At 38.9% G+C, this 72,089-nt stretch overlaps 1 long non-coding RNA gene across 1 annotated transcript; it reads right to left on the reverse strand.

The window, feature by feature from the left end:
- Positions 1-37,822: 37,822 nt before the first annotated feature.
- LOC126061073 (uncharacterized) lies at positions 37,823-43,575 on the reverse strand. The gene is made up of 4 exons (XR_007513690.1): positions 43,491-43,575; positions 43,327-43,378; positions 40,394-40,487; positions 37,823-38,833 (listed from the first exon to the last, which is right to left on the reverse strand). It is a non-coding gene; the product is annotated as an uncharacterized LOC126061073 (long non-coding RNA).
- Positions 43,576-72,089: the final 28,514 nt, after the last annotated feature.

Genomic DNA, 72,089 nt, shown 5'->3' on the forward strand with positions numbered 1-72,089 from the left:
AATCAAGTTGTCAGGTAGCATATCAACAAAAATAATTTCTGATGAAAAATCACGATATGATTTTTAACATATAACTTAGAAAGATTAGTGACACTGCTATTATAACTTTCTTTCCAGTTGTACCTACCGCATATGAACAAGTTTTCTTAGAGCTCACATCCATAGCAAGGAAAAGTCGGACTAAAATGGATACTGAAATCTTCCTCATTGTAGCAGTAATATTCTCCCACAACACATGAACTAACTGAAGAAGCAAGCCCTCTCCTTTTCATTAAGAGATATGTTTTTAATAAATGTGACTAGTTATATTTAATAATATTTTTTTTCAAAATTTGGGAAATGCAGTTTTATTGTTTTTGATCAATTAGGTGCTATAGATATTTGTAATGTTAACTTGGTCCAGAATAAATATTTTAATGCTTCAAGCCCTATGGTTACAGGAAATTAAAAAAATAATAAAACTTCAAGTTATATGCATATTTTTGTGACAGAGAATTATGATCGTATAATCAATAGGATGTTTTAAATCACAAAACATATTACCTTTAGATAAAATTCTGTGGGGGAAATGAAATATAAACACGATGTTCCAAGAGAAGAGTAACAATATAAAAATTCCAACTGTTAAAGAAGAGCTTGTTCATGTATTTTTTTTAAACAAAATTTAGATTTTATTATAAATGCATCTAAAAGGCTAAAGTAAAAACTTAAAAAAAACTTTTTTATTATGATAAATTTCAAATATAAATAGCCTTAGCCTGAGGCAAGGGCTTGAGCTAAGACTATGTATGTTTAGAATTTATCATAAGGGCTTGATGCAGGTAGTTTATTTTAGATAGTGATCCTAAGGAACAGGAGAGGGAGACCAAGAAGAGTGTAATGGGAAAGGAGAAGACACTCATTCAAAGGTGTATCATCGAGCTTATCACTCAGTGGGAACCAAGGGGGCAATCTCACTATAGACCCTCTGAAGAGCCATGTAAGATTTTTCTCAGAATTATCCAGCAGTTTCTGCCCCCCACCCCCGTTACTTAAGGATTGTCCCATGCATAAGAGATGTCCAAGCACAAACTAGGAGGGTAGAATGGTACAACTGACACCAATGTGCTCAGCATCTAGGTTTGAAAATTATCTTGCTTTATCTCTGTTTCCACTGATATCTTTTCCTCCTATTGTATTTTGAAGCAAAGTCCAGAGATCATACCATTTCATCTACACATGTTTCAGTAGGGAGCTCTAAAAGATAAGGACTCTTTTTGAACATAACCCCAATCATGGCAGCCTTAGAAGACTTTGTTTTCTCTGGCCTCTATAAACAGTGTATCATTTACTTGTAATAATCCTTTGAATATACCCTCCTTTGAAATTTTGGGGACTAAAAATCCAATCAAATCGAAGACTTGTGAATTACAATCCAATCTATATTACTTATGACTTTAGATTGCCTAGCCTTGTTAGTTCCAGAAGAACAAAAAGGCAAAGGAAAAAAAAAAAAAAAAACTTCCTAATAAGACACTTTTAAAAACACAAAAAAATAAACCATCATAGACCACATTCCCACTTTCTATTATCAAAAGGAAATGGTGTGTTTCCCATAATTATTTATTTTCAATGAACCCCAGATATTTGGGAAATGTTATCCAAATACTAAAAAAAAAAAAAAAATACTAGGATTTTATATTTCAGATAGTGATCCCTACCTCCTGCCGTCAATAGTAATACATATTTAATTTTTCTATAAAAAAAATTTTCAGCTATATCTTTCTTTGTTTTGCTTTTTGTTTGTTTGTTTTGGTTGCTTCTTGACCTTCCAGTTCTAATTCTATGGAACATCTCTGTGTATATGTACTCAAAATAATCGAAGTAAATTTTCAAAAAAATTGTGATGCATTCTGGAATTTTCTGATGCCTTTGTTGATGTACATCTGACTTTTGCTTTCTGTACAAGGCCTCAAGAGTCCCTCTAGAGGTACGTCCAACTACCTATTAGGGATGGGAGCATGTGTTTAATCCAAGTTTAGAACCCACTAATGCTCCATAGGTATAGGGTTTCAAACCAACTTGAATCTTTTGGTGTTCAACTTTGTTTGTTCTTGGCAAAGCTCAAAAACTTTAACAGGGCTCAAAAGATTTCTTGGACATGGACTTTAAGAAAAAGTATTTTGATGAGTAAAGCACAAATGAACCAGAACCCATATGGATCAAATTTTCCACAGAATGCACATGGGTTTAATAATTAATGGAAAATGTGCTTCTAGCATGCAGTTTGGGTTTTATCAAACCCCAAATATTTGGGGAAAAAAAAGTTTGATAGGTTCAAAGAACCCAAACTCTGATTTGATGCACCCACATTAATACCTCTTGATGTCGAATAAAAATGAGAACTATTTAGGTGTAATAGAAAACAGAGACAGAACTTGTTCAAAAATTATGTGAATGAAAGAAAATAACATAATACTACAAAGTTCATCTTTGTTCATATTTGTTTTCTTAAATCCTTCTTTTGAGAATTTCCAACAATCTTTTAACTATACTGTATCACAGCGTATTAGAGTTTTGAAAGGAATTATTGATTGCAGTTGAAAAAGTTAAAAAGGAAGACTGAAAGAAATCCTTTGAGATGCATAATATGTCATGAAATTTACTAAGTTATTTGCAAAGGCTTCTGCCAGTATCAATAAATCCCTAAAATTACAGGATAAACTGTATTAATTAAAGAATGGTACTATGTATTTCTAAGTTCCTGGAAGTTGTGTTTTTGAATTCACAGTAGTGCTGCTGTTTGTCTGAGCAAAATTTAAATTTTACCTCATTTTTACAGCTACGGGGCATTTTCTCAGCAGAACCCGAACATTTAGACTTCATGTACATATTGTATATTTATGTCTCAAGAAACTCCCAAAACTTGGAAGATATTTTTCTAATTTCTATTGACCACTTGACCTCTCTACAAACCTTGAATCAATTATAAATAAAAGTAGCATTGTGTTTTCTTTAGGTATAATTGAGGCTACTATAGAAAATAATAGTCAATTTATTTTTCAGGTAATGACTGTGGAAATTTAGCATAAATTTTGGCTAAATATCAGTAGACTAAGTCAGACCAATAAAATTAATTCTGAATTACCTTATCCTTTAGCTTCTTAAGAAGCTATCGAATTTTGTCTTACAATTATTTTGCTCAGTTGATATTGTACACCAAATAGGAATGATCTCTAATTTATGTGTATACCGGTGCAACCGTAAAAAGTGACTTAAGGAAAATAATTGAATGCTACATCAAAATACACTGAACTGGAAGAACTTTCTAAAGCAACATGATCGGGTAATCATGAATAAAGGAGACATAAGTGAAAATGTAGGTTTTATTACTGTTTTTAAGAAAAAAAATAAAAAGGAAAGAGAAGGGAATTTGTTTACTCTCTTTTCTAATAGAAGCAAAGATTGGTGTCTGGTGAAGTGTTTGTGTTTGGGTATTTATCTGTCCCTCTCTCTGGCCTATGAGACTGCAAGTCAGCTGTCACCCTCCTGAAGAAGAGGCTCCTCAGAGAGAATTTACCTGAGGCTGGAGGAAAGGCTGCACCCCATGATCTGAAGTAGGGTACCACTGGTCATGCTATGAAGCAGCCTAAATGGAACTGAATGCTATCTTCACTCCAGTTACTTTTCCTCCTCATGCTGTGGCACACAAAAAAACTACTGTAGAAGACAGTCGTGTAGGTCACCAGAAACCCGGTAAACCCACATGAACGATGCAACCCTTTAGGATACCTATTTATATTCAGGGAAGTAGGTTACTGACAACTTGGCCATTAATTTGCTGTTTATTAACCGTATTTTTCATGCGTAAAAAAGTATTTTTCATGCGTAGTAGCCACAAAACCTTGACATTCACAGTCGTATTGAAAGAAACAAGTTTATTAAAGAAGGCAGAGAAACAAACAAAAAAAAAGACCGGTCCTTTAAAGGCCACCAAATTGCGTGTGTCAGCCACTAAGTAAAATTGTGGACTCGAAAAATCGCAAAATGCTTAGCGTGTGGGAAAAGGGAAGGGAACATATCGTGTGTATTCAAAAGTCTAAGTATTCCAGCCCCTAAAGAAACATAATCCTGAGTTTATATCAGATGGTTTATGGGAGTTTATTGGAATATACAACAGGGTTCATGTCGCGTGTCACAAGGTGAAGCCTGTTCACCGCTGATTTACAAGCCGCATGTGCCGGCGTTACTGTAATTTATAGGACGCAGATGGTCCTGGGGTGCCCCGCTGACTTGTAGCTGAATCAGGACCTAAGCCCCGTGTGTCATCTGCTGTGGGTACCTCAGGCTCACTTCCCAAAATTACCCACCAACATCTTTCTGTTCTGAATTGGGAGATTCCAGAGACCTTTCCTTTGAAACAAATAACATCTTCAAAATGTTCAACTGCAACCGAAGTGGGAAAAGACTTAAGCTTTAAAAAGGAGACATCATTTCCCTCCCGCCCCCCCACCCCCACCCAAAGAAAGGCGCTCACAGTCTCTTAACTTCTTTTGGGCTTTTGGAATTTGAATCGATAGTTTTGTCACTATTATATTGTAAACAAGGAAAGAATATGTCCAAGCTAAAAAAAAAAAAAAAAATTTTTATGTATCTCTGTTACAAAAAAAAAAAACTTAAACCAGGAAAGAGGAAGGCTAAATTATTTTAAAGGGTATGCCTATTATTGACATAAAGCACCAAAAAGCTTTCATCCCTAGCTACCTTCAAAAATATTATATGCTTGCATATTTATTACAAATCCTCTTTATAACCCTCAAAGGACGTGGTTCAGAAAGCTGATGGAATAACAAGAGACGGATGTTTACAGGCTCGAATGTAAATGGATTGATCTTTTACGAAAGATTCTTTTATCAGCACTTTAATTCACAAATTAAGGCACACGTGTTGGTTTTGAACTGGCTTTCAGTACCTTCATTTGAAGTTCCTAGCACTCCTCGTTCTGGTGCTAACGTATTTCATGGTGCGTTTGAACCTCTGCTGGCCAAGGGGCAGTTAGAGAAGAAAGGACCCTTGAAGTTCCAATTGTGCTGCTCAGACATCTCCCTTTGAGCCCTTTATTGAGAAATTGACTTGAACAATCCGGCAATCACAAACATGTGCCTTAATAATGCGTTCCAGCGCCCTTGCACGCTGCCACCAAGTGCTCCCAAATCTCCATGCCAGCCAGTCTCCGAGGCTCTTAGACCGCAGGAAGGACAAGAAAAGGCATTTCTAGTACATCGTTGTCACAATTCTTAGGAAACCCAGTACCCAACTCTGGAACAGTGCTGCCCCATAGAAATATAATATGAGCTGCATATGAAATTTTAAATATTCCAGTAGAGTCTCTAAAAAAAAGAAAAGCAAAAAGAAACAGGCAAAATTAATGTTAATAATACATTTTACACAACCCAATATATCCAAAATAGCGTCATTCAACACGTAATCAATAGAAAAGTATTACTGAGATATTTTTCTTTCCTTTTCTTTGTACTAAGTCTTCAAAATCCAATGTGTATTTTACACTGACCAACCAACAACCACGCTTGTTGCCATAGAGTCGATTCTGACCCATAGCGATCCTATAGGACAGAATAAAACTACCCAAATAGGGTTTCCAAGGAGGGGCTGATGGATTTGAACTGCCGACCTTGTGGTTAGCAACAGTATATCATTTAACCACTGTCAACCAGGGCTTCTTTACACTGACGGCCCATGTCGGTTCAGACTAGCCACAGTCCAAGTTCTCAGTGGCCATATGCGGCTGCCCCTCACCCCCACCCAGTGTTAGATAGGGCACTTCTACAGAGTTTCTCCCTTGAATAAATTGACCTAGAAAATCTGAAACATGTAACAACTCTTGTGGCATTTTCCTTAAGAAGTAGCTATTAATACATGTTGTAACACACTGAAAAACATATATGTTTGTAGTGTCTACATATATATGTATGAAGCAAAGGCAAGAAGTCTGAGACAAGAACCAGAAGGAGTGCCGTAATGGAAATAAAATTGACAGCCTCTCAAAACTCAGGTGGCACGTTCCTTTTCCAGTTAATTACGGTTTTAATTACATGGCTTCTTGCGACTCCTTGATACCTAATAAACCAGACTCTGTGGGGCAGCCAAGTTGGGTTTTGCTTGAACTGCAGGTGTAAGACTCAGCATGAAACATAAATCAACTTCTTAAACACGTTCCCAGGGTGTATTCAAGATTTTTCTTCCTGTTTGCTTGTAAAATCACATCTTTTCACCATTGTTGGTACAGAAATGATTGAAGCTGCTCTGAGTTGAATAATAGCTCTGTGTTTTTGACTCACTTGGCCTGGTGTAAAACATTTTGCCTCCGATGAAATAGAATAGCAGAATATAAGACATGGGTTTTTTTTGTTTTCCTCTCTCTCTCTCTTTCAGTCTTATGAATAATACATACTCCTAGGTATTGACCATTTCATTTAGCAAACTAAATACCTGTTAGGGAACTCAGAAATGAAGGTCCTGGGAATACACTGAGATTTCTGGTTTGAGTGCTCGGAACCCAGAAGATGATGGGGGATGCATTTATTCCAGGAAAGTGCTGGGTGAGGTCAATCAAGTTCAAGCACAGTAGAGCTTGCGCTGCCTTTGCACGCATGGTGGCATGGGGTTCGGCTGCAACAGAAAACAGGGAGGGAGGGAAGCATTCCCAAAATTCTCATTGGCTGAAAACCCAGCAGCATCTGATGGCATTATGAGCAGCTTGCAATTTAGACTCAGCAGCAGGGAAATCTGCAGTTGATCAGCTCTGCCATAACTAGTAAATGTCACCACGGTAAATGTGGATTTTGGTGGAAGGTTTTGCAGTGCCTAGTGATAATTCTGCCAGTTCTCCCTCCTTCCCTCCTCCATCCATAAAGAGAAAGTGCAACATATGGTATTTGCATGTTATCACAAAATATGAGATACTGGGTGAAATAAATTACGTGTGAAGGGGGTTTAGACCATAATTTCTAGTAATTTTAAAAATATGAAAATGGCTTTTGAAGTAAGAAAGGGGGCCTTTCTCCTTGGGGAGAACTTCAAAACACATCACATACTATATAAACACCAACGCGTTTACCTTGCCTGGGCCTCTCTTTCTTCTCCTTGGAGTTCTGGCTAATTGTCAACGATGTCTGTGTTCTAAGAGGTTTCTTTTTCAGATCTAAATTATCTGACTTCAAGCTCTCTAATAGTGGAATCCTGTGGTGAGTAGAAAAGTTTGGGGGAAAGGGCAAGTGGTGGAGGGCTGAGGAGGCGAGGAAGTTGCTATGTAAGGATTATGGCCTTTTTATGAAAGAAGATCCAAAGTTGGTTTGGAATCTGCTGTTTCTCCCACATTCTCATTAATAATGCTGAGTCCTAAAAAGGTGCCTTTCCTGTCTCTGGAGGTCTCTACTTGTTCTGCATCCCCCATTCACTTTCCCAGTGCTCTGAGGATACCTGGGGATGCCAAGGATCCAACTCCTAGACCCAGAATAGAAGGCATGAGGGTACCCTTGGAAAACCCATGTGCCTGGCTCCTACCTGCCCTCTGACCATTTGTCATGGATTGAATTATGTCCCCCCAAAAATGCGTGTGTCAACTTGGTTAGGCCATATGTGGTTGTCCTCCATTTTGTGATTGTAGTTTTATGTTGAGAGGATTTGGATGGGATTGTAACACCACCCTTACTCAGGTCACCTCCCTGATCCAGTGTAAAAGGATTTTCCCTGGGGTGTGGCCTGCACCACCTTTTATCTCTCAAGAGATAAAAAGAAAGGGAAGCAAGCAGAGAGTTGGGGACTTCATACTACCAAGAAAGCAGCACCGGGAGCAGAGCGCATCCTTTGGACCCAGGGTCTCTGCACCTTAGAAGCTCCTTTACCAGCAGAAGTTTGAAGAGGAGGAATCTTCCTCCAGAGCCAACAGAGTGAGAAAGCCTTTCCCTGGAACTGACACCCAGAATTTGGACTTTTAGCCTACTTTACTGTGAGAAAACAAACTTCTTTGTTAAAGCCATCCACTTGTGGTATTTCTGTTAGAGCAGCACCGGATGACTAAGACACCGTTGATTGTGTTTTGCAAATAGGGTCGGGATGAGTGTATGCAAACTTTGCTCTTTATGTTAACAATGAAGAACTAGAAACTGGTGCTCACAGGATATTATTCTAACCGCAGCTATAAGCGTCAGTGGATAGAAAGTGTTCTCTTCACCAGCATCCTTTGTTTAAAATAAATGCTGATGATGGTGCACAATAAGTATTTGCTAAATTTGCTCTCCTGTAAACTCCAGAGGCAGGTGGAGTGCCTTGAGCATCCAGGCCAATAACTACAGGTTGAACAAATAACGAAGTGGAATTAGACTATTCCATCTTTTCTGGACAGGTGAAGATGCAGTGAGGATTTTTGAATCCCAAATCTATAGTTGTATTAGTTTCCAGGAAAACCAACTCCAGACACACGTCATTAAAAGGCTCATCAGATTGGAGAAAACAGGCTGGTAGAGTTCAACTTAGACCTTCCTTGAATTCCTCAGCCTCCCTTCTAGGTCAGTGCTCCTTAGGTCAGTGCTTTCAGAGACCTCTTCTCAGTTAACATGCATAACAATCTTGTGTGATGTATATCACCATCTTAATTTTACCAATGAGCAAACTGAGGCTCAGAGAAATGAAGCGCCTTGTGCCTAGGATCACAATGCTGAGAATAAGAGACCTTGAATTGATACCCCAGTCCTGAAGCCAAAAACGCTATGTACTTTTTTATTGTAAGTAAAAAAATTATGTAGCATTTTTAATGAAAACGTAGTATATACATAAGAGTTTTAAAAAATCGATTCATATAAAAAAGATATACCTTGAAAAAAAGTTTTTTTTTCCAATCAGACCCCCAATTTTCTTCCCCAGGAGAACTACTCTGTATGATTTCTTTGGGATTCTTAAAGAGTTTTAAGTGTATATAAGTACACACACACACACACAACACACACGCATGCACACAAACACGCTCAAAATGTGGTTGTTGTGAGGTGCCATAGAGTCAGTTACAACTCACAGTGACACTATGTGCAACAGAACGAAACACTGCCAACCCTGTGCCATCTTCACAATCGTTGCTATGCTTGAGCACATTGTCACAGCCAGTGTCAATTCATCCTGTTAAGGGTCTTCCTCTTTTTCACTGACCCTCTACTTTGTCAAATGTAATGTCCTTCTCCAGAGACTGCTCTCTCCTGAAAACATGTTCAAAGTAAGTGAGGCTGAAGGTCACAATCCTTGCTTCTAAGGAGCATTCTGGCTGTACTTCTTCCAAGACAGATTTGTTCGTTCTTTTTTTTTTTTTTCTGGCAGCCCAAGGTATATTCAATATTCTTCATCAACACCGTAATTCAAAGGCATCAATTCTTCTTTGGTCTTCCTTATTATTGTCCAGCTTTCCATTGCATATGAGGCACTGGGAAATACCATGGCTTGGGTCACGCACATCTTAGTCCTCAGAGTAACATCTTTACTTTTTAGCACTTAAAAAGGTCTTTTGTGGAAGATTTGCCCAACGCGATACGTCACTTGATTTCTTGACTGCTGCTTCCATGGGCATTAATTGCTAATCCAAGTAAAATGAAATCCTTGACAACTTCAATATTTTCTCCATTTATCATGATGTTGCTGTTTGGTCCAGTTGTGAGAATTTTTGTTTTCTTTATGTTGAGGTGTAATCCATACTGAACTCTGTAGTCTTTGATCATCAGTAAGTGCTTCAAGTCCTCTTCACTTTCAGCAAGTAAAGTTGTATCAGCTGCACATCACAGGTTGTTAATGAGTCTTCCTCCATTCCTGATGCTGCATTTTTATTCATATAGTCCAGCTTCTCAGATTATTTGCTCAGCATACAGATTGAATGAGTATGGTTAAAGAATACAACCCTGATGCACACCTTTTCTGATTTTAAACCACTCAGTATTAGCTTGTTATGTTCAAACAACTGCCTCTTGGTCTATGTACAGGTTGCACATGAGCACAACTAAGTGTTTAGGAATTTTCATTCTTCTCAATGTTATCCATAATTTGTTATGACCCACACAGTAGAATACCTTTGCCTAGTCAATAAAACAAAGGTAAACATCTTACTGGTGTCCTCTGCTTTTAGCCAAGAGCCATGAGATACCAGTAATGATATCCCTTGCCCCACGTCCTTTTCTGAGCCTGGTTTGAATTTCTGGCAGTTCCCTGTCAAGGTACTGCTGCAACTATTTTTTAATTATCTTCAGCAAAATTTTACTTCTATGTGATATTAATGATATTGTTCGAAAATTTCCGCATTCTTTGGATGACTTTCTTTGGAATGGGCACAAATATGGATCTCTTCCAGTCATTTGGCCAGGAAGCTGTCTTCCAAATTTCTTGGCATAGAGGAGTAAGCACCTCCAGTGCTGCATGAAACATTGATGAAACATCTTAATAGGTGTTCTGTCAACTCCTTTAGCCTTGTTTTCACCAATTCCCTCAGTGCAGCTTGGACTTCTTCCTTCAATACCATCAGTTCTTGATCATATCCTACATCCCGAAATGGCTGAACATCGACCAATTATTTTGGGTACAGTGACTCTGTGTATTCCTTCCATCATCTTTTGATGCACCCTACATCATTCAATATTTTGCCCATCCAAACCAAGACAAATCCACCACCGTCTAATTGATTCTGACTCATAGCAACCACTATAGGACAGAGTAGAACTGTCCTATAGGGTTTCCAAGGAGTGGCTGGTGGGTACAAACTGCCAAAATTTTAGTTAGCGGCCGAATTTCAGTATTGCAACTTGAGGTTTGAATTTCTCTTCAAGTCTTTCAGCTTGAGAAATACTAAGCATGCTCTTCCCTTCTGGATTTCTAGCTCCAGGTCTTTGCACATTTCATTATATTTTACTTTGCCTTCTCAAGCTTGTGTTTGAAATCTTCCGTTAAGCTCTTTTACTTCATCATTTCTTCCTTTTGCTTTACCTCGTCTACATTCAAGAGCAAGTTTCAAAGTCTTTTCTGACATCTATTTTGGCCTTCCTTTTTTTTTTTCCCTATCTCTTTTAATGACCTTTTGCTTTCTTCATGTATGATGCCCTTGATGTCATACCCACAATTCATCTGATCTCTGTCATTAGTGTTCAATATGTCAAATCTATTCTTGAGTGGTCTCTAAATTCAGGTGGGACATACTTAAGGTCATTCTTTGGCTTTCATGGACTTGTTTTAATTTTCTTCATCCTCAATCTGAACTTTTACATAAACAATTGATGATCTGTTCCACAGTTGCCCCTGGCCTTGTTATGACTGATGATATTTAGCTTCTCCAGCATCTCTTTCCACAGATGTGCTTAATTTGATTCCTGTGTACCTCACCTAGCGAGGTCCATGTATATAGTTGCTGTTTATGTTCTTGAAAAAAAGGTATTTCCAATGCAAAAGTCATTGGTCTTGCAAAATTCTATCATGCCAAAGCTGTCATATGAAGCTGAAGAAAATTAGAACAAGTACATGAGAACCAAAATTCGACCTTGAGTATATCCCAATTTAGAACCATCTTAAGAACAGATTTGACACATTGAACACTAATGAATGCACCAGATGACTTGTGGAATGACATCAAGGACATCGTGCATGAAGAAAATAAGAGGTCATTAAGAAGACAGAAAAGAAAAAAAGATCGATATGGCTGCCAGAAGAGACTCTGAAACTTGCTCCTGACCATAGAGTAGCTAAAGCAAATGGAAGAAATGATCACATAAAACAGCCTAACAGAAGATTTCAAAGGGCAGCTCAAGAAGAAAAGTAAAGTATTATAGTGAAATGTACAAAAACCTGGAGTTAGAAAACCAAAGGGAAAGAATACACTTGGCATTTCTTAAGCTGAAAGAATTGAAGATGAAATTCAAGCCCCCGATTGCAATATTGAAGGATTCTATGGGCAAAAGAAAAAAAATTGAACAATGAAGGAAGTATCAAAAGAAGATGTAGGGAATACACAGAGTCACTGTACCAAAAAGAATTGATTGACATTCAACCATTTCAGGAGGTAGCATATGATCAAGAAGCAATGATACTGAATGATGAAGCCCAAGCTGCACTGAAGGAACTGGTGAAAAACGAGGCTCCAGAAATTGACAGAATACCAATTGAGACGCAGCACTGGATACATTCAGTTGCCTATGCCGAGAAATTTGGAAGACAACTATCTGGCCAACTGACTGGAAGAGATCTGTATTTGTGCACATTCCAAAGAAAGGTGATTCAACAGAATGCATAAATTATCTAACAATATCATAAATATCATACAAGTAAAATAAGGAAGATAGTAGAAGAATTGATGCCTTTGAATTATGGTGTTAGCAAAAAATATTGAATATATCATGGGCTTCCAGAAAAGCAAGCAAATCTGTCTTGGAATAAGTACAGCAAGAATGCCCCTTAGAAGCAAGGATGGCAAGACTTTGTTTCATGTACTTTGGCATTATCAGAAAGGACTAGTCCCTGGAGAAGGACATTACGCTTGGTAAAGTAGAGGGCCAGCAAAAAAGAGAAAGACCCTTGTCTTAGTCTTCTAGTGCTGCTGTAACAGAAATACTCCAAGTGGATGGCTTTAACAAACAGAAGTTTATTCTCTCACAGTCTAGGAGGCTAGAAGTCCAAATTCAGAGTGTCAGCATCAGGGGAAGGCTTTCTCTGTCAGCTCTGGAGGCAGGTTCTTGTCATTAATCTTCTCCTGGACTAGGAGCTTCTCTGTGTAGGAACCCTGGGTCCAAAGGACACACTCGGCTCCTGGTGATGCTTTCTTGGTGGTATGAGGTCCCCACTCTCTGCTTGCTTCCCTTTCTTTTTATCTCTTGTAAGATAACAGGTGGTGCAAGCCACACTCTAGAGAAACTCCGTTTACATTGGATCAGGGATGTGACCTTTAGAAAGACTGTTATGATCCCACCCTAATCCTCTTTAACATAAAATTACACTTCCAAAATGGAGGACAATCACACAATACTGGGAATCATGGCCTAACCAAGTTGACACATATTTTGGGGGACACAACTCAATCCATGACAACCCTTAACAAGGGGGATTGACACAGTGGAAGCAACAATGGATTCAAGCACAACAATGATTGTGAGGATGGCATAGAACCCGGCAGTGTAAAGTTATAAAGATATCAAACTCACATTTTATTAACTGATAATTGGTTAATTCATTCAATGTCTGGTAAAAATCAAGAAAAAAATCACTAATCTAAAAACCATAAAAAATAATTACTAAGAGAATCACATTTTCACATTTCCATCAACAAAATGTCATAAGGAAGTAACCTGTCTTTGGGCATGAATATGCCAGATTGTTTATAAATAAATAAATCCAAATACATTGTTGTTGTTGCTGTTAGGTGCCATGGAGTCTGTTCTGGCTCATAGTGACCCCACGTACAACAGAACAAAACACTGCCGATCCTGTGCCGTTCTCACAATGGTTGCTATGCTTGAACCCATTGTTGCAGCCACTGAATCAATCCATCTTATTGAGAGTCTTCCTCTTTTTAGCTGACCAAGTATGATGTCCTTCTCCAGTGACTGGCCCCTCCTGATAACATGTTCAAAGTACGTGAGATGAAGTCTCACCATCCTTGCTTCTAAGGAGCATTCTGTCTGTACTTCTTCCAAGACAGATTTGTTCTTTCTTCTGGCAGTCGTTGGTATATTCAATATTTTTTGCCAACACCATAATTCAAAGGCATCAACTCTTCTTTGGTCTTCTTTACTCATCTTCCAGCTCTGGCATGCATATGAGACAATTGAAAGCACTATGGCTTGGATCAGGTGCACCTTAGTCCTCAAAGTGTCATCTTCACTTTTTAACACTTTAAAGAGGTCAGATTTGCCCAAAGCAATATGTCTTTTGATTTCCTGACTGAAACAGGGGGGAAAAGTCCAGTTGGCATTAAAAATAAATTGTTTAACATACTTTCAGAATAAAAATGAAAACTGCAGTTACGTTTATTAATTTTCTCTTCTGCTATAATTTATATTACACCATTTTATTATGTTGATTACTAGGAATAAATGAAAGGACCTCACCAATAATGAATTAATTGTTCAATTAAAATTGCACACCTGAATCTTCCACAAATGTTTAAATAAATCATTTTTAAGAGAATTAGTATGTAGTTGCTTTCCCAGATGTTCCAAAGGCAGACAGATGTGTTAATTAGCATACTTTAGGATTGGAACTATACTTAAGCCTCCCTTCATAATTTTCATTTTATTTCTGACTTTAAATTCTTGAGTGAAAAAAGGTCAAAATGGCAGGAGAAAGTAAACGTATGTTTTGTGAATCAATCATTAAAGCACAAATAAACTATGTATTATTTACATGAAGTGGAAGAATCTACCAAAGTGAAAACTTAAAATGAAAAACAACATGCAGAAATAATAACAAATACTCATTAAAGAAATGCCTAAAATTAACTTTGCATCTCAGGAAACTGAGGCTGGGGGAAATCAAGGGATTGCTTAACATTTCACAGCTAGTGAGTTACAGAAGTAGATAAAACTAGAACTAAAAAACTTGAAATCCCACAGCCTTTTGACTATACAACCCTTTCCCTAGGAAGCGAGAATTTTGATAAGTCAGAAAGAGCTTAAGAAAGAGACTCCAAAGAAGGCAGTAGGGTATGTTCTCATGAAGCGGAAAGAGCTTGTAAGAAAGTGTTTGAGGAGCCTATGAAAACCCAGTGAACATGTGTTTAGAGTAACATGGGAAGAATGAAAATCTATGAGGCTTTGAATGAAGATTTATTTTCTGGTGAAACAAACGGAAACTGCCCCATTTTCAGGTATTTGATGACATGACAGAGTAAAGAAGAAAGTCTCAAAGAATGAGATCTGTTCCCTAGTGTTGTGAAGACAGCTGAGGGGCTGAGGAATGGGAGAGGAGTGAAATGTACCACCCTTACAGCATTGTAACCAGCCATCAGCTGCCCTTAAGTGGATTCTGACTCATGGCGACCCCACGTGTGTCAGAGTAGAACTGTGCTCCGCAGGATTTTCAATGGCTGATTTTTCAGAAGCAGATCATGATGCCGTTCTCCCAAGGCTCCTCTGGGTAGACTCACACCTCTAATCTTCAGAGGTTAGCAGCTGAGCTTGTTAACTGTTTGCACCAACCAAGGACTCCATAGCAAGGCAGGAAGGGCTATTTCCTCCCACTTTCACCCTACTAAGGAGCCCTAGTGGCACAGTGGTTAAGCATTTGGCTGCTAACTGAAAGGTTGGTGGTCCGAACTGACCACCCACTCTGCAGGAGAAAGATGTTGCAGTCTGCTTCTGCAAAGATTTACAGCCTTGAAAACCCTGTGGGGCAGTTCTGCTCTGTTCTATAGGGTCACTATGAGTCACAATCGACTCAATGGCAATGGGTTTGGTTTGGTTTTTTATCATTCTACTAACATGGAAGAACAACATTGCTATCAGAAGTCACATAACAATTACTAGGAATGAGAAAACAATCCACATACAGACTCCATGGCCTCAGCTCCTTCAGAGTTTGCTTTTTTAATTAGGCCCAAGAGCCCACCCAGGACAACTCAAGAAAGAAAAGAACCATACTCAAAAAAAAAAAATCAAGGTTCTGACTTCTTGTTAGTTTTCATCAAGTCGATTCTGACTCATGGCAACCCCATGTGTGCTGAGTAGAGCTGCTCCATGGGGTTTTCATGGCTATGACCTTTCAGAAGCAGATTGCCAATCCTGTCTTCAGAGGCACCTCTGGGTGGGTTCAAACAGCCAAATTGTTGGCCAGTAGTCCAGCGCTAAACTGTTTGTACCACCCAGCTGCCCTGGGTTCTGGCTAGACCTTCTTATAAGAGAATTGCAACACAGAAGAGGAGAGTTAATGGGCTAAGAACTCACCCTCAGACGCTTCAAGGATACTTCTTTTTCAATTAGGCCATTAACCTGAAAGCTAAGTCCAGATTTTCTTACACATTAAGAAAGCATTCAAAGCTGTGGATCCTATCCTCTTATACTTCAGAGTAACCCCCCACCTCCAAAAAAAAAAAAAAAAAAGTGGGATATCTCATAAGAAAATCTAGGGGGAAAAACATCGCATTTGAAGGAAGACAACTCTTTCTTTCAAATATTTCTAAACGCTTTTGCACGTATTTCCTCAATTTACATCACTCACCTCCCTGCAAAGAAAAACTGGTCCATTACTAAAAAAAAAAAAAACTACTACACACACAATTGTCATTTTTTAAACTGGAAATCAAGAGGCCTGGTGATACAGCCAAAGTCAAGTAGGAATTATTAGACAAAGAAAGTTTTAGATGCTGAATTGTACATGTGGAAAATGTTGAATTCACAAATGTTATGTTACACATATTTTTACAACAATAAAAAGGTGGAGGAAGGGAACACTATGGATCTCAGTGGTTGAAACCACCACCATTCCTGGAGAATGCTCAGAACTGGGGGTGTTTGATTCCATTGTGCATAAGATTGCCATCAGCTGGGGGATGACTTGAGGGCAGCTAACAATGACAACATATATCCATAAACACTATAATTTGCCTGTTTACAAATGTTACACTGTACATATTATTCTGCAAACTGCTTTTGCATTAAAAATTATGTACATGTGTTTTAAAAAAGAAAAGAAGCATTAGAGAAGTAGACCCAATATCTTCTGATTCTTCTGCCTGGGACTGCAGCCACTACCATGTTCCACCTGCCATCGAGAGGAATGAAGGTCCCGTGGGAGATGTGCCCACTTACAGAAATAGATATTCCAAGTGTGCTCTCCCGACAAGTGGTAACACTGAGCAGAGCATGGAAGAGTGGTCCACCCAGTCTTGGCATTTTATTTTAGCTTTATAGTCACTGTCAATTTTTCCTTGGCAGAGTAATTCAGAAGTCTTGAAACTGACTTATTCATTCTTTTCATTAAGCTACCCATTTGCTAATATCTGTGAACTCCATTGCCTAGTGGTGACTACCATCAGCAAGAATAGTCTATAAAAGCCTCTTGCCCCTCACCTCTGTCAACCTCCAGTTTGCAGAGAATGCCATACTTTGGTTTAGAAGCAGCAATTTCCAAATGCCTCCATGTTTGGACAAGTTATCACTAAACCAACTGTGAATATGGTCACAATTTGGGGGTGGGGGGGCGGGTAGCAGTTAACCTTGTATAGAAAAGATTATGAATAGGTAGTAGATTTCCTTTAAAAAAAAAATCTTATTAAAACATTACATAAACGCCAGCAGACCGTGACTTGAAATTCTGAGAACAAAAAGCTAAAGAAAACCAGATAGCTGAGGAGATTTTGTTCCTATGTACAGCCATAATATTGCTGCTGAAGAAGAAGGAAAGTATTTACAGTAAGGACAAGGAAAGGGAAGATCTAAGGCATTCGACAGGCACTGATAACAATTATTTGAAAAAGCCCTGGAACATTTAGAGAGAATTAGAAAGGATTTTGTCAGACTCAAAAAACTCGAGATGTAGTTCATCTGCAAACCAATCACCTCAGGTGGAACAGAGCAGCCCTGAGGTAGAGCGGGAGGCTGTCTTTCCTCGGTCCCCTCTGACGGCTTTCATCCAGCCTTTGAAGACCCAGTGGCAAAGTGACTCACTTGTCACCGCAATGCACATGTTGCTTGGAGGTAGTCTGAAATGCAGAGCCAATGGGGAAAGGAGGGAAGTAGCTCACTGAGTTGGGAGAATTGGATGCAGACCTTGGAGACAAACCTAAATGTTGGGACCAAAGAACACAAGAGAAGGAAACGGGTGCTTCTACTTCCTGTAGGGGGTCCATGCTTGAAAAAGAGCCACCTCTATGAGCAGTGACACGGGTGGTGCTTAGAAGGGCCCTGTGCTTGGATTAAGGCTCTGCTATCGCCATCTTGGAATTTTTAATAACCTTGGTACACGGGCCTCACATTTTCATTTTGCTCTGGGGCCTGCAAATCGCATAACTGGTCCAGTTCTCTCATGAGCCCAGGCTGTATGACAAAGCCCAAAGCTGAGGCTTCTGACTTACCAACAGGCACAAGGCCCAAGGAAATATGGCAGACAACAAGGCTGATAATATTTTGCTAGTGAGAAATTTGACAAGATGGATTTTTTTCCCCCTCCTTGAAAGGATTTATTCTCTTTTCTTTACTGGCGTATTCTTTTCAAAGTTATTTGGTCCATGGTTGACCTGACCCAGTTTAAGAGACAGGGTTGTAATCAGGAGGCTGAGAGGAAAAATGCCCCATCAACTTAACCCAATCCAATATGCACTCATCTGTCATGAGGGAAATCTTTGTTAGGCGCCTGCCCACAGTCTTGAATCACAGTGATTCTGCTGGGGTGATTGTTTTAGAAGGGGTCTGAAGGGTTCATTGAATTGTAGCAAAACAGCACTGAACCTGTTGGCTACAAGATGGGGTGAATATTTCATGTTGAAGGAAGTATTTGAGAAGTTGGTCTGGAGACACTAAAGGATATATCATTCCAGGGTTACTTGAGATTCAGAACCAACTTAATTTAGATCCTCGCCTCCACAGCCTTCCTACAATGGCCTCACAAAAGAGCACACTGCTCCTGTTGCACAGAAGGTCCATATAAATAGATTATGTTTCAATAAATAATATAATTAAGAGTAATCTTTTCCACATCCCAAATTCAGCACTAAAATTAAACAAGTCCACACACATTCCAAAGACAATAACCAAAGCGGGTAGTGGGGGGCTAGGGAAACATGAAAACAATATAAAGACATGCAAAACTGCTATTAGCTTGGGATAGATAAAAGGAGTTCGAAATTATAGCTTTTGGTAATGTTTGAGAGTCTAGTAATCTGAGTTCAAATTGTACTTGGGGGCATTTGCTCTTTTGTAAAGGAAAATAGATTAAGAAAAATACATATATTAGAGTTGTTAAGCCCACCACTAGAAAACAAATCTTCAGAGAGGAGGGCTGCAGCCATTTGAAACAATGTATGAAACCTATCACCACTGAGCTGCAAAGTTAGGACACCAAGCCAAAGCCTGACTCTGGGACGTCAGAGGAGTCGATTTTTAAAGCTGAAAGGAAAGCTAGGAATCACTCACCTTTTCTTTATAAAGGCTTCTTCTAGAAGGAGGAGTCCTTCTTCGAAGTATACCTTGTGCTGAAGGCCTGTGTACACAATAGGAGGGGAAGAGGCTGGGGGAGAAAGAGATGGAGGGCTGCGTGGTCAGCACAGTTGCTGCCCACCTCCCCAAAGGGGCTCCTGGGAACTTACCATACACAGTGAAGAGAAGATAGGGCTTTCCCAAGTTCACGCAACTCAGGAGAGTTGGGTCTGGAACTCGTATTCAGGCCTCTAGACCCTGTCTAGTCTTTTCTAACAGGGAGAGCCTAGGGCATCCCAGTCCCAGCAAAGTAGGGGCAGGCCACCGAGCTGGCACTCTCCCTGGAGACCCTGAAGCCACACTGTCCCAAGGCCCAGTCTGTGCCACCCTTGCTTTATGAATCCTTGGAGACCCAGGTGAAGATTTTCCAGGAGTAGAAGTCCACAGACAGATGGAGACAGTCCTGAGAAACCACCTCAGCCCCTGCTCCCTGGGTGACTGCAGTCAGGAGCCCAGAGATCTCTTCAAGGAGCTTTCCAACCATCCCTTCCCCCCTCCCCAAATACACACACTCACACACTTCATAGACTCCTATACACGCACATCTTAACTGTGTTTCAATGTGACCAAAGCCTTCTTTACTCCATGTAAAGGTGACCTTCATCTTATCTTTACAACCCCAAATGTTTATGTATTTGGTTTATGAAAAGGTGACGTACTAGGAGTAGTAGTTCTCAAACTTGAGCAACCATCAGAATCCCCTGGAAAGCTTCTCAGACAAATTGCTAGACCCCTTCCCCAGAGATTCTGATTCAGCAGGTCTGGGGTGAGGCCAGAGAATTTGCATTTCTGAGACATTCCCAAGCGATGCTGTTGTTGTTGGTCCAGAGACCACACTTTGAAAACCACGGCTACGAACTATATCTGAAGGGATTTTTGCTCAACCAGGCATGGCCCGTGCAATCCTGCAGGACTGAATATCCCTTCCAAAGAGATGCTGTCTGTCATCTCAGTGCTATGCTAGTTCTGTCTTCAACATGAAATATCAAAAACAAGGCTTGTTAACATCCTCAGCCACTGCCTTCCATGTTTAAATGATTGGCTGCTAACTGAAAAGTTGGCAGTTCAAATCCACTCAGTGGCTCGACAGGAGAAAGACCTGGCAGTCTCCTTCTGTGAAGATTACCCATTGCCACTGAGTTGACTCTGACTCATAGCGATCCTATAGGATAGAACTGCCCCATAGTATTTCCTAGGCTGGAATCTGCCACACCTTTCTTCCTCGGGGCAGCTGATGGATTCCACCCTCCTACTGAGTGCTTAACCACTGTGCCACCAGGGTTCCTTTTCTGTGAAGATTACAGCCTAGAAAACCCTATGGAGCAGTACTACTCTCCTCTGTCATGGAGTTGGTATGAGTCGGAACGAACTACCTGGCCCCTAACAAAAACGACTGCCTTGCAGAGAGGCCTTCTGTGCAGGGTCTTGCCCAGACCCTGCATGATGACCTGAACAAAGGAACAGTGTTAGAGCTCCAAAAAAGATTCCTGTTAAAATAGACAGCTAAGCAGCTGGGCGTGACATGGTGACCGTATCTACACTAGCAAGACGGAAGAATGTTGTCAGGATAATTCAAAAAGAAAAGGGGAGAGCATATAACTGCCTTTGAGGGAAAGGGGATATACTTGGTTTGAAATTTTCAGATTGGCTTCTTAGATGGTCTCCAATCCCAGGCTCAAGCCCGTGTCCCTTTGCCGGGCAGGAGGCAGTAAAAGTTTTCACTGGAAGGGGAAAAATAAAAGCAAAAACCTCTTCTTTAGAAATGATAAAGCTGGTGTTGATTAACATTTAAAGAGGCAGTACTTTTTTTATATTCCAATAACTCTTTCATTTTTTGGATTAATTTAAGAGATTTCTCCTTCCAATTCTGTTCCCTGGGAAAATAAGATAATTGATTTCAGAGAAATGTTATTTGCAAATTGAGCTATTTTTCTTGTTTGTATTCTAATTTCTTGTTTAGTTCCGGTCAAAATCCTGTGAGCTATGTATTTTAATTTATAATTAAATAACCAAATAATACTAAGATATTACTAATATAATGACCATTAAAAATAAGTGCTTTAAAAGAAACTTATAGGGACAAAGTAGTGTGAAGAAAATAGAGCAATATGCGTTAATTTAAAGTTCAAATTTAGTTCTTAATTTACCATTAGTACACTGGTAATTCAATTCCATAACTGCCTAGTTGTGTGCCAGACACTACAGTTTAACCAATAAGTTAATAGACACAAGAGAACTTCACAAACATTAAAATGGAGGGGGGAAGGGCACTCAAAACAGACACATAAGATAGTATCACTGCCCTCGTAAGAGTTTGAGTGCTCCTAGTAGTCTGCCATCCGAGTCTACCGCCTCATAATATGATCATTTCTGCTATCAAGCCACTGACAAGGGTCATGAGGCTCCATTTCATCTGTCTGAGATGTTCAAAGCATGCTAAGATAGGACACATTGAATAAGCCCAATACTTAAAAACCAAAAAAAAAAAAAAAAAAATCCGTTGTCTAGAGTCAATTCCGACTGATAGCAACACTATAGGACAGAGTAGAAGCTGCCCCACAGAGTTTCCAAGGCTGTTATCTTTGCAGAAACAGACTGCCACATCTTTCTCCCTTAGAGCAGCTGGTGGGTTTGAATTGCTGACCTTTCGCTTAGCAGCCAAGTGCTTAACCACTGCACCACCAGGGCTCCTATGCCATACACAAGGAGGAGCAATTGAAGGATTTTATGGAGCCCTCCTGGTGCAGTGGTAAAGAGTTCACCTGATAACCAAAAGATCGACAGATCGAATCCACCAGCTGCTGCTTGGAAACCCTAGGGGGCAGTTCTACTCTGTCCTATAGGGTCACTGTGCATGGGGCTCAACAACAATGGATTTGTTTTGGGTTTTTTGGTAAGTAGGAATGCAACATGATCTAAGTAGCATTCAGGAAGATTACTATGGGCAAAACTGGTCAAAAATGTTCCTTCTGAAGAGGTTTTCTGGTAGTATCCCAGTGCCGTCGAGTTGATTCCGTATAGCTGAAGGCAAATACATCTAGTCGAGAAAGTCTGTGGCAGGAGATTTCTTTCTTTGAGTGCTGGATTTTTAAAGGTGTTACAATATGAAGGAGTGATTACAATGCTCTCCCAGTGAAATAAGTAAACTGAATTATGGGCCTAACCATCGGATGGGAATTTACAATGCTACCTGCACCAGGTCCTTGCATTGGCATGATCAGGAGGCTCAGGAACAGAAGCATCTGGGCCAGGTAAGAGCCTGCAATAGTGGACAGAATGCCAGGGTGCAGCCTCCTGCTGTGGCCAGAGACCTCTGTCCACTGCAGGATTCTCCACGGTAGACATGATAGAGTGAAGAGCCAGGGAAATGGAGAACTGCTTTCTCACGGCACATTTCCCAGGAAAGAAAAATCACATTCGGTGTCTTTATGCACAGTCATGTAAACAATGAGCCTCAACAGGGAATTTTTCTTTCATTCTCCATTTTAAAAGAATGGCAAAGTGAGATATTCAATCATCCACAGTCTAGGATTTTTTTTTTTTAATTGTGCTTTAGGTGAACTTTCACAGCTCACAGCTCAAGTTAATTTCTCATACAAAAATGTATACACATAACATTTTGTGACATTAGTTGCAATCTCCACAATGTGATAGCACACTCTAGGAAAGCTTTTTTAAAGAGATTTATTATAAAAAGAGAAGCATTGTAAGAAATTGTTCTTATGTTCCTATAGAATTTGAAAATGGATCAGGTCTACTGAAGTGCTCTGGCTAATTCTAGGATGTCAAGGAATACAAAACCATTAATATCCAAAGGAATGAGCCTTGAGCCATTTTCTAGCCTGAGAGTATTGTAGCATTCTACAATATCCTAAGGGGTAAGTCCAAGGAGATCAGATTTGACAACAGAAGAGTGAGGGGAATATTTTTGTACAAAAAAAAAAAAAGGATGGATTCAGAATAAGAATGAGCACAGAAGGCTAAGGCTGGAGAGAAGGACGTGTGTTTTCTTAGAAAAAAACGAAATGAGTGTATACATACAATAAGCGTGTGTTTGCTGCAATGTTTAATAATAATAACAACTAATACTAATATAACCACTGCCATTGAGTCCACTCTGACTCATAACGACCCTATAGAACAGAGTAGGCTACTGCTTAGGGTTTCCAAGGCTGTAAATCTTTACAAAAGCAGACTGCCACCTTTTTCTCCCATGGAGCAGCTGATGGGTTCAAACCTCAGAACTTTTGGTTAGCAGGTAAGCACTTAACCACTGCACCCCCAGGGCTCCAATATTTATATAACACTTACTATGTGCCAGTCTTTGTTCTCAGAACTTAACATGTATTAACTCACAGGATTCTCACAGGAACCCTGTGAGATGGATACAATTATTTTTCCCATTTTACAGGTGAGAAAACTGAGGCAAAAAGAGATTGAGCAATTCATTCACCGTCACACTCACACAACTAGAAATTGAGCCCAAGGAATTTGGCTTTTTACCTGACACCAGAAGGAATTGCACTGAGCTATACTTTGTTCTTATCAATTTTAATGACAGACTCAATCTGGATTTTAAATCATTTGTTCTGAGTTGGAAACACTTGAATCCAGTGCCTCGTCCTTAATTCACACTTGGGGAATTTTAATTTCTTGGCTGTTCTTTTTTTGTATGGTACATTCCATTTTCAAAAGTGTAAGTGGGAGATTTAAAAAAAAAATATTATGAGTACTGGCTTATAGATAAACAATTGCTTAAATTGGGCAAACTCATGTCAAATTAAGACTGAAGTCTCTTTCTTATGAAATTTTCACTTGTTTTATATGTAAGAATTTGTTTCTGTTCTTGTCAAACTCCAATACATAGAAACAGATGTATTTTAGTTTGGCTTGTGTCTAGTGTGTGTTGCTTGGTCCACTCTTCTTAGTTTCCAGTATCTCCTAATCTTCTACACTTGCAACCAGAGACCTCAGTGATGAGAGCATTGGAAAAAATCTAAACAGACACTAAATTCTGGCTAGAAGATTCCCTGTAAATGGAATGCTTAATAAAATAATGCTTGGAAACATGTTGTTGGAATCATTAGATCTTTGAAAGTCACTGAACTATAAATTTTCAATGCTTGCCATAACCAGTAGTAGTTTTTTTTTCTTATTGCCTGAAATATTTGTGGTCAGTGTTTTGTACATGATATAACAAAATAGTTCCTTGTTTTGAGAAGCAAATATGATTCAGTATCAGATGGTTCAAGGAAACCTGAAAGCCATGATGCTTTCTTCCCTCCATCTTCTTGTTTGCCCCATTTGAGTACAGAAAGCCGATGCCGACCTCTTTTTCTTGACACTGACCAAACACCTTTCTAGAAAGCTGCCCTAAACTTCCCCTGGCACAGGCCCTGGGACACTCATCCTAAATCTGCCCTCGGTGACATCTCGTACCAACAGCAGCAGGCCACTGGCACTCCAAATTGCCAATAGTCTCAACTGGTCTAGAACTTTGTTTTAACTTATTTTTCTATTTGCAGATGTTCTCTTTTCCTTGTATTGCCCACACAATTTAGTCACTCAACAAGTGTTTATTAAGAACTACTCTGGTGCTGTTAAAGAGACCTCGTGGCAAAGTGGTTAAGAGCTCTGTTGCTAACCAAAAGGTAAGGAGTTCAAATTCACCAGTTGCTCTTTGGAAACCCTATGGGGCAGTTCTACTCTGTCCTATAAGGTTTCTATAAGTCACAATCAACTTGACAGCACACAACAGAAACAAGAACGGTGCCGGTGAAGAATACCGAATATACCATGGACTGCCAGAAGAATGAACAAATCTGTCTTGTAGGAAGTGCAGCCAGAATACTCCCTAGAAGCAAGGATGGTGAGACTTTGTCTCACATACTTTGGACATGTTATCAGGAGGGACCAGTCCCTGGAGAAGGGCATCGTGTTTGGTAAAGTAGAGGGTCAGCCAAAAAGAGGAGGACCCTGACGAGATGGACTGACACAGTGGCTGAAAAAATGGGCTCAAACATAGCAATGATTGTGAGGATGGCACAGTCAGAAACAACTTGATGACACCTAACAACAACAACATGCTTTAAGTCCACCACCCCTCTGTTCTTTTGTCATAATGTGGTAGCTTGCATGTGGCTACGATGCTGGAAGCCATGCCACCGGTATTTCAAATACCAACAGGGTCATCCATGGTCAACTGGTTTCAGCAGAGCTTCCAGGCTAAGACAAAGAAGAAAGTCCTGATGATCTGCTCCCAAAAAATTAGCCAGTGAAACCCTATGGATCACAACGGGATACGGTCCAGTGCAGTGCCAGAAGATGAGATCACTCAAAATACACAGTGGCCGCGACAATGAACTCAAGCACTTTACCAATGACCATGAAGATGGCTCAGGATTGGGCAACATTCCATTCTCTTGTACCTGGGTCGCCAGGAATAGGAGCATGACTTGATAGCAACTAACAACAACAATACGCTCTAACGACTGAGGAAAGTATGGTAAGCCAGGAAGACATAGCGACTGTCCTCAAGGAGCTGACAGTTTAGAAGATTTAACTTCCTAAAGAAAGTCTTTTGGTCTTTGATTTGTACAGAGGGCACATGTACCAGAACGTTCTATGCAACAGTGTTTGGAATCACACCAATGCACAGAAAAAAAAAGATTAAGTCCAGATGTCAATCAATAGAAAAGAATAACAAAATAAGTGATAGAGTATTAATATAGTTAAATGGCATACCACCGTGGAACAATGAACTAAAGCTACATACGTCAATCCGGTTGCATCTGTTGAGTGCAAGGAACAAGACGAAGAATATACTACAATTGCATTCATACAAAATTCATTAAAGGCAAAGACAAATACAGGCATCCCCTATTTTATTTTGCTTCACTTTATTGCATTTTGCAGATATTGTGTTTTTTACAAATTAAGGATTTGTGGCAACCCCGTGTCGAGCAAGTCTCTTGGCACCATTTTTCCAACAGCATGTGCTCACTTCATGTCTCCGCATCACATTTTGGTAATTCTTGCAATATTTCACATTTTCCATTATTATTATATGTGTTATGCTGATCTGTGTTCTGTGGTCTTCGATGTTACTATTTGTAATTACTTTGGGGTGCCATGAACCACACCCATATAAGATGGCAAACTTAATTGATAAATGTTGTGTGTATTCTGGCTGCTCCACCGACTGGTCTTTCCCCATCTCTCTCCCTCTCCTCGGGCCTCTCTATTCCCTAAAAAAAAAAAAAATTCCCTAAGACACAGCAATATTGAAAGTAGGCCAATTGATAAACCTACAATGGCTTCTAAGCATTCCAGTCAAAGGCGCAAGTCTCTCACTGTAAATCAAAAGCTAGAAATGATTAAGCTTAGTGAGGGAGGCAAGTTGAAAGCCAAGACAGGCCAAAAGCTAGGCCTCTTGCACCCAACAGTTAGCCAAGTTATGAACGCAAAAAAAAAGTTCTTGAAGGAAATTAAAACTGCCACTCCAGTGAATATACGAATGATAAGAAAGTGAAATAGCCTTATTGCTGCTATGAAGAATGTTTTAGTGGTTTGGATAGATCAAACAAGCCACAACATATCCTTAAGCCAATGCCTGATCCAGAGCAAGGCCCTAGCAAGCTGCAGAAGAAAAGTTTGAAGCTAGCAGAGGTTGGTTCATGAGGTTTAAGGACAGAAGCCATCTCCATAACATAAAAGTGCAAGGTGAAACAGCTGAGTGCTGATGGAGAAGTTGCAGCAAGTTATCCAGAAGATCTAGTTAAGATAATTGATGAAGGTGGCTACACTAAACAACAGATTTTCAAAGTAGACGAAACAGCCTTATTTTGGAAGTATTATTATTTTCACATTAAGGTAAGCATTATTTCTTTTTCCTCATTGGACAGATGAGAAAACTTAGATTTACAAAAGTGAAAAAAAAAAAACTTGCCCAAGGCAGCATAGCCAGCACGTCATGGAGCTGGGATTTGAACTCACGCAGAAATCATGGTGGCGTAGTGGTTAAGAGTTTGGCTGCTAACCGAAAGGTTGGCAGCTGGAATCCATCAGGCACTCCTTGGAAACCCTTTGGGGCAGTTCTACTCTGACCTATAGGGTCGCTATGAGTTGGAATCGACTCAACAGCAGTGGGTTTTGTGTTGTACGGTTTTGAACCTAATGGTTTCAAATGGCTAATTTAAAACCAGAGCTCCTTCCTAGATTTATCTCCGTTTGTAATATGACGAAATAAAATGCTAAACTGCATAACTGTTGGAATGATACGTGAAATGGGTAGACTGGTCCTTGTACAGATGACTAGACCCACTCTCATAACCTCTCAAAGCTACCCCCATCTCTCCCCACTGTTCCCTAATGATGAAATACTTTTGGCCTTTCTGCCAGAATTCCGAGTGCTTCTCTTATAAACAACCAAGTAACAGGACACATTTATTGAGTACCGACTATATGTCAGCCACTCATCTAAGTGCTTTGGATGCATTAATTCATTCGATTCTCACAACCACTCTCTGAAATGGGTGCTATTACAATACCCTATTTTGCAGATGGCAAAATAGGCTCCAAAAATACTGTTCCCAACAGTTACACACAGCACCAGGGTTCAAAGTCAGGGATTCTGGCTCCAGAGTCTATGTTTTACTTCCTCCCATGGAATATTACTTTTAGAGTAAGGGCAGATATGGAAAAAACTGGCTCCTTTTCTAAAACATGAAATTTCGCTTCAAATATAGAGACCTCAATCCTGCTTTAATGCATTCCCATTCTCAGATTTTCTTCATCTCAGAACAGCATAACATATACATACTACGAAAAAAACACGGTAGCTTCATCTTGGAGACTGTAAGAATACTAAGATTGTGCTTAAGGGTTTTTGTTTTGTTTTGTTTTTGTTAATGTCTTTACTGTGGCAAACATATGTAATAAACAAATCATTTGCCTTTTCAACATTCTTGTGTACAATACTATGACATTGTTACGTTTATCATGTTGTTCAACGATTACCATTATTCATTTCCAAATTTTCCCATTGTGCTTGAGTTTTTAATTTAATTTTTTTTTAAGTTTATTGCCTGTATTAGTTTCTTAGGACTGCCATAACAAAGTACCACAAACTGGGTGGCTTAAAACAACAGAAATTTATTTTCTACAGTGTGGGGACCATAAGTCCAAAATCAAAGTGTTGGCAGGGTCGTGCTCTCTCTGAAGGCTCTAGGGGAGAATCTTCTTAGCTTCCAGTGATTGCCAACAACTCTTGGCGTTCCTTAGCTTCTGGTTGCATCACTCCAATCTCTGCCTCCATCATTACATAGCGTTCTCCTGTGTCTCTGTTTTCTCTTTTCATAAGGTTACCAGTCTTTGGATTTGAAGAGCCCTAGTGGTCCAGTGGTTAATCCACTATCTGCTCCAAGGGAGAAATGTGGCAGTCTGCTTCCATAAAGATTACAGCCTTGGAAATCCTATGGGGCAGTTCTATTTGGTCCTATAGGGTCACTATGAGCTGGAACCGACTCAACAGCAATGGGAACCTTTATAGAAGCAGATCACCAGACAGGTGTGGATTACCAAATAAGCAAGGTAAACACAGTTTATTTGTGCTTACTTACTAGGCACTGAGTTTTGGGTTACTAATCTGTACTGAACAATTTCACATTTTGTCCCCACATTAAAGATTCTACTTCTAGGTACGGCTCGCATCTGTCTCTCTCTCAACCTTACAGCACCTTCCTATAGAATCAAAGCCTCTTTTCAAATTTACAACCCCTAACAGAGCTGGATTACCCAGTAAGCAAGGTACAAACGATCTTACTTGGGCTCACTTACTCATTTGTGGTGAACAGTTTCATGTGTTTTTCACCACATCAAAGATGTGGTGAAATCCAGGTTAAATTGTTCACTACAGATGAGTAACTAAGCACAAGTAAGCCTGTCCATACCTTGTTTATTGGGTAATCCACCCCTGTCTCCAGGTCTTTCTCCCACAGAGCTGCTGGCTTTGTTTGCACCACTAACCTTTCGGTTAGCAGCCAAACGCTTAACTGTTCTGCTACCAGAGCTTCTTTAACTTCGGCTAACAGAAGTTAATTCAGCCAGTTAACAGCATTACAGTCATTCAATTTATATTTGTTTTAAGTCATTTTTCAGAAATGGGAAATGGTATTTTATACACTAATTTAAATTTCAGGGGATTCCACTCTATCTGGGCCCCTGTAACAAGAGACAGTAAGTAGAAAGAGATAGTAAAATGAAAAAGACACAGTGCCTGACCACAATAGTTCACAGCCTAGTGGTAGACAAATAACTAAACCAAAAAAAAAAAACCCATATAATTACCATACAATACGTTAGGTTCTAAAACAGAAGAATACACTGTAGAAGTCACCAACTCAACTTATGCTGTCCAAAAAATTGGTGACTTTTTAACATAGCAGACTTTTTATCTGAGTCATGCAGGGTAAGGTGGAAATGAAAAGGAAGGGCCTTCCAGTAGAAAGCATAGCACAGACCAAAGTCTGGAGGCATAAAAGGATATCACGTGTATAATTTTTTCTGCTAGAATGCAAATTGCTTAGGGAGACATGGTGGAAAATGACCCTGAAAAAGCCAGTTGGTGGGAGATTATGAAGGCTTTTACCTAATTCAGTAGTTAGACTCAAGGGCAATAGGGGACTGTAAAGGTTTTTAAGCAGGAGGCCATCCTGTTCATTCTCAAGTAATGATAACTGGTGAAGCAAGGAGATTGGGTTGCAGAAGGGAGAGCTCGACTATAGAGAGAACGACTGAAAGTGATTGTAAGAGTTCAGGCAAGCAATAAAATCGGTACTATTTCAGACCCATTTCACAGTTGTGAAAATCAAGGCACAGAGGGTTATGTAGCTTTTCCAATGCCGCACAGCTGGTAAATAGGGGAGCTAGGATTCAAACCTAGGAAGTCAGACTGTAACATCCCCTGTAGACATCCCTGCTCTGCAAGGCTTCCTGGCTGAATGTCACCGGTGAGACAGTGGAGAATCAAGGTAGATCTGGAGCCTTTAGCCTGTCCCATGGAGCAAAGAGTGCTCCCGTTATATACACATGATCACGGAGGAAAAGCAAGCCAGGTGAGCAGTCAAGGAGTTCAGGTTCAGACACGTGATCCAAGAGGTCTGTGAGAGCCAGGCCAAGGTGCCAGGGGGCTATTGAAAATGCCAAGAGAAATGTGGGCTGGAGAAAACTAATCCAGATCTGGAATAGCAGTGCTAAATAGAAACTGTTCCGTCCAAGACCCTCATGCTAAAAACGCAAAACCTGAGGCCAAGAGAGGCAGCTGAGAAGAGCAAGCTCTAGAGCCAGACCCAAGTTCAAATTCTGGGCTTAGACGTGTGATCTGGATGAGCTCCTTGACTTTTCAAGCCAGAGATTTTTTCATTAATAAAACAAAGACCACACTACTCTATCTATATTTAGCCACGTTGTTGTAAGGGTTAGAATTTATATGTATCTAAAGCAGAGGCCTGGTAGCGCAGTGGCTAAGAGCTGTGGCTATTAACCAATAGGTCAGCAATTCGAATCCACCAGCCTCTCTCTGGAAACCCTATGGGACAGTTCTACTCTGGCCTATGGGGTTGCTATAAGTCAGGATCAACTCGATGGCAATGGGTTTGGTTTTCTTTCTTTGTTTGTTTGTTTTAAGCATCTAGTACATTGCCTTACAAAAGTAAAGTGCTCAATATATGGTAATAATTGTTATTATCATTATTATTACTGTCATTTAAGGGATTTGTGAAAAGTAAGACTAGACCATAGGCAATGCTCTGGGCTTCCAGCCCAATTACTGTCTTGGTAATTTTCCCATAAAATTCTCTTAACAACATGGAATTGTCACTAATTTTTCAACGCAAGAAATTCATTTTGAATAACATGATTAGCCTTGTTTTGTCAGTTCTCTATTAGCCAAAAGAATAACCTAGAAAAATTACGTATACACATATATATGATGTAATATAAAATATTGATTGAAAACAAAGTAAGTGCAGCGTTATTCTAGTCTTGATGACTAAGACACATATGTAGCTGGCTCATTGCATCTAAAGCAGGGTCAGAGCAGGGGAGTGAGAGAAGATACTTTCTCAGCCATGGTTGCTCAGGATTTTCCATTCCAACATCTGTGTGCACGATGGGCACATCTCCCAAGAAGGATGGTCTTTCAAGAGTCACAAAGAATTATGAGATGAAAAAATTCAAGGAAATACTTGGAATCCAGTAGAAGCCTTGAAGACTGAAGGATATGTAACCATTTATTTATCGCTTTGTCATTCCCAACTCCTTCAGAACATATTTTTCTTTGGATTTAACATGGTAACTAACAACACAATCATTTAGTCCAAGACCTTGGGATTGAAAAATTACAGTTGAGAAGAATTTCTGGTAAAATGACTCTGGTTCACATCACACACACACACACATACAGGTCAGAACACAAGTATGCTTAAGAAGAAAAAAGGACATTCGAAATAAATGAAATTTATTGTTTAATTTGATTGCCTTTAAGATAATATGCTTGGTAGGGATGTGACTATAAGCAATGTGGAAAAAAAAAAAGAAGAGGAAGCAGTGCCAGCCTCATCCATTAGAAACACAGAGAGACGTTACAAGACAAAATTATTTTTTTTCCTTCCCCAGTAAGGATTCTTGGCTCTTTTTAATTCTTTTCACCCCCAAGCATGCCTGTAGTGCCTCAGACTCTGCTGGTTCTCGTTCTTTCCATGCCCCACCCCCACCCCTGCTTATCTGAATATATAAGCCTGCCCTTTGCTCAGATTTATGGGTCGGGCCAGGGCTGTGTGTATTTACAGTCTTCTGACCTGAAGACCCCGGGCTGAAGGAGAAGAGGAGGAAACCGGGACCCATTCCATAAACAGAGACAGATATGAGGGGGAGGTAGAAGGCTTTGCTAGCACTTAACATTTTTAACTATTTGGCCAAGCTTAAGAATTAGTGATTAGATTAGAGTAAAGGAAAAACAAGAGACGTGGGTGCAGACTTGGCAGCGGGGGAAGCACACTATATATTTTTGCTCCAGTCTAGTGGTTTGGAGGTTCTGGGTTTGGGGGTGGGGTGGGGTTAAATTTAATGTGAAGGTCGGAAGAAAATTGTTAAGTCAGTTACAGAGGGAGCTATAAAATGCTTTGGAAAGACAGAGGGTCTGCGACCATGAGGATATAAACAATATTTAATAAGTCAGAAAATCCAACTACTAGTTGAGCTCCTTGTGTGAAGCAAGATTACTTGTATTTTTAAAAAATGTCATTGATGATAGAAGAAAAATCTCCTGCTCCATGCTGAAATGAGACCACATTGCCATCGATTACCAAAACCCAACCAATTTTGAATTAAAATATTTTTCTCAGGTCCTGATGCCCCTCTTGAAAGCAATTCCATTTTCCAACAAGACTGTTTCTGTGCAAACCAGTGGGTGTATTTGTGAGGCCCATGCACTTGTTCAAATGGGAATTAAAAAGCGATTGGATCTTGAATGGTATCTGACACCCAAAAACGGAACCAATTTCCCTAGGGCCATATCTTTGGGCAAAATGTGGAAACACAGCTTCTGTCTGGGGCCATCCTCAAATAATCCACTTGCTGGAAAAATGTGAGTTCATGAGGAAAAACCCTGACCTGCTGATAGACTAAATCAGAAATAACCCAACATCCTAAGTAAAGCCCATAATATTCCTTAGAGAACTGAGAAGCGTAAGTAACTGGGGCAACATAGTAAGTGAATTGTCCCTTGCAGTAAAGCAAAGGGCTGTGACATACGATTTAAGCCGTGATTTGAGAACTTGTGAAACATCAAGTTACTTCTTTTTGTTCATTTTAATATATAGCAATTATGATTCCAGGACATTACCTGTTAAATCATCTGCTGTAATGATGATACCGTTTGATTGGAACTTTCTATTTTAACTACGAATATGTTCCGGGTAATGAAGAGAATTATTACAGCCCATTCTGAATGAACTTGTACGGACTTGGTTTAAATTATCACTAATAATTCCAGTGTGCTTAACTCTGTGTGGCACTTTATAGACGTTAACTTGTTAATTATTATTATTCTTAGTACATTGTTATGAAAATCAGTAGTCTGGAAATCAAAGTAAAATCAGTTCTACAACTGAACTTTGAAAAAATTCAGAATACAAAAATTCAGACAAATGTATTTTCTTTTCCATTCCATTTGCCATTTTATCAGGGGCAGATTATCCCAGAAGCAAGGTAAGCATGGGCTTACTTGTGCTTACTTACTAATCTGCAGTGAACAATTTCACATGGGTTTCACTGTTTCAAACCTTGTGAAATTGTTCACTGCAGATTAGTAAGTAAGCACAAGTAAGCCCATGCTTACCTTGCTTACTGAGTTATCCACCAATGTCAGGGATTATAAATTTGAAAAGAGGCTTTGATTCTGTAGGAATGTGCTGTGGGGTTGGGAGACAGACAGATGCCAGCCATGCTTAGAAGCAGAATCTTTGATGTGGTGAAAGAATGTAAAATTGTTCTCTACAGATGATCTGGTAAGCAAGGTAGGCACTGTGCTTACCTTGCTGAATGGATAATCCACTCCTGCATTTTATGCTTAAAATTAAACATCACATTCAGGGAAGTAGAGCTAACAAAGGCATTTGATTAATCCATGAGTGCGAGCTGACTCTACAAAATAGTCAAGCTTTGGCCCAAAAAAAAAAAAAAAAAGGAATGGAAAAGAGAGACCCTGACAAGATTGCATTTCTAAAGTCAAAGGAAATATACAATATTCTAGAAAACTAATCCGTGTACTGTTCTCATATTGAACTTTGCTTTACTCTAGGACTATGACACCTCTGCTCGGTAAATAATGCATGCTCAAAACAGATGCAACTGTGTGTGGAGTCTTCAGGGGGATTTCTGGTCTCTCACCTCGCAGCTACAACGCTATCCTGTGTCATATCTGTGGAGATCCATTTGCTGGTGAAATCGTTTTTTTCCTCTAATATGGTGTGGATCATAGCGACAGTGGGTTCCGATGTAACCATTTCAGAGCAGAGGCCTAGCTCAGTATGCCAGAAAAGAAAAAAAAAAAAGCACCACAAAGAACATTGAGATGAATGGCTCTATTTTATGAGCCATAAAAGTTTTATTCATCTTGACACTGAAACAGGTTTAGGCAGTGAATTGACACGCCTTAAATAAATAAGTGGAATTAATTCCCTGGCCCTTGAAACAATAGAAGCATGCATGTAGCAGGGAGAAATGCCTCATTGTTTCCTGTGGCTGCCTGATATTGATATTATTTGTGTTTTTCTGTGCTGCTTCCTCAGGGGCCTGGTTGATCCACTTCAGATTCATACCCTGTTTTATTAGAGGTTGAAAAATGTTCAAGACCTGGTTGTACCGCAGCTCCCACCGACAGCTAAGGAACCAGTTTGGCGTCTGGTTTGTCTGTTGTTTTACTGCTGACCTTCAAATCAACTTTAACCCCTGACCTCTGGAGGCATCTATCATGACAAGAGGCTGTTTAACACAAATGGTGCCCATTTATAGGGGAAGAGACTCCGAAGATTTCCTTTTTATGAAGAATTTGGTTTGTCACCCCTCTTTTCTCTGTCACCACAGGTGAAATCCCTCTTAGCAGCTGGCTTATGAAATAATGTGAGGAGAGGCCGTAATGAGCAGAAAGCACCCTTAGCTGGAGATAAATATATGCAAATGAGATGCACAAACAAAGGAGCCTGGACAGAGAAATATCTGCAATTCCAGCAAAACGCTGCCTGCCTCTGGAAGATGAACAGCTTTGATAAAATTGTAACAAAAAGCACCTTTTTATCCTCCAGCGTGTTTTACATCGCAATAGACCATTGTCATTGCAAGCCAGTGGAGCATGCAGAGGTTTTCTGCTCTGTTTCAGAAAACTGTTTAAACATTTGTTTTAAGGCATTCATGAAATATAATCAATGGACTGCTTCTGTGTTGTTGTTGTTGTTGTTGTGACTCCCCCCCCACCCCACCGAGTGTTTCAGATGTTACTTTAGTTATTTCACCTGTTGGTCTTTTCATGGTTTAATGTTGCTCTCTCTGCGTCCTATTTTCCCTTTTAGTGACTGTTCCTGCCACTGGCTACATTTTCTTTTTTAATTTCTGTGGAAAGAGGTTCCAAGTTAATAACTAGTAAGAATCAGCTTGGAGGAAGGGTCTGAACTATCACAGAGCAGCACCCAAACAACTAGTTTTAATGATGGCAATCAAGTGTGCAGAGCTAATTCAAAGACAGGCATGTAGCCTGCTGATTTTAATAAGCTTTAAAAAAGCAATCTCTAACTTTTAAAAGTCTCTTTTTAATTTTATCGTCCCGGGTTCATACGATGCCAAAACAAACAAAACCATTAAAATATGTTTTCAATATGTAGCCACAGTGTTATTTGATGGTGTTTTAAATAAGCATTGTGTTAGTAAAATATTGATTTGATGAGCCTTAAAAATGGAAAGGCTGAAATCACTAACCTATTTTTTTTTGGCGGGGGGGCACTTTTCTCTAAAAATGAACTAAGCCCCTGCCCCAAGATCTTACCAGAGGGAGGCTGGACCCAGAACACAAATTCCTGCATTTATTCCTCCATTGTAGCATACGTATCCTGTTTAGGTGAATAATCAACGCAGCTAAATGAGGGAAGGAACACTCTCCTCTTCACATATGTCAAAATCCTATCGCTCTAAAAGCTCAGTAATATTTGCCTCTTTCATTTATAATCCAATCCTGGCCTTCTTCAGTAGAGATGTACAAAGATCTTTCCTTTTACCTAAATTATTTCTCGGTAGCCAGGATTGGAGAGGAGACATTTCTTTTGAGTCCTGTGTAGCTTTCAAATTTTATGTGCATTTCATCAGGCAAATGTCAAATTTGCTAACAACAAGAAAATCTCCTCATTTTTAATCATGCCACTCATGTTGCATGGGGCAGGGGGAGTGGGGACCAGCCAGGGCTAGAGGCGGGAACGTGAAAGCATTGAGCCTTCTGACCAAAGAGAAGAAGGAGTAAACAAACAAACAAACAAAAACTTATTTGGATTTCAAAATGACACGCAGTCTGTTATTTCAATGTCTGTATCAGTACGTCATGAAATTCAGGATTTCAGGAGTTAATAGAAACTTGGTTATCTTAGGGATGCTTTTTCCAGGCCAGGTTTGAAGCAGCATAATGATGTTTCGCTTCTGTTGTTTGGAAAGGGCAAACAGCATCTTAGGCACAGAACAATGAAATTACAGCTGAGATTTAGGTTAGCAAAAGCCGTCTTCTCTAGGTTTTATGATTCATTATTTCCCATTAAATACAGTATTAGAAGTGTACACTAGATAGCTCATGGTTGCTGCTCTCAGAGCACATTATCTCTATTACACAGGTCTGGGGAGCAGAATTAGAAAACTTTGGGGGAATGAGCAATATGTGTTTGCTGATAGAAGTACCATATGGCTCATCTTCTTCAATTGCTTTCATTGCGACTCTGATGCTGGAGAAATTAAAGTTTTATTTGATGTGGCACAGCTTAATGAACTGTCTTCTGTTAGGAAAATTGAATATGTTTCCTGTTATTTGAGCACAGAGCCTCCATGGTTTGGCTGATGAGGGATGCATTATGTATTGTTTATTTAGTATTTTGAAAACAAAAGCAAGATATTGAAGGTAAAATTGATTACTGCTGGATTGCATTATATAATCAAGTTTTCTCCCGTGAAATTTCCCTTTACAATCCTTCTGTGATGTTTTAATATGAGATGGTTCCAGGGTTGTGTTTTTCAAAGGTACCCAGGACTTGGGTTTATCAAGATACCTTTATTTGTAAACAAGCCACACGAAACCCTAAACCCAGTATTGTTTTTTTATAAAGTTCAGAGAATGATGTTTGGGGAGAAAGAAAATACATCAGTGTGCATGAGTCTAAGTGCAAAACTTCCAGTGAACGCCTAATCCGTTTGGAGAGAATGTAGTAGTTGATTAGTTGAAAGGGGAACGTTATTGTCTTTTGTTTGAAATAGACCACTTCGGAACACGCTGGGGTGGGGCCCTAAAAGAGGGGAGAGATATTTCATACTCGGGAAATACACACCTCAAAATATCGACTTTGAGATTTTTGAGTTAGTCGTCGGTGAATGAAAAGTTGGCTTCCACCTGCGAATTTAAAAAAAAAGGGAAGTATGCATTCTGTGAATCTAGATGCTTTTTTATTGAAAAGATAGGATTTATATATATATATATATATAACCAGAAATACAGATGGAAAAAAGTGGGGTGTCAGCTCATATAAATGTTCTCCACTCCCTGAAGATCTGCCAACCGACACATTTAACATTTTGTTTACTTTTCCCCTTTTTGTTCCAGACCTGATCGTTTTCAAGATCTTTTAATCACTGCTTTTCTTTCTTTCATTTTTCAGTGAACAGTCTCCCTCACATGTGCTGATGGCTCAGGCCACTGACCTGCAGCAACTAGGATAAAAAATAGCCGAAGTGATTCAACATGTTCTGAAATATACAGTCCTGCTCCACCACCACCCCCTACCCCCCGTCAAAAAAAAAAAAAAAAAAAAGTCATTTGTCTTCTGCGTCCTGTGATGTTTTGAGGATTCCGGCAAATATGGCAGGCAAACAAACTTCTCTCACAACCTAAATACTGTCTGTTCAAGAGAGGCTTCCAATGTTTATAGCCCATAAGTTAAGGGGGGGAAAAATCTGGTATTTAACCAAGAATCGTGCTCTTGAAAATGTCTTTGAACAAAGTGTTTAAGCCAAACTTTGGGCACAGATATCTTCAATTCCTCCTTGGTCCTCGGATTTTTCCCCCCCATGAGGAATTTTCTTGTTCCATCATTCTGCTCCTTTTCCTGAAATTAACAGATTGATTTTTTAAAAATTACAGGCTGGCCAGTGACCTAGTCGTGCCAACTTCCTTTAGAAAGAGTTGAGAAGAAAACATCCCATTTTTATGAACCCCCTCTCCTGACAGGGGCCTGGGAGGAGGAACACCAGTATGCATTGTTACCAGCGTGGTGTAATTTGACTGTTGACAAAGTATCCCTGGCAGTGAGAATGAGCACAGTTAGAAGTGTGGTGGGTTGTAATCAAGAAGATGCTTAGCTGTGCAACGCTGCGTCTTGAGCAGATTTGAATCAACGTTGCCTTAAGGGGACACACACACATACCAAAAGGGGAAAAAAAAATCCATTAATTTTTAGAGGGAAAATTAGAGTGGCACTGGATGAAGTGAAATTTGACATGCGTTAATTGCTCCACAGCTCTCCTAATTAGAGATTTTCAAATTCTTTTACCGCTGTCACACCGTGATGGCACATTGTCTGGCCAGACAAATACTAAAATTGCAAATTGGTTTGATCAGGAAGTTTTACATGGGGAGATGGGGCTGCAGCCTCTCTTCCATTTCCCAAAGGCGGACAGTCGAGATCAGAAGGGGACTCTCAGCTCTGCCTTCACCGTTGATAAAAATGGGCTGATTCAGACAGTCTCTCACCAGACTTAACGTCAAGGAAGCAGGTGCTGATGTGATTGTCTCAAACAGATGGAAGTGTTCTTTTGATACGTCTCTGCTTCAGCTGAAATATTTCAGGTGAAAAAAAAAAAAAAAGCCAGGGAAATGCTACATTATATACACATCCTCATATGTCTACTTCTTGTCTTCAGAAATCCGAGAGAGGCAGGTTTTGAAAGGTTATTTCACATATTCCCCAGGTCTGAACTCTACAGTTCTAGCACTCCTGGTTCCCCTACTAATCTTAAAGTAATTATACAGCTGTTTGGCCCCTAGGATGGCATCAAATATGACACCATAATAATTTTGGTTTCCTTTTTTCCAACCCCTCTGGTCTAGCCCTTGAACCCCTCTTAAGCCATTAACATATTGAATTTTTTTTTTTCAATTTCCCATTTTCTTCCAATAACAATATTAAGGCCCGGGTGAAAGCTTAATTGGAGCTAAATTACTTGTTACCTGCTGATATTTATTGATATGGCATTGAATTATAAAGCTTTGCTATTGTTATGCCTTGGGCGAATTGTTTATGACACCAGGGGTAGGAGTAATTGTTATTGTTGAAATTACCTGTCAGCTACCCGTAGCAGTGGCCCTTGTCCCACTGACAAATAGTGACAAGGCAGAGGTATCCTCCATGCGTCCCCCTGATGGCTTCTCCTCTGATAATAAGAAGGCAAGGCCTCTGATAATTTGCCTGTCACTGTTGAGTGCAGCTCAGAGAGAGTTGGCCAAATTGTTGTCATTCACTTTGACAAAGACAGCAAAATGCTCCCGAGCAGGAGGAGGATTATCAAAATAAATGAAATCGCTTACACCCCCTTTGTTTGTTTGGCTCAAGAATTGCCTGGCTTTGTATGAGGCTGTAAAATCAGGGTCCAGTTCTTATAGATAAATCTCTGTTCACTCTAAAAAGGTCCCAGGCAAGGAAAGGCACTTGAAAAGGCTGGCTGCTTTGCAATTTGCATTGGTTAGTAAGCAATTACATTTAAATATAAAGAGAAAGTCAGCAAAACTGTACCGAGAAGTCGAAACATGTGATTGGATTAAAAAAAAAAAAAAGTTTTTTTTTTTTTTTTTGGATAGACTAGTTTAAAACACAGGTAATGATTGCACTTTTTCTCCTGCCTTCCTTCTATGCCTCTTATTCTTCTCCTACCCCTGCAGGCGTTCAACTTCAAGAAACATTAAAAAATGCACCAATTCCCTGTTTTAATCAAATTTTCCTTAAAAAGTTTAGAAATCTGCAGCTCTGACTCTTCGAGCTTTAAACAATTGTATGGATAAATTTAGGATTATTATATCCAATGGCTGGTTTCTTTCTATAAATTACCTTTTATTTATAAAATACCTGCATGTGTAAAGAGAGAAAGGAAATGTATTTCCAGGTACGAAGCATCAATTATCACAGGCTTATGGAGGAAGCAAAACGGCCCAGTTATTGCCAGAGTTCAAATATAAACATTTGCATTTTAAACCCCTTGGTTGCAGTCTGTGAACCTGTTATAGTGTGCGTTGGGGGCGGGCGGCCAGGGGACAGACATCAAGGAGTGTCCACAGCTGAAAGAAATGAACTTTAAACTAATCAAACCTTCTCTCTTGTAAAAACCCAAATCCTTCTCACCTCTCCATAAAAGGCATCATTTCATCCTAGGAAAATTCTTATTTTGAAGGTGCCTGGGAGGATATTCCTCATAGATCTTCTTGACAAATGCTGGCTGTTTTAAAGAAGTTGGAGAGAAAAGAAAAAAATAACGAGGGTAAATATAAAATATTGGCTCCTTATAGGATTTTTTTTTTTTTATAGGATAGTAATCAGCTGTTTATTGGTCTCTACCAGACAAGTAATGACCAACCACAGTGTTAAGTGCCAGCAACGTTGCCCTGGGCCCTTCCCGCCTAACGCCAGCCATTATCTGATTAGAGAACCTCAAAGAAGTCACTATTGCATAATTTTACGGTCTTAACAGCGCAGGTTGGCTGGCAGGAAAACTACCTAGGAGGGTTGATAAAGCCACAGTGAAACACTATTTTATTTACTCCACTTACACCTTACTCTGTGGAAGAGTAACTCAGATGCTGGTGGCTGCAGAAGAAACCTAAAATTGGTTCAAATAGGGATCGTGTGGGAGGTGCGGGAACCGGAAGTGGGGGGAGAGAGACAGGAAAAGTAAAATTATCTATCACTTAAGCATTTCATGGGCTGCACAGTGTGAAGTAATTACTAACATTGTAATGGGCATCTTGATCTCTTCTTAGGTGTTGAAGCAGGTGAGTAAATTTTTAGCCGTGCTGAAATCACAAATACAATAACAAGCTGATAGGGAAAAATGTGTATTCTCCTAAAGGCTACCACGCCATGGTTAACTATGTTGAATGTCCCTGATTAACAAGTGGAAGGCAGTGACATAATTAAGAGGTTATCTGTAGTCATAAAAATGCTCAAATCTGTCCCGGAATGTGATCCTTTTAACAGATCCTTTTTAAGAATGTAAGCAGGTCCTTGCTTTCTCTGTCGAGACACACGTTAGTGATCCCAGGAGGGAAAATAAACATACGTTTTTAAATGAAGATATTTAAAATGGACCACATATTTCAGCGTGTTGCTGTAACTTGCTTCTTTTTTATGTTCCTCCTATAAAACCTAAATTAAGCCTCTTAGGAATGGTTTTGCGGCAGGTTTCGTCTAAAAACACAATAGATTTTAAATGGTTCCAGAACTTGAGTGCGCGTTAATATTTAATCGTTAATATGCATTCCCCCACCCCCGCCAAAAACAAAAAACAAAAAACTGTCCTCCTGAAAGGATACGCTTTCTTTAAGGTTTAACTTCATTTGAAATGTAAACTTTTAACAAATAGTAATTGCTTCTGTAGTTCTATCGATGAAGTGACTGGCAGCAAATCATTCCCCCCCACCACCACCCCGCCCTTCTCCGGTAACATTTTGAAACACCCATCAGTGTCAAAGGAAGCTGCGCACGTCTCGTCTGCTGCTCTAAATAAGGCTCGGCAATGTTAAGAAAAATGTCAGAAAAAGCTCAGTGGATTAAAGTTAACATTTCTGCACCATGTCAGCGAGAATGGCAGGGCAGACTGGTCTGCATAATTCTGCAAGTTTTTTTTTTTTTTTTTTTTGTAAAATGCTTACTCTATAAACAGAATGAAATTTTATTTGGAAAGATTTAAGGTTGCATCTGTTAACATACAACGTTCAGTTGTTTTTTTCCAAATCTTGTTATTCTTTAATACGCCTTCAGTATTTTTTTTTTAATTAGAACGATAATACACTCTTCTTTTTGTAGAATGTTCTTCACCCATATGCAGCTCTAAAATATACTTCAGGTTCTTTGACCCATATTTCTTTTTTTCCCCCCTAAAATTCCTGGGGTATTCATTCAGTGAAAGCAGCAAAAACGCTGGGCTCTTAGACATGCAAATTCATTGAACTAATCAGTTCCTCTTCCCCTGAAATAAAATACGTACATAGCTTTAGAGATTTTTCAGAACAGTGAATTTACTCTGACTCTCCCCCCCCCCAAAAAAAAACAAAAATCTATAAGGCATTTATATTTCATTGGTTTTTAAAAATAAATTACTGGTTGGAGGTTTTTAGTTTGGTTTTGTTCTTTTTTTTCCTGAAGAGTATTCAATAATTGCAAAATAGTATAATGGCCTTAAAATATCCCATTGTATCATAAGTATTTAATTAAAATTTACCAGCTAAAACAGCAAGTATCTTACAATTGAGTACTAGACACCAACAGAAATAGCTAGATTCGTTTTTCAGAAACAGTCCATTTCAGCTGCTTTTAAAGATGAACTTTTTTTAAATGAGTGAAAAAATGAATTTCGACAAATTTGTCTCTTAACCTTTAAAGATTTCCTGCCCATTTCTGTATGTCCTTTATTACATTAATTTTTTATTTAAATTACACCATTAACTGGATATGAATTTATCAAGAATACATGTATTGATTTATAAAACAGTACCATTAATTATTATAATAGCTAGATGTAGCTGATATTACAAAGCCATTTAAAGGTTTTTAATATAACTTGGACATACACAGATAGATAGGCATTATGGACAAGACTACAATTTAAACTGGCTACCAGCAGTTAATGAAATCCTTGATTTATATTCTAGTTTAGAGATTGATTATATTGTTGCTTTGTAAAACTATTTATATTATGCCATTTTTCAAAGGATGTCTCAATAAAAAAGCTAACTAAAATATTCACTCAATTCCCAAAGCAGATTTTGTTTTCTATATTTTAAATGCTAGTGAAAATAATTGATTGTATGTGTTCCGAGCTTTGTCATTTCCATTCCAGAGGTGGCTTTCCTAACCGGAGCCTAGTTTGCATATGCACGCTTTCACTCACTCTTGATCCTTGCAGAAACGAACACCTTCTCTTTATTTCATCACCCCACCCCAACAAACCCATGGATGTTTCACAAAACCTACACATCAGGATGCAGAAGCCTTTTTGGCATCTTTTATGTTATGCTTTTTTTTTTTTTTTCTTAAGGCTGTGGAAAACTGGGACTTACCCCAAAGCCGCAAAGCAGGCAATCACGAAGACCATTTGGGTCAGAATGCAATCTGAAGAGAAAAAAAGAAAAATGAGGAAGAACATAAGTAACAGTAACACTTTCAAATGACTTTTCAAATGGTAATTAGCCAACAAATAGATGGAAAGTTAAATTCTTTTCACATTGTACTTGGACCGGGTCTCCTAGTCTCTTTATTTATATCACTCCTCCTTGCCTGGCAACATATGTTACCGATTTATTATAGTATTTTTACTGTTAGCAGACAAATCTAAAGGCTAGCTGAGAAGGCTAGCTTCATCTGATGACTTTAACAACAACTGCAGGGCATCCTTGGGGGTGAGCCAATAGGCTCTTTTGAAGCCATAATACTATTAACCATTTTCATGCTGAAATATTTCTTATAGCTAAAAGTTGGGTCTGTCTTTTTTTGTAGGCAGTCAGGATTTTACATACACAAAAGTCAAATATAAGTGGTTTGTTTTGTAAATATTTCAATAGCCCCCTAAGCACTTTCTTCCATGTGTATTAAATTCTCTAAAAGCCATATGTGAATGCATAGGCTTCTTTAGTCCCCTCTTCACTTACAGGGCACTGAATCTGTGGACCACGTTTAGGAGTAAACAGCTATCAAGCATCAAGTTAAGTTGTCGCTTCACCCTCCCCCATGCCATTAATTCTCTGCTCTGCTATTAAAACAAACAAATATCCTTTAGAATTTCAATGATCCTGTTTCTCTGAGGTACGTACAGCCCAGAAAAGTAAAGTTCAGGAGAGTTTCTTTTTGTCTAAGAATCCGAAATTACTTTCCAAATTAGACATGTCACAAATTAAGGCTGTTTTAATGGATATGCAGTACTAGCCAAAGGTTTATGCCTCTTAATATGTCCATGTGGAAGTATCTGCTTTAGAACTGTATTTGTTGATTAAACATATTCATTTTAAAGTTGCCAAACAACAGACTTCCATATTTGGATCATTTGTTTTTTAATTCAGGCCAAATCATCTAGCTTTGTAACATTTAAAAACGTTGTAAGTTATCTCTTTCTCCACCTAGCCATCCACGTGGAATTCACCTACAGTTCCAGGTACTTCTACAGAATTCCTTCTGCACATACCTGGTTTGAAAATTTAGAAACTGAATCCCAAATATTGGAAACTGTCATTTCTTGTCTAATGGGATCAACGTGACATTTAAAATGTAAAGTAACTGTGATATTAGAATGCAACCAATAAAAAACAAATATTCATAGCAGCTTTTGGGGTCTGACCATCAAAAAAGTGAAATCTGAGGACCTGGAAAGCACTCTGGACTCCTGGAATTCTGAAGGCATGAAGATATATTGTTTTTCCAAACCTACCTAGCACAGAAGACCCTGTCTACAAATCATAACAATGCCACAGTTCTCCAACGTATTTAAGCATACACAATCATACCTCGTTTTAAGATATCTGCATACAAAATTTGACTCAAGAACAGGTAGTGAAATAACTACCATCCGTCTAGCCATCCATCTGGTTCTAATCCTCATTTTAAAGTTCTCGGGTCTTCATCATTTATAATCCAATATACCTTCCACAACTGTAGTTTAGAATTAATGACAATGGTCCCATCCACCCCACCAAAATAACAAGAATAAGTAAATTATATGCATACATAGAGAGAGAGAGATTTAGATAGATATACCATTTCTTTCTAGTCTAATTTAGGTTTATATTTAAACAGGATCATTGTTTATATCTGTTATTAGACATTTATCACATTAATTCCTTCTTTGGCCCCAGAAGTCATCTTATAAGGAGTCCTGGTGGCCCAGTAGTCAAAGTGCTCGGCCGCTAACCTAAAAGTTGGTGGTTTGAACCTACAAGCAGCTCCACAGGAGAAAGATGTGGCAGTCTACTTCGTAAAATTTACAACCTTGGAAACCCTATGGGGCAGTTCTACTCTATCCTACAGGGTACTTCTAAGTGGGAATCGACTCAATAGCGGTGGGACTTTTTTTGTGTGTGCGTGTGTCTTATGGTGACGTATGGGTAATTTTAGATCAGAAGTAATTATGATCAAAAGGATTTCAGCTTCAGCGAATGTGGCCAACTTTGTGAAGGCATACATGCATAATAATTCTGAAAACAATCACACACAGTGTTATGAATACCCAATTAGCTCAGCTCTAGTCCTGCCATTCCATGAATGAACCAGTCCTAAAGGCACCAATTAGGACAAGGCCATTTTAAAATATTAATCTTCTTAGAAAAATTAATGGAGACAATAATATTGGAAGCTCTAGAGTTTCCTTCTTCAAAAAAGTGTTTTTTGAGCCAAAATTGTGAATCTCCAGCAGAGTTTTATCCCATACTCAGAAGCCTGCCAACTGTGAGCATGAGGCTCCAAGCTCTTCTAGAAAAGGTCCTTGACTCAGAGAAGCCAGCTGGCAGTGCCTGTGATAGACACGATGCCCCAAAACGGCCCCGCTCTACTTCCCACTTACTCTGCCTCTGGCCCCCCAACCCACCACATTCTCTCTCTCTCCTGCAGGTGTCTTTTTAAGGTCTGAGTCTAAAGATACAGGTTCTACTGGCTTCTTGGCTCCTGCCTGTCATTATCATTCTTTAATATATTTAAATGGTCCCTTCTAGGGACCACTCAGAGCCTAAACTGGAATCCCCACTCCCCTAGTCGTTCCTTCACCTCCACCCCCACCCCTACAGGCCACCCCCCTGCTTTCTGTTTTGTCCATCACCTTAGTTTCTTTCCCCCTGTTTTTGACCTGCACTTTTTCTGGATCAGACACAGGCAGGTTGCAAGGTAATGAGAACCAGATGGACATAGTGCAGAAATTGCCCGAATGGGTATGAGAATGTGGGGAGCTGTCAGGCATGGAGAGAAGCTGGAATTTTTCAGCAATAAAATGGGATTTATCGCCACTCTACCACAGTCATTGTCGACAACCGTTTACCTTGACAGAAACCCCATTCCAATAGGCCACGCCGATGCAGATTCTTTTTTCCCAAAGAGTGATGATTGGTATTTGTTCTAAGGCTCAAATGGCCTGCACTAAAGGTGAAGCATTAGGCCAAAGTCCTGTATTCCCTACTGAGGCAAATGAACCTGCTAAAATAAGTTCCTTCCACAATGGCTGTGTAATTGAAACCAGAAAGTGAGAGAATTTGATAAATGGCTTGACCCTGAAGGAATGTTAAGGTCATAAATTTTCATTGCATTTTTTTCTGCTTTTTTTTTTTTATTTTATATATTGATTATATTTAGTATTTGCCTCAAAATTCAACAAGCTCACAGATCATCAGTTGTGGCCCCCGGGGAAAGCACAGTAAATCATAAAAGAAGCAGGCAAGGGACATTCTCCCCTCCATCCAACAAGGGCTGCCAACTCCTTGGTGTTCCAAGGACAGTCATGGAGGTGTCTCGCATCGCAGAAATATTCCAACTTAGCATGTAATTTGTCCGGCATGGACAAAGTCAAATCTACAGGAAAGATTTTTCTCAGAAGGGTGCTGCTATCCTCCTATCATTTAAGAATAATGAACTGTTAAAAGGCTGGCAATCCATTTGCAGCAATCATGCCCACATACCTATTCCTCCTACAGCCTAAGAATAAAAACAATTGTATTTTAGCTGAAACCAGGCGATCCTCGTCTTTTAGGTAATTGAAAGTGTGCTGGTGTGCGTGTGAGCACACGAGTGCTTGTAGTCTGAATGCTAGTTTTGGCAAGACTGCTCTGAAACTCTTCAAAGTTTTTTTCTTAATCTGGATTATTTTCATATGGAAATAAAACATAGGCTACCAAAGTAGTCCGAGCCACACAGTGCATGATGTAAAATGGGCTAAAATACTAAATCATCATACAGGAGCTAGCTATAAAGTTGGACTTGCTTTTCTGAAAAGCGAATGAACTAAGTTTGCCAGCATTTTAATTGAGCTGTATTCTCTACCAATTGCTTGTAGCGATATGTTATGTAGCCGTGTATTCTCTCACCCTGAAGCAGGGAGGTTAAAAATCTTCTTGTTATCCAAAGCTTCTTATCCTCAAAAATGTAAAAGAACAACCTATCTCCTTTGTATTTGTGTGTTCAGCTTGTTAAAAAAAAATATTTTTTTTTCCAGCGCGTTATGAACCGTTAAATAAAATCAGAGGTATTTGACTACAAAATGGTACACTTTCCAGTTCAACATTTTTAGAATTTAGAAGATGGAAAATGGGATACAGGGTGAAATTTCTGATTGACCGTCGGCACCATCTCTCTCATTTAGGGAAGACTCATGCTGATTTGTTTTCAATAATTAATCGGCAGTTTAGAAGTTGAAAACCATGTCACCTTTAGGATGTGTAGCACCAAAGAAGCACGTGAGTCGTTCAAGTTTTTCCCCAAACCATTTGAATTGTAGAAGAAAAAAATAATTCTTGTTGCATTCCATTAGGCATTATCAGCAGGGGTAAGACTGACTAATTTCCATTTCTGTATCCCACCTCCTTAATTTCAGAAATCATTAATGACCAATGTACAGTAAGACTATTTCTATCTCAAAAAAAGTGTTTTTTGAGTAAGGGAGTGGGAAGAGGGAAAAAGTCCCTAGAAGAAATAAATCCCAAATCCTTATTATCCCAAAAGACAAAAGTCACTAAGAATGAGTGAGTGATAGAAAGGAGGAAGTAGTGAATTGTAGCCTGTTAAAAGTCTTGGAATCCGCCATCGAAGTGCAGGGCAAGTGCATGGTTTTTTTTTTCAAATGTTGTTACCTGTATGTGTAGACATATTCTAACAATAATTCACAACAACACACCTTCATTTTGCAGAGGGAAGATCATGACATACCTATGATCTACCTTTAATCTAGGTGGCTTTTGCAGTGTTGAAAATGTGGCGTCTTTCCTGCGGCACTTAAAATTTTTTGTCGCCAGACTGTTTCAAACAAGCAAAAAATAAATATATGTATATATGTATATATAACAAGTATAAATAAAATATGAACAGAAAATGGCTTCAATCACTAATATTTTTGCAAACTAATGTTCAGCTGATGCAACTCCATTTTATTTTGCATCACATTAGTGTCATAATGGTAATGACTAGCCTTTATTCACTAACAGTTTGAGTCAGCACTTTAGGACATTTTCAAATTAGGTCATACCGCACATTTGTGGCTGCTACAAAGGTTGATTAAGAGCGCTGCACAGTTTTAAAGTGATGTTGTGTGAGTTGAATTAAGTTCTCTCTGATAGTTACGGGAAATGTGAGCCACCAGAACTAAGCAGAAATAACGTATGGGCTATAGGGGGAGAATATATTTCCACAGAGTGCTTGAAGTAACACTCATTTACAATTTAACAAAGTCTTCTGTCTGTTATGGAAAAATTGTATCATGGGGCCTGGAAACAAGCAATGAATTACAATAAGGACACTGGAGACATGGTCCCCAGTTTTGTTGCACGGAAAGTCAGTTTCTGCCTTTATGTCCCTTTTGATCTTCTCCATAAAGACTACCCTCCTCCCCCCTTCCTGGAGACTGTCTACTGCTTTTCTGAAGTTGAAATGATCCTGTGTCACAACCAAACCATTTACCCATAATGTAACAATTCTGAGGCAAGGCTAAATTGCTATGCAAGCTAAACCTGGAAAAAAAAAAATACACGCACACACGCACACATGGTCTATTTAAAGTAGGATTTGTCAGGTCAAATCCACATCTCATCTAAATTTTGAAGCAAGAGGATTTTCTTTAATTCACCCAGCTTTTCAAATGAGTTGTAAAAATAGCTCCTTAAAAGCAGGCTATCTTTTAATTGGAGAACTAAGGAGAATAAAAATAAAAGCTGACACCACTATTCATTGGCCTGCTCAGAAAGGCAAAAAAAAAGCTGTTATTATTACTATTAACATTTGATTCATATTATATTGTTGTCTTCATAGAATTAAGGCACCATAGAAGACTTTACATATATGTGTGTGTACGTGTGTATGTATGTGTGTGTGTGTGCGTGAATACACACATAAACACACACGTAAACACAAATACATACATGCATTTTTTTAAATTGTGCAAGTGACTTTAAATGTCAAGGAGCCTGGAGAGAAACATCAGCGTTGTATGGGACTGAACTGAAAGAAAAGCTTTTTAACCTGGCAGCTTCTTTCCCAAGGATGAGAAAGGAGCTCTGTGTACTTTCTCTTGCACGTCCGCCTTGTTTTCTTTGTACTAGCATCCCAAAACTTACATTTCTAATGTGAGCTAATCACTTTTTATTTCATTTTTTTGAAGCTTTTTTTTTTTTTTTCAAGTTCCCAAACAGCTCTTTCCGCCCCCAAGATACATTATATATTCCTGGACTCTGCGTCTCCCACAGGCCCACCCGTGACAGCCCTCTGCACCCCTCAGGCCAGTTCCCTCCAGTTTCTTATCAGGTCCATCTAAGTTTTCACAGAAGTTTGGCCTGACCTGGCTTTCTCAGATAAGAATGAACACCAAAGTAAGAGGAAATCAAAACCAAATCAAACCCGGTGCCATAAAGTTCATTCTGACTCAGAGCTACCGTTCTGCTAAAAAAATAAAGGGGTGTAGTTTGCTTTTTTTTTTTTAATAAATGCACCAAATTAGGAACATGAAGTTGTAAAACTCATAATTATTCTCAATGTTTCTACGTACGTTTATACTCCAGACTCCTTAAGATATTCACAAGAATGAAAGGAAAATGGCCTTCAAATCTTGGAAGGAATATAAACAAGAACTCTTTTGAAGGAGAGAAAGAAAGAGAAAAAGAAAAGAGGTTGGGGAAGAGGGAGGGAAAAAGGAAGGAAGGAAAAGGAAAAGAAGGAAAGGGAAAGGAAATGAGACGAAAGAGGAAGGAAGATTGAGGCCAGCTCTTTCACGCTGTCCCAAAAAACACCTCCTCATGAGTCATCCATCCCAATTTATTGATTTCTGTCCCTCAGCTGTGAAAGACCACATTCTAGATATATGAAATTGCTGTCTTTTGCTTTCTGCCTTTTGCCTGCTTCAACATTGCTGCCATTGGTTTCTAGTGACTATACATAATCAATGTATTTAATGAGCTACAATTTGAATTTGGATATCCCAAAATTCCTCTTGTTGTTGCTAAACTACAGAAGTTTCTCTGCCCAGACTGGCTATTTATCACAAAAACGATGGTCATGAGTATCTTCAAATGCAATGTCCTGTGGCCCAGGTAAAAAGACAAATATCCCTGGATACACACCTGCAGAAATGGGGCACTATGTCTCAAGCACATACATTTTCATTTTGAACACATCCCTGGTGTTTTTGATCACTTAATTTACATTTTCAAAAGGTCACTGGTAGTGCTAGCTGGAATGGGTTGTGTATTTTATTTATTTTGAAGTGGGCTAGTTTGCCCAGCCAGGGAGGTGCCACTTTCCAGCCACTGTAAAGACTTACCTGAATCAGCCATAACATCACCATGAATAGGTAAAAGTATTTTTGCTATTCTGTTAGGCAGTGAAGGGAATACTTGAGCTTCTGCAACAGTTTAATTTAGTGCATGAGAGTAGCACCGAGTGAGCTGTTTATTAATCGTAGATTTTTTACTATTATTTTGCAGAATGGATACAGCAACAGTATGGAGGTGCACCATGACTTTTCGTGATCTGGCATGCGGTGATTAAATAAGGTTAGTCCTCATTTTATATGCTAATAGGATATTTATAATCTCTACAGCATATCCAATTTAACGATTTTATTCTCTGTTGTTCAGAAAATATTCTTATTAGTGAAAGAGAATATCCTTACATTTGCCACAGATGTTAGTTTAATTGGGCTTGAGTGCATTGTGTATAATTAGTCCACTTCTCTAATATTTCATCTATAATTACACAATGAACAATGTGCTTAAATTTCATAAAATTGGTGGGTTCAAAAGAAAGACTTCAAAAAAAAAAAAGAGAGAGCACTCTATTACCAGGCTCTTCCAAGCCCTCATAAGATCCTGATGAAAATAAGTCTCAGGCCAGTGTGATCACCCAGAGTGTTGAATGGAAGCAGAAAGCAAAAGATATGTTCCCCTCCAGACCCACTCTTTCCACCCAGTGGAAATGTTAATGGCAGAACTGTTTGGACCAGACCTAGCTGTCATTGGAGAAGCAGGATGAGAGTCTCCCCATGCTGTATTCCCAAGGTCCCTGCAAATGTCAGCCTTCACAATGGTATTTTGAATGGCAAAGCTGTTTGGATTTGGGGTTTTGGGGTTTCCCCCCTCCCCAGCATGCAGAGCTCTTTCTTTCAGACAAACTCAATCCAGACAGAAACAGCCTACAAAGTTTTATCATGGGAACCAACTTTTAAATTTTGTTAGGAAATGTGACCAAGTAGAGAAAGTGGGGGAGGTGGGGAAACCAACTTACGATTTTAGGAACTCCTCCACTGAGGTACATTTGTGAGATCTCTGAGTGTGTTTGTATGTGCGCTTGTGTGTGTGTGTTTGCATATTCCCCATTCTAGTTCAAATGAGGCTATTTTAACACTAACAAGCTAATTAGAGGTGATCTGCAGAATTTAAGTAAAGAAACATGGATTATGGGGTTTTAGGAGAATTTTTAAGGGCCATGGGAAGGTCTCCATTTTCAGTGCTATCTGGTTTAGGGGAATTAGCCAAAGCCAACAACATATCAACATGGCCCCTTCCATATTCTTTCTCTTATACCCCTAAAATGTCCATCCTGTAAGGCCCTTAGACAGTTCTGCCTTCTTTATTTCACCTTCCAACATGTTTTTTTTCACTTCTTCTACCAAAATGAATGCCAATTGCCAAAGTGACCATTGTAACCCAGCAGCCTATCAGCTGGCCAATAGAGAAACAATGATCCTAAAACCCATTGCCGTCAAGTCGATTCCAACTCATAGCGACCCTATAAGACAGAGTAGAACTGCCCCCATAGGGTTTCCAAGGAGTGGTTAATGAATTTGAACTACTCACCTTTTGGTTGGCAGCCTGATGCTTAACCATGGCCCCACCAGGGCTCCATAATGACCCTAGAAGACTTCAAATAGAATCCTTGAACCAATGACTTAAAAATAAAAAGCAGTTAGCCCTTGTGTTGATCATGGTCTAGTGACGACCTGGTGGCACAGTGGTTAAAGTGCTTAGCTGATAATCAAAAGGTCGGTGGTTCAAATCTACCCGTCCTCCCAGGGATAAAGATGTGACAATCTAGTTCTGTAAAGATATACAGCCTTGAACCCTATGGTGTCAATATGAGTCAGAATCGACTTGTCAGCAGTGGGTTTGATTTTGGTAATGATGGTTTAGTAGTAGAATTCTTGCCCTCCATGTGAGAGACACAAGTTCAATTCCTGGTCAATGTACCGCCTGTACAGCCACCACCCATCTGTCAATGGAGGTTTGCTTGTTGCTATGATGCTGAACAGGTTTCAGCAGAGCTTCCACGCTAGGATGGATTAGGAAGAAAAGCCTGGCAATTTACTTCCAAAAATCAGCTAATGAAAGCCCTATGGGTCACAATGGGTCCCAGCAACACTCACCATGGGTTTGGCGGAGGACAGGCAGCACTTTTGTTCCATTGTGCATGTAGTTGTCACAAGTTGGAGGCTGACTCAATGGCAGCTAACAACAACAACAACAACCAGGGAAACGGAATCACCACCAGGTAATTCAGCAGAGGGATTTAATCCAGGGAACTAGTTACAAAGAACCGAAAGACCAAATGGGCATGATGAGGCCACCAAGAGTTTAGCAACAGCAGGAAGCCACGACCCGTTGCCATCAACTCAATTCTGAGCCACTATCACCCCTAAACTGAAGGAAAAAAGAAGGCAGGGTCCAGTTCTAGAACCTTGGAGGAGGAGCAGCCATTGCCAGTACCACCTCCAAAGTAAAGGGGGAAGTCATATCCCAGCCTCTCCCTTCTTCCTTAACCAGTGTCTGCCTCGCAGAATCTGTGCAGAAGCCAGTTAGGTGGCCATGTACTTTGCACTAACAATGTACTCTGCAAGGCTCAGCCCCTTGGAATAAGAAAGAGCAGGGAAAGGGCAAGAATGGGCCTGAAAGCAAACAGATAAATGACCAGCACACCACACATTCAACAGCCTTAAGACTTTTGTGTGAAGATAAAATTCCAAACAAACCCCTGTGTGAATACAGTAGAAGGAAATAGATATTTATTTGGGTTTCAAAATCCTAAGGCAGTATACCTAAGAGCACTAACTAGTGAAGTAGCCATCATGTTGATAATAAACATTCAAGCAAAACCAATATATTCTAGCTGTGTGGATTACAAAGGAATACAAATGCTTCAAAAGTTGAAGCCATCCTCAGTCCCAAACCCTAGAAGCTGGTTGTTAGGGTAGTGTGTAGTTTCTACCCCAATATAGCCCACATGCAGCAGAGAGAGGCACAAGTAGGTCAACCTTGGCTTCAAATATCTGATTTCCATAGGCTTTTTCACAAACAAAACTTAGCTTGACAAAGGATGAAAGCCTTCATTCAGGGAAGCATTGCTACATCCTGACTGTCTTTCCTTTGTTTCCCTATTCACTCTACTGCTCCCTCAAAGTCAGACCAACTATTTAAAAAAATAACCAACCAGTTGCCAGCTAGTTGATTCCAACTCGCGGCAACCCTGTGAGTGTCAGAGTAGAACTGTGCTCTATAGGACACTCAAAGGTTGGGTTTTTTGGAAGTAAGTTGCCAGGCTTTTCCTCCAAGGTGCCTCTGGGTGAACTTGAACCTCCAACCTTCTAGGCAGCAGTTGAGTGCTTTACCGTTTACACCAACAAGTTTTTGTTGTTGTTGTTGTTGTTTGTTTATGTGTTTGATTGTCCTCATATCTTTCTTAAAATAATGTGTTTTGTTTTTTGGGCTCAGGTACAATGGTGCTGGTATCCTTGAAATGAAACCTAGGTCCATTTCAAGGTTTTACATCATATCTTCTTGCTCCTCTATTTTCAGCCATATCACTTAACTGCTAAAATGCACAGTACAGTTAAAAGAGATTTGCATTTGGTTCTACAAAATGTAGATTTTATAAGTTGGCTTTTTTTTCTCCTGACCAGAACCTATTACTTGGAAAGGGAAAGGCCAAAGGGAAATTATTGCTATTTTAGACAGCAGCATAAATTTTCTTCCTATTTTTAACCCAGCTTTTAATTTAATAAGTTTTATGACCCCTATATTAAGTACATATGTTTTACAAGACATTGTGTCCCTTGAGTCACCCTGAATTTGCTCTACTGTACCAAAGTTAAATGAATGAATACTGTGTTTCTGATTTTAGTTCACCCTGCATTTGATCCTTATAATATGCCTGGTAAACTGTCATAAAAGCAGAGAACAATAGCACAGCTCAAAAGTCATCAAAGGCCTAGTACATACTGTTTCAAACTAATTGAATAAATGTGTCTCTTTGCAGTATTTTAAATTTCAGATTTCTCCCCCACTTATGTTTATGATAAACAATTAAGCACCTTAAATATTGGAGTGGTCTCTGGTCTTCAGAATTGGCAACTAAACATATAAACCCCTTTCAATGTTTATTCCAATGGCCAATACAAAGGCATTTTTCCCTCAAAACTTCCCAAATCGAAGGCAACCGTCTCTCTTTGGAAATCTGAAGTGATTTTAATTTTCTTACACAAGATATTCTAGCATCATGAGTTCCTGGCCGTTTGAAAGTGAATTTGGTGCTATTTAAACTTAAAGAGGGTTGCACCAGTCCTAAAAGAAGGAGGATTTGAATAACTCAAAGGTTATCTAAGTAGAAAAAGTCAAGTTCATAGCAGAACAGAGAAAATTACCTCTGATGTTGGTGTGGGGAGGAACATTTTCCAGGGAGGCAGAGGTGTGGTGTGGTGCAAAGCTATGAGTTTACAAAGTACAAAAATGTAGCAGCCTTGTACTGGTGCTGAAACTTGCTTTTTAATTATTAAGGTGTAGCAGATTTTTACATCCTTCCTGAGTACAGCAGCTATTACATAGCTGAAATATTCATCCAGGAAATCTTTAGAGTGTCACAAGTTTTCTTTGGAAATATGCTTTATAAATTTGGTGCTTCAATTCTGATTTAAAAATGGCTTCCTGACATGCCAAAGTTTAGTAACTCAATAGCCCACTATAAGGGCACTTTACAGCAATGGATTCAGAGTGGCACAAACGCTAGATGGAAAGGTTAGCCTTTATGCCACAATTTCAGATTATGTGCCAGACTTCGTAACTGTATACCCTTACATTTACTAAGGGATGAAATCCAATTCAATAAGCCATTAATTTCTTTCCTATTCATTTTGTTTGCTTTTGCCCTACTTCAGTGACTTAGAAGGACATGACCTGAAGGTATAACTGGTTATTCAGTAGTGCCTCCCTCAAACATCTACATAAGAATCGATGTTTATTTCACAAAGCAGTTCACAGTCACGTAGAGGCTCCAAAATTTATATGTTGACCTGTGATTTTATTATTAGAGGAAAGCACCCATTGTTTTCAAAAGAAAAAAAAAATCTCAGCCTTTCTATATTTCATTTCAAGACTGAGTGATCAAAATATTAGACCTTCTCAAAATCTGTTTAAGTAATTGGCACCTTATAGGTTGTTTCTACTTAAGAGGTTTTTGTTTTGTTTTTTTTTTGCTTTTAGAATAAAATGTGAGTCCCTAATACCCAGAAACTCTTGGTCAGCTGCGTTGGTCAGCCCAACACTCTGAGTTATGGCCACACTGCTGAGAAATACAGGTTAGGATGGAATGTTGGCTCTAGACTCCAGGAAAACAAGGGCCAACCATTTTAACCATCACAGAGAACTCCTGGTCACCTCCCAAGGGGCAAATTGATGTCAAGTTCTGCTGTCTGTCAGGATTAAGTGCCTGTTTGCTTTTTCACTAACATGTGGTTTGAGAACAAAGCAGCTCAAATCTCCTCAGTCCCTAACAAAGCATCTCAAATTGCTGAGTAAAATTCCTTAATCCCCCATCTTAATCTGAAAACACCAACAGCGCATGGTAGCACACTGTGGTCTTATTTTGTGCTGCTCTTCACTCCACCCACCCCACCTTCCTGGTCCCTGACCACTTAGTCCTGAACACTGCCATTAACAGATGCGTTCAGCTTCTCCAGGAAATGATTCTTCCACAGACTATTAGCAAATAGGAAACCCAGATAACTTGGTCCAAGATCATACTGGTACTACGCGTTATATTCCTTAACCACCTTCAAGGATGATGGGAAAAAAAGTAAACACTGTAACAGAAGGATTAATTAACTACCTTCACATAACCTTGAAGACCTTATATGTACTAATAGTTTTGTCATAAGTTTTAATGGACAGGCCTTAAGCGCTCATTTGCAATATTTGTCAACTCTCAGTCAGCCAAAAGGATATGAGGGTTTTGCATACAACTGTAGAATATTTTTACCAAGGTAAGAGAAGAAAGTAAAACTAACATCAACAATGATTGGTTCGAAACTATGAAAAAAAAATCTTCATTAACACCTGAAAAGGAATCAGCAGTTAGAAAGTATTTTCTATTATTTGTATATGTTCGTTACATATTAAGGATCAAAACTTTATCCATTGACTAGGGTGGAATGGCTCCAACTTTTCAGTGCGATAATTTGCAAAGTGTTGAACTCTGCAAGTTGAATGACATAAAATCTTACTTCATCTCAAAAAAAAAAAAAATCCTCATGATTTCAATACTTTATTTGTAATATCTTTCCTTACCAATGTTAGTTTAAAATAATATTGGTGGATTTTTCTTGGAGGGTATTTTGGCAGCTACCAACTTCAATTCTGATCTTAGGGAAGCTGCAACTCACGGTAGTTATCTGTTTTTCTATAAGAAAGTTGAACAAGTTTCACTATAAAAAAAATAAATAAAATCAAGAAACTCCACTCCTTCACTCTAAAAATTTCATTCCATTGAGTGCCAAGTTGAAGATAGATCCTGATCTAATAGGCTCTTGTCTTTTTTTCCACTCTCTTTCACAATTTTCCCCTACCTAAGACATGTGCAGTGAATAAAATACCTTTCCTAGCACTCTTGAATTCTCTTGCAATACGTATATTTCTCAAGAATGGTAATAAAGCTTCATAGAGAATGTAAAAAAAAGGAGAACTAAAACTTCCCTACATTATGAACCCCTATATACAGCACCTGCACTATATTTAATAGCATCACTTTCTCCATTTTTGCTTCCGGCACTTTTACGTTCTACAGGGTTGGGTGAAGGGAAAAAAAAAAAAGAGAGAGAAGAGGGGGGTACCTGCAAACATACAAATTCCAGTAGAATCCATCATCACCAACTGTCCTTTTAGACTTTTAATCCCTGTTTTAAAAAATATGAAGTAATTGGCATTCAGAATCGAAACATCTCATTTTTCTCAGTAAATGCCTTTGTTCCTCTAAAACTCTCATTTTCATCATGGGAAAAGCCTTCCTCCCCATTCGGAAATGATTATCCTTTACAAATGCCAGGTTTCTAAACTCATCACCTTTACTATCATAAAAATGGAGAATCCAGGCAGTTACTGGATCCTCAAGGTCCTCAAATAAGAATCTTTCTATCCCAAGTCCAAGGTTAGAGGCAATGGCCCCAGAAAGGCTTCATAACAAACTAAGTTTGAATCCCAGGTCTTTCATTTGCTAGCTACATAACCTTGGAAAAGTTATTTAACCTCCCCGTGCCTCAATTTCCCCTGCAAAATGATACTAATGGTTGTACCTACTTCATATGAAGACCAAATGAGGTGATATTTGTAAAATACAACATTGTATGGCACTGAATATGTGCTATATAAATACTTGATTCAAAAAAAAATTTTTTTTTTAATTTTGCAAGTTAGTTTGAAGATAAGATCTTTCTTTTCCTATTCTATTCAAAGAAAAACTACTTTACTTTCTAAGCTGGCAGAAATGGAAGAAAAGGAATCAAACGGTGGAAGAAAAAAAATTTTTTCTGCTCAAAAAAGGAAAAAATATGCAAGATAAAAAAACTGTAAAAAAAGTTAAATATGTAAAAAACATGTCTTTAGAGGGTTGCTATGAATCAGTATTGACTTGATGGCAGTGGGTGGTTTTTGGCTACAGGTTCAAAGGGTTTGGAAAAGGATATGATGCATTTCATGTCCTAATAGCCAACCTTAGTCATAACCAATAGTTCTTTGTAAACTCTTGATTATACTAGACAAGTTATACTGTTAAATAAGCTGTGGAATATTTAGGCAACATCTACCTTGGCAAATATTTATTACTAAAAGTTGAATTTCAGCAAATAGATGCCATATTTTGGAACATCTTAACAACCTGAGTTGAGATCCCAAAACAAATATTTTTAACAGTTTTTTTTTTTTAGCTAATGGGCATGCCCATTTTAAGCATTAAATAAAATGGATTTCTAGGTGAATGTGTCCTGAACGTGTCTATAAAATTTTTTATAAGCTTTCTCATACACCCTTCCAGCTGTCATTTAAAGCAGAATTCCTGGTTGTCCATTGAAGTTGTCATGAAAATGTTTTTCTTCATTTACTCTTTCAATGGGCATTCACTGAGAACTTAACTTATGCTAGGCCCAGGGCTGGGCGCTATTACACAGCAATGAGCAAAACATAAACTATTCATGCCAAAAAGCTTATGATTGGTAAAGGATCCCAATGGCTGCTGTACATCCCACATTGTAAATGTTGGAAAATTGTTTTGTCTCTAGTCTTCCAGCCCAGATGTGTTTTCACAGCCTCTTTAAGAATGTGGGTTGTGTTGACTGGGCAACACAATCTGTGAAAAATCAAGATTCTAGTTAAAGGATTTGGGTAAGGTTTCAAGGTATTAATCTCACTTTAGTACAGCCAAAAGATCTCCAAAGCTAAGCTCAAGTGAAAAACAAGGAGAGAGTCCTTTAATATAGGTCAACTTTAATGAGAGTTAGAAGAAACAGTAAAGAGTTTCTGTGGTATAATGGAAGATTATGATTTTGTTGATCATGGCACCCTGAAAGTTTCTGTGAAGGATGAGCTTCAAAAGGGGGATGACACAACTGCCCAAGGACAACAGCAATAGTATTTACAATGTTTGGAAGAAATTCAGAACTTTCCTCAGGCCATAGTTTGCTAATACAAGTCATACTAGAACTGAAATTCTCAGATGCTTTTTAGAATTCTGTACTCATGAGGCGAGGCCAAGGATTCAATTTGCATGCTGGTTAATTTGATTTGCCATATATCACAGGTATAAACCAGTCCTAAATCTGAACAAACTTCCTTCAAATGTGTGTTTGCAGTCACAATCAATTGGGGGGAAAGTACCAACGAGTCAGCTAAAAATAAATTGATCGAATCAATAAAACTTTCAAAATACTTTCCTTAAGAAGAACAGCACTGTCTGTGTGAAGAATGCACCACATGTCAGTATTCTTTAAGAAAAGTCTTTCCAATCATGTTTGATGATAGCCCAAAGAATCCCTCAAACAGTGGAGCACCTTACAGTAAAATGGAAGTCCAGCTAACACTTGTTTTCAAACCGTTTAATAAATCTGATACAGAACAGTGAGATCCTGGACCACACAAAGCTGATGATATTGGTGGTTATCTCACCACTTTATTCATGATTTAAGGGAATTTCAGTTTTCTATAATGGTTAAAAGGAAGGAAAGAGGGAAGAAAGAAAGGAGGAAGAGAAGGAAGGAAGGAGGGAGGGAGGGAAGGGAAACTGAAAATAACCTTAAAGGTCCATCAATAGGCAATTGGATATGCAGTTATGAAATATGATTATGTGTGTGTGTTTGTGTGTGTTGCCTTGGAAAGGTATTCATGGTATTTTAAGTTTAAAATGCAAGTTACAAGACCATATATACATAGTATGATTTCATTTTGGAGAACATACCTGTTAGTTTTACATAGGAAACAAAAGTCTGAGAGATACACAAAAAAAGATAATAGTGCCAATCTGTTTGGAGGGCTTTCTTTTATCATTATTTTTTATTTGCCTACTTGTATTTTCTTTTATTTATATACGGTAAACACTAATTACCTAACCCCAGGTAGGCGCAACCAGAATGTAAGTTCTGAACTTTTGTGCCTAGACAGAGGATGACCTCATTTACATCTGTTAGATTTCAATTACAAGAAATCTGTATACAACTGCTAGCCAATAAATCTTGTACAAATCAATACATAAATATATATATTCTTATATACAGACATATGCACAAACAGAAAAAGCAGTGAAAATTATTAGGATAATAACATCATCATAACAAGGCCAGGGGCAGAACAGACCATCAATTGCTCAAGCACAGAGTGAAGCTGAAGAAAATTAAAACAAGTCCGCGAGAGCCAAAGCATGACCTTCGGTATATCCCATCCAAATTTAGGGACCATCTCAAGAATCGACTTGATGCATTGAATACTAATGACTGAAGACCAAATAAGGTTTTGGAAGACATCATACCTGAAGAAAGCAAAAGGTCTTTTGAAGGAAAGGAAAGAAGAAAAGACCAAAATGGATGTCCAAAGAGACTCTGAAGCCAGCTCTTGAATGTAGAGTAGCTAAAACGAAAGGAAGAACTGATGAAATGAAAGAGCTGAACAGAAGATTTCAAAAGGTGGCTCAAGAAGACAAAGTAAAGTATTATAATGAAATGTGCAAAGACCCGAAGTTAAAAAATCAAAAGAGAAGAACACGCTCGACATTTCTCAAGCTGAAAGAACTGAAGAAAAAATTCAAGCCTCGAGTTGTAATATTGAAGGATTCTATGGGCAAAAAACTGAATGAGGCAGGAAGCATCAAGGAAGAAGATGGAAAGGATAGTGTCACAATACTAAAAAGAATTGGTCAACATTCAGGAGGTAGCATATGATTAAGAGCCAATGGTACTGAGGGAAGAAGAAGTCCAAGCCACACTGAAGACAATGGTAAAACGCAAGGCTCCAGGAATTCACAGAATACCAAATGAGATGTTTTGACAAACAGGTGCAATGCTAAAAACTCTCACTCATCTATGCCAAAAAATTTGGAAGGCAGCTAGCTACTGACTGGAAGAGATCCATATTCGTGCCCATTCCAAAGAAAGGTGACCCAATGGAATATGGAAATCATCAAACCAATATCATTAATATCATTCACAAGTAAAATTTTGCTGAAGATAATACAAAAATGGTTGCAGCAGTACATCAACAGGGAACTGCCAGAAATACAAGTCAAATTCAGAAGAGGAAGTAGAATGAGAGATATCATTGATGGTGTCTGTTGGATCTTGGCTAAAAGTAGAGAATACAGTAAGATGTTTACCTGAGTTTTATTGACTATGCAAAGACATTCAACTGTGTGGATCATAACAATTATGGATAACATTGCAAAGAATGGGAATTCCAGAATGCTTAATTGTGCTCATGAAGAACCTGTACATAGATCAAGATTTAGTCATTCAAACAGAGCAAGGGGATACTGTGTGGTTTAAAATAGAAAAGTATGTGTCAGGGTTGTATCCTTTCACCATACTCGTTCAATCTGTATGCTGAGCAAATAATCTGAGAAGCTGGATATATGAAGAAGAACACAGCATCAGGATTGGAGGAAGACTTCTTAATAGCCTGCAATACGCAGATGGCACAATTTTACTTGCTGAAGGTAAAGAGAACTGGAAACACTTACTGATGAAGACCAAAGACTATATAGCCTTCAGTATGGGTTACACCTCAGCAAAGAAAACAAAAATCCTCTCAACTCTATCAATAAACAACATCATCATAAACAGAGAAAACACTGAAGTTGTCAAGGGTATTTTACTTGAATCCACAATCAAGGTCCATGGAAGCAGCAATCAAGAAATCAAACAGTACTGCTTTGGGCAAATCTGCTGCAAAAGACCTTTCCTTTTAAAGTGTTAAAAAGCAAAGGTGTCTCTTTGAGGGCTAACGTGCAGCTGACCAAGCCATGGTATTCTCGATCATCTCGTATGCATACAATGAATAAGGAACCATTTCCTGTGTGTGTGACCTTGAGCAAGTTACTTAATCTCTCTGTTCCTTCTCTGTAAAACAAAGCCAATTATTGCTACTTCGCAGGGCTACATTGGAGATTAAATAAAATGTAGTGTGGAGAGGACGAGGCGTTCGTTGTTCAGTGACAGAATTCTCAGCTTCCATGTGGGAGACCGATATACTGCACGTGCAGCCACCATCTGTCTGAAGTGAAGGCTTGTATGTTGCTATGGTGCTGAACAGGTTTCACTGCAGCGTCCAGACTCAGACAGAATAGAAAGAAAGGCCTGGCAATCTATTTCTGAAAATCTGCAACTAAAACCCTATGATCACAACAATCCAATTTGTAACCAATCCTGGGGATGGTGCAGGACCAGGCAGCATTTCATTCTGTTGTGCATGGGGTCGCCAGGAGTAGGGGGCCAACTTTAGGGCAAGTAACAATAACAACAAGTGTGGAGATGCCTTAGCTCAGTGCCTGCTTCATGAAAGGGGCTCAACACATGCTATTTTTTTCTTCCTTCAAAATATAGCCTATAAGGCAAAAATGTTCTGGATAGAAGCCGCTTGATGACTCTTAAGTTTAATTCAAATTTTGTTACACAGACAATTTTGTGCTTAAGTATGTTGATCTTCACTCAGGATGTTGCAACTTTAATTAGTGCCTCTGAATTCCCACCAATTTACTCAGGAGACAAAGCCTCTTTTGCACTAGTATATTGGCAAGCTGAATTGTGCTGGATATGATTACACAATTAATTCCCAGTCAACATTTCCTTTGGAGATCATTACTTCTTTAACATGCAGTGAGAAACTGGGGAAAGAGCTTTGGAATCAACAATGATACTCAAATATTTCTGCTTTACTAAAACTAAAAAGCACATATTAAGCCCCCACTATTTTGAAATTGGGACTTACTCAGATTGTAACTAAAAATTAAAATAAGTAACTGTAAATTGGAATATTACAGATATATATATATATATCTTCAAGCATCATTGTGAGAACGAAATGGGATAATGGATGCAAAATACCTAGTAGTGTTGATAGTACATCTGAAACCAAAGCAAACTCACGGTCATCGAGTTCATTCCAATTCATAGCAACCCTATAGGACAGAATAGAACTACCCCATAGGATTTCCAAAGAGCAGTTCATGGATTCGAACTGCTGACTTTTGGTTAGCAGAGGAGCTCTCAACCACTGTGCCACCAGGGGTCCTCATAAAACATAGTTATCAATAATTATTATCATTATCATTATAAGAGTTTTGAGTATGTGATGGTGACAGTCCTCTTCAAATCTAAAATTTGATGCTTAAACCAAAAGCCAAACCAAACCCATTGCCACTGAGTCAATTCCTGCCCCTCAGGAGTAGTTGGTGGGTTCAAACTACTGACTCTGGATTAGCAGCAGAGCTCTTAACCACTGAACCACCAGGGCTCCAAACTTCGATGCTTAGAAGTAATTTAACCCCAAGGAAAGCCTGTCTTATCTCTTAGTCTTTATATACCATCTTCATAGATAGAGAGCATGTAGACCATAGGCAACCAGGTCCGTAGCAGATTCCTAGTTGTTATATTCTCTCCTTTGCCATCCCAGCCCATTCCTGTGGAAAATGAGCATGGAGTCATAATCATTTGGAACTGAAGGGACTCTGGGGATCATCTAATCCATTCCTCCTGTTTTGCAGAGAGGTAACAGAGGGTCAGAAATGTTAGGTTCCAAAGCCCCTGAGCCAGCACGGTCATACCAAGAACCCAGGTCTACTCCTCTCCATCCCAGCAGATGAGAAGCTAAGTGAAACACCAATGTTTGTTCTTGTTAGGTGCCATCTAGTTGAAATCAGCTCATATCAACCCCATGTGACAGAGTAGAACTGCCCCATAGCGTTTTCTTGGTTGTAATCTTTAGGAAGCAGATTGCCAGGTCTTTCTCCTGTGAAGCAGCTGTGTGGGTTCAAACCACCAACCTTTATTTCAGTCAGGTGAAACAGTACATAACATGACAGTCCAAATTAAATGAAGTCTAACTATAATCCAAAAATCTGCTCAATATTCAAAATACTGAGTCATGAATTTTGAAAAGCATCAAGACTTTCATCTGATGAAGTTCACAAGTCATTTCACAAATGTAAATGGTGGAATTTACTGTAGAAATTTACTAAACAAACAATACAGGGAAACCTGTAGCAAAAAGCATATTCCAAATATGAAATATATGACATTTCAGACCCATTTGTCAGGTACATCATTTTATAGCCTACGGGTGAGTAATAGGCCAGGGCTAGGTATCTGCTGCCTCATTCAGTGATATTATCTTCAATCATGTTAATTAAATTAATATGACCTACGCTAATGAAAACCGCAAAAACCTATTGTGGTTTCTATCAGCACGTATATTTTGATAATTTAGTCCTGTCATACTTGTGTGCCTCTCAGAACCAGGTTCAGTGCTCACAATACCAGGTAATTTTAAGCATTTTCTACACAAAACCAACAAAGAAAATGACTTGAGAAGTAAATTTCATTTCAGTTGAGCAGCAAACCAAATCAAGAATTAGAGATTCATGATGGCTTTGCTGAAGCTTCTAGTTTTATCCATCCATCTCTCTTTCTTAACATATATTCTTCTTTGACATGTTTTCTAAATGATTAGCCACCTGAGAAAATATTTAAATGACCATATTATAAAGTAAAAGATTTATGGCCTAAATTACATTAAACAAATTTAATACACTGTGCATATGGAAATTAGAAGCATTCAGATTATATTTTCCCCATTAAAATGTGCCTCAGAATATTTAGTTTCTATTTGCAACAGTATGACTTTTTTTTTTTCCTCGTTCATCTGATGGCAGATTCTCAGAGTAACCAAGCGAAAACAAATGACTTAGTCCTTGGTTCAGAGAAATAATGGGTTACTAGCATAATTAATTTTATGTTTAATTACTGTAGAATGAAACAATCCAACAATATCCAATCAATCCTTAGAATGACAGAACAGAAGGTCAGCAGTGGCTAAGTCAATTGTTTTGAAAGAGAAATTTATGTCAGGTTCTCTTTTATGTGCTATGGAAAGAAATTGGATAAAAGTGGCCAAGCAAACATTAATTAATTGTATAAATGTAATCTGGTTGTCATGCTAAATCATACAGGCAGGGGATAGAGTTCTCAGGGTGGTGGACATGCATCAACTGCAAATTTCAGTGACATGTTAAACCCCACCTCATCCCCATGCCATACACAATCAAAAGGCTTGGAGTCAAATATTAACATCTCTAGAATTATCTTTCTAAAGTTTGAATTGACAGCCCCTTGAAAAGCAGTCAGTGGTTCCAGTCCATTTCCTTCTATGCCACCCCCTCAGCATGGGGAGCAGGGACTAACTGACCTCCCTTCCGCCTTTGCCTCCTCTCACACTCCCTGCTGTTCCATTAATAGCAAAGAAGGGGACTCACACTAGTTCATAGGAGGCAGCTCTTCTGATTGTAGCATTGATGGCATTTGGGGGCTCACATAGGTTGTACAACTAGTGTGTACAGAAGGTGGTCCATGTTACCATTTGGTGTTGAAAGAGTTAATTATCTAGGATTTTCTCCCAGCTATAGGTCTCCCCAGGAACTCTGGTGGTGCAATGATTAAGCACTTGGCTGATAACCGAAAGATCAGCAATTCAAATCCACCGGCTCCTCCATGGAAAAAAGATGTGTGCTTCCATAAAGATTACAGCCTTAGAAACCCTATGGGACAGTTCTAGTCTGTCCAAAAGAATTGACTGGCCAGCAAGGGGTTTGGTTTTTGGTATAGGTCTCCCAAGGAGCCCCGGTAGTACAACTGCTAAGAGCTTGGCTGCTGACTGAAAGGTTGGTGGTCTGTAGGAGAAAAGACCTGGTGATCTGCTTCCATAAAGATTATAGCCTAGAAAACGCTATGCGGTAGTTCTACTGTTACATTGGGTCACTATGAGTCAAAATTGACTAAACGACACCTAACAACAACATAAATCTCCCCAGCATATAATGCATGCAAATACTCTATTTGATTTAAAAAAAAAAAAATCCCAGCTTCCATCTGCCATAACTAACACGTAACCAGTTGCCATTGTGTCGATTCCAACTCATGGTAACCCCAGGTGTGACACAGCAGAGCTGGGCTCCATAGGGTTTTCAGTGGCCAATTTTTTGGAAGTAGATCACCAGGCTTATCTTCCGAGATTCCTCTGGGTGGACTCGAACATCCAACCTTTTGTTAACAGCCGAGCGCTTAACCATTTGCACCATCCAGGGATTCCCACCGTAACGAATACTTCTGTGTATTTGCCTCAAAGCAATCTCATCTCATTACAACCCACCTTGAAGAGACTCCCAAACATTTCATCCCAGAGATTCCTGTCTGAAATCACAGTAAGAAGTAGCAGTTACTCTGCATCCATGAATGTGAAAAACCACATCTGCATCACTCAAGAATTTTCTGTGAAAAAATCGTGTGTCATTGCTTTCCCATCATTTCTGCCAGCTCCTTGAAGACGGCTTTGAGAAATACAGGCATGAGGAGGTAGGGCCTTCTACATTTATGTCATCACTAAAAATGAAGACGAGCCTCTGGTCATTAATGGAACTGGATAAAATGTAGAGCAATTCATTAAAGAAGATTAAAAGCAGAAAGGTACTCCAGAGTTCCCATGAAGGAGGCTACCAGGGGACTAGAAATATTCTGATTTTTGATCCAAGCACTGGTTAGGCAGGTATATTCCATTTATGAAAGTTTACTAAGCTTATAATTTTCTATACATATGCTATAGTTCAATAAAAGGTGAAGTCCCTGGATAGTACAAACTGTTAGGACACTCAGCCACTAATCAAAAGGTTAGAGGTTTGAGTCTACCCAGAAGTGCCTCAGAAAAAAGACCTGTTTATCTGCTTCCAAAAAACCAGTCATTGAAAACCCTATGCATGGTTTCAGGGGACATCAAAGTCAATTGGCATAATAAAATCTATTAAGAAATCATGCGTCCCACTTTGGAGAGTACATCAGGGGTCTTAAACACTAGCAAGCAGCCATCTAAGATGCATCAGTTGGTCTCAACCCACCTGGAGCAAAGGAGAATGAAGAACACCAAAGACACAAGGTAATTATGAGCCCAAGAGACAGAAAGAGCCACGTAAACCAGAAACTACATCAGCCTGAGACCAGAAGAACTAGATAGTACCCGGCCACAACCGATGACTACGCTGACAGGGAACACAACAGAGAACCCCTGAGGGAGCAGGAGAGCAGTGGGATGCAGACCCCAAATTCTCATAAAAAGACCAGACTTAATGGTGTGACTGAGACTAGAAGGACTGATGGTCATGGGCCCCAGACCTTCTGTTAGCCCAAGACAGGAACCATTCCCAAAGCCAACTCTCCAGACTGGACAATGGGATAGAAAATTATACTGGTGAAGAATGAGCTTCTTGGATCAAGTAAACACATGAGACTATGTTGGCATCTTCTGTCTGGAGGGGAGATCAGAGGGAAGAGGGGATTAGAAGTTGGCCAAATGGACACGAAAAGAGAGAATGGCAGAAAGGAGTGTGCCAACTCATTAGGGGGAGAGCAATTAGGAGTATATAGCAAGGTGTATATAAATTTTTGTATGAGAGACTGACTTGATTTGTAAACTTTCACATAAAGCACAATAAAAATTAAAAAAAAAAAAAAGAAAACCGTATGCAGTACAGTTCTACTCTGACATACGTGGGGTCGCCCTGAGTTGGAGGGGACTCAACTGCAACTACTTACTGGTCAATAAAAGGTACTTGAAAATTTTTTAAAAAATAAGATAAGGTCCTAATGAACTTGCCAAGTGAAAAACGAAGAAACCCTGACATACAGGTCCCAGTGTCCCGGAGCCTGGGGCAAAATGTTGCTCTGAGAGCCTCATGGATTCCTGGCAGAAAAGTGTGTGCACGAATATTCAGTTCCAAAAGCCTCATAAAAAATTTTTTATGGATTACTCATTGATAGGTATATTTCAGTGTAGCATAGCACTGTATTTCACAGAAATTAAGAAGCCATTGATTATTATTTTATATACCATTAAGAAAAAGAAAGGGGTATGTAAAATAATAACTAATTTAAAAACTTTCATGACATCTCTTTCAAGGTGCAGTGTGATTTCAGAGATACTAAAATGTGGAAAATACATGTCTTGGAAGTGATGAAATATGTATCTATTTTCTACTATCAAAAAGGAAGGAAGAAAAACTTCCAGCTAATTTTAAGATTCAACAGCTATCATCAACGGGCTTTTAAAAAATTTTTAAAAATACATTGCATTGGTCATATGCCGCTTTTACAATTTAGTATGAGTTAGCGGTTGAATTGTATCCCCCCAAAAACGTGTATCAGCTTGGCTAGGACATGATTTTCAGTATTGTGTGATTGCCCACCATTTTGTCATCTAATGTGATTTTCCTGTGTGTTGTAAATCCTACCTCTATAACAGAGCTCTGATGGCACAGTAGTTGAGAACTACAGCTGTTAATCAAAAGTCAGCAGTTTCAGTCAACCAGCTGCTCCCTGGAAACCCTATGGGGCAGTTCTACAGTGTCCTATGGGGTCGCTCTAAGTCAGAATGCACTCCACATTAACTGGTGTGATTTTTTTTTTTTTAACAAAGTTAATGAGGTAGGATTTGAAGCAATTATATTAACGAGGCAGGACTCAATCTACAAGATTAGGTTGAATCTTGAGTCAATCTCTTTTGAGATAGAAGAGAGCAGAGAGACAGAAGGACCACATACTACCAAGAATAAAGAACTAGGGGGGAGTGCATCCTTTGGACCTGGGGCCCCTGCGCTGAGAAGCTCCTAGACCAAGAGAAGATTGATAACAAGGACCTTCCCCTAGACAACAGAGAGAGAGCTTTCCCCTGGAGCTGGTACCCTGAATTTGGAGTTCTAACCTCCTAGACTGTGAAAGAATAAATTTCTGTTTGTTAAAGCCATCCACTTGTGGTATTTCTGTTACAGCAGCACTAGGTATCTAAGACAGTATGAAAAAGGATAATATTGTTCTGCTTTAAAAAAAAAGAAGTTACTACCTTCTACAAAGTAAACATAAAGAGTCACAGTTCACCTCTTCTATTTTCTGCAACAGTTTTTGCACTGCTAATGAAAATACAACGACATAAACTAGAGTGCATAAGATCCGCACAAACTGGAATTCCTGAAACACAGCTTCTCAATATTTCCTTTAAATGCAACTCAAAAGCAATTATACAGCCCATTTACAAGACCTTAGACACGTGTAATTACAGAGGAGAAGTGGATTTGAAACACTGAATTCAGCCACATTCTCTTAAATTTGATCTCCACGTGTCCACGGCAGTAATAAAACCATCGTTCGCCCCAGTGAGTGTTCTTCAAAATCCGTTGTCCTTTCCATGGTTAATTATAACACATTTTGCTTTCAGGAGAATAAAAGTCTAAATGAGAAGAAAGTGCAATCATTTGAAACTTATCATTCATGCTAAACATTTTGCTGAAAAACTTTGCTTTAAGCAGGAATGTTCATGATTTTTTACCCTCTTTTGAGTGGGCTGGTGACAAACTCTCTGTAGATTTGGAGCTTTAATCCTGCTGCTACTTCAAAACCTTAGAAGCAAATACACAAAAGTTCTCTGAGATAGAAGTTTAAAAAATTATGAATTAGTAATAATATTTTCTATATAACTGCCTACTTAAGTACAGTAAATTGAAACGCTTTAGGAAAAAAATGACTACAAACATGGGTTTCATGCATGTGACGCTATTAGAAGTACTTTGGTACAACACAAAGCTAGCACTTTATCACTTGCTCTTTCATATGACTGTGGATCAGGCTCCTGCGCTTTCATCTCACTCATTGTAAAATGCTATATAAACACACAATAAATGAATGCAAGCTGTAAATTTTTATTGAACTCTGAATTTAAAAAGGCAACTTTAAAATACATTTTGGGGACAACTGGGGAAATCATAATATGGAGTATGTATCAGGTGATGTTATGGAATTGTTCATTTCCTTTGGTGTGTGACGATAGGATGTTAGTTGTATGAAGAATTTCCTAATTCTTGGTGGTACCTGCCAACATATTTAGGATCAAAGTGTCATAATATCTGCAACTTATTTTAAAATTATATATACATAGGTATGTGTATATATATATATATATATATATATATATATAAACCATTGCCGTTGAGTCAATTCTGACTCATAGCGACCCTAAAAGACAGAGTAGAACTGCCCCCATAGAGTTTCCAAGGAGCACCTAGCAGATTTGAACTGCCAGCCTTTTTGGTCAGCAGCTGTAGCACTTAACCACTATGCCACCAGGGTTTCCTGTATTACGTATAATTATATATACAGGTAGGTAGGTAGATAGATAGACAGACAGACAGATAGATGATAGATTAGATAGATAGATAGATAGATAGATAGATAGATAGATAGATAGATAGATAGATAGATAGATAGATAGATAGATAGATAGATAGATAGATAGATAGATAGATAGATAGATAGATAGATAGATAGATAGATAGATAGATGATAGATAGATAGATAGATAGATAGATAGATAGATAGATAGATAGATAGATAGATAGATAGATAGATAGATAGATAGATAGATAGATGATAGATGGATGGATGGATGGATGGATGGATGGATGGATGGATGGATGGATGGATAGATAGATAGATAGATAGATAGATAGATAGATAGATAGATAGATAGATAGATAGGTAGATAGGTAGATAGATAGATGATAGGTAGGTAGATAGATAGATGATAAATAGATAATAGATAGATGATAGACGATAGATGATAGATGATAGGCAGACAGATAGATGGACAGACAGGCAGACAGACAGACAGACAGACAGATAGATAGATAGACAGATGAGGGAGTGCAAATGTGACAAGAATGTTAACAATTGGTGAATCCAGTTGAAGGCTACATAGATGTTTGTGGTACTGTTTTCCTGTTTCTTTGTACATTTGAAAATTCTCAAAATAAAATCTTGGGGAGGACTTGTATAAGTAAATGGAAAAGCTCTTTTTTTGAGTCACATGACATTCATGTTTTCACTCTTTCCCTCCATTAAAAGAGTTGATTTTTGTATGTACATCTCTACTGCCCCCAATCAAATACTTCAGGGAGAACGGCAGGTCAGCAGGCCTTGTTTTAAGTGTATTAACTGACAACCCACTATCAATGACAAAAGAAAATGTAACCGAGGCCTGTTTTAAAGCAATGATTGTCAGCTCACATGGTCAATATGTCATGCAGGGTACACTTCATTAAGGAGTGAATAATTCACTTGTAATCCCAGCTAAATGAATGTCAATGTCAGGCTGCATAAACCGCAGATTACAATGTATCACTAAGTGCAATCAGAGAAGTGGCATCACCCTTTGCCCTCCCAAAACACCCCAATTCAGGGCTGATTTGATACAAATTTTCCAAATAGCAGATAGAAAGTCCCTTTTGCACCACAGAGAAACAATTTTTCTGACACTGAAAGGAATGCAGAAATTAGGCGCAATGTGTATCTTTCTTTTTGCACACTTTTATCTCTGGAGAGATTGAAGACTGAATCTTCACTGTGTCCCAGAGTTCATTAGCTAGAGTACCAAACTCCCCAGTTTGGTATCCCATATAATGATAAGAGAAACAGCCCAAAACTACCTGCAAGAGTAAATGGTGGAAAGCATATTATTTTTGGCGAAATCCCTTCAATGTCCTATGCTTT

Source organism: Elephas maximus, chromosome 17 (assembly GCF_024166365.1).
Source record: "Elephas maximus indicus isolate mEleMax1 chromosome 17, mEleMax1 primary haplotype, whole genome shotgun sequence".
NCBI lineage: Eukaryota > Metazoa > Chordata > Mammalia > Proboscidea > Elephantidae > Elephas > Elephas maximus.